Source organism: Rhinolophus ferrumequinum, chromosome 22 (genome assembly GCF_004115265.2).
Source record: "Rhinolophus ferrumequinum isolate MPI-CBG mRhiFer1 chromosome 22, mRhiFer1_v1.p, whole genome shotgun sequence".
Lineage (NCBI taxonomy): Eukaryota > Metazoa > Chordata > Mammalia > Chiroptera > Rhinolophidae > Rhinolophus > Rhinolophus ferrumequinum.
The window spans coordinates 32827704-32899792 of record NC_046305.1 but is presented as its reverse complement, the minus strand read 5'-3'; the positions used below and the strand labels follow the sequence as shown (position 1 = coordinate 32899792).

Sequence of the window (72089 nt, the reverse complement as noted above, 5' to 3'; positions counted from 1 at the left end):
CAAAATAAAATCAATTCTTCTGATTTATACTCTTAAAAATATACAGAAAGGAGATACCATTTTTTTGTGAATGTGCAGTGAATTTTAAGATAACTAAAGCAGAATGCTCTAATATATGTGGAATTCAACTAAGAAAACATCTTTATTCTAATCCCAGCACTATATTGTATAATTGTAATATGACACTAGAAAAATTGATTCCTATTAATTCTCATTAAAAGATACTTGTCGGGGAGAAATTTTATGTTATGGCTTAGGAGGTAATTTGAGATAAATCATGGATTTCAATCTTCCTGAACTGTCTTTGTTGTTATAGAAAATTATCTCTAACATTATCTACATGTACATTATATTTGCTTCTTTGACAGTTAATTTAACCAATAGTATAGGTGTATTTAACATATTATCCCTATTGTAATGAAGGGTGTGGGGAAAAGAAAGAAGAGAGGGGAAGGAAGAGGAAAGAAGAGAACCAATAATTATTTCATGTTTACAATAGGCTGGACACTTTTCACCTGGTAACTCATGTAACCCTCACAAGAGCCTTATGAGGGAATCATTTTCATTAACAATTTTCACATAAGGAATCTGAAACCCAGTGTGGGGACAGAGCCCCAGAAAGCAGTTTCCAGGCTCTCGGCCTCACATAGAAAGGTGCTGGCTCAGGTAGTAAATGGCCGTCAACTGTGATCAAATGGCCATCAGCTGTGGCTTGTTGGCCATCAGCTGTAACCAGTGAGCCATTGGGCACTAATATAACTGCCGTGGCCAGGCTAGCAGCAAATGGGGGCTAGCAAGAAGATGGTGGCTGAGCTGGCAAGCGCGGATTGCAGTTAGGATGGTGGGTTGCGGTCAGTGTGGATCCAGCCTCCAGTGAGAATATAGTGCCGCCAGCGAGAATATAGTAGTATGACTCCCCTACCTATGGCTCCGTGGGTGTTCCTTTTTGGCCTCATCATATCCTGCGTTCTTATGTGGGGAGCAGGAGCAGAGACCCCGCCGGACACCCTGCACGACACATGGCGTAGTCGGCAGGATCCCCCGCACGACAAATGGCGCAGCGAGAATGGTCTCCTGCATGACACCCAGACACAGGGTATGTAAACTCTGCAGTTGACAGAGTCCCACACTTTTAAGGCCCCTATGTTTGGTTTAATGCTTTACTCTCACTCTCTTGAAATTTTTAAAAATTTTTGAACAAGGGTCTACATTTTTATCTTGCACTGCAAATCACGTAGTTGGCCCTGCCTGGAGAAGTTAAGCCCCATTTTCTAAATTAAGATTTGAACTTAGGTCTGTGTCATTCCAAAGCACAAAGCCAGAATAAAACACCCACTCCATTCTCTCCACTTACACCACGAAATTTTGTTTACTTAACAATTATTTAGCAAAGATGATGAGACTGGGAGGTGGGGAGGGGAACAGGGAAGAAAGATACCTAATAGCGGTACCCAGCTTTTCCTTGTTTGGCTTCAAATTTACATGCCCCTGGTGGGAACCAGAACCCTGTAGTTTACGTGTTTCGTTTTCTGAGAAACCGGGTAATTGTTATCAGCTACTTTGCTACTCCCTCATCCAACCAACATATTAAAGAATTCTTCCCAACCTTTATAGTGTTTTTCCAGAAAGGAACCTGGGAAAAACAATTTTCTCCATCTCTTTACATTTTCATTAATGTCGTTGTGTTCTTTATTGTGAAGTCCCAGGGCACCTGTACAGCTCGGCCCAGCCTTTAATCAGCTTCTATTAAAGCACTTGCCCTTTCCATTATACAAGGCTCTATCTCCTAATCAAAGGTTATCTGGAACTCTCTGAGTAAAAAGTAAGAACCAGTGCTGACAAGCAATCTTGCCTCTGGGCTTTGAACCATGCCATAAGTCATTTAAGACACTGGGCAAAAACAAATGAAATAAGCTATAAATTGAAGCCTCCTCCTAATTGTGGGGACAGAGCCAATAGTGCAGTTTCCAGGCTCTTGCCCTCACATGGAAAGGTGCTCATTCGGGTAGTAAATGGCCATCAACTGGGATTGGATGGCCATCAGCTGTGGCTAGTTGGCCATCAGCTGTAACCAGTGAGCCATTGGCCATAAATATAACTGCCGTGGCTATGCTAGCAGCAAATAGGGGCTAGCAAGATGGTGGTTGGGCTAGCAAGAGCGGATTGCAGTTAGCATATGAGGTTGGTTGGCAGAGAAGCGGACAGCAGGTTGCGGATAGTGTGGCTCCTGCTTCCTGTGTCTCCAACCCAGCCGCCAGCAAGAATATAGTGGTACGATTCCCCTATCTATGTCTCCATGGGTGTTCCTTTTTGGCCTCACCATGTCCTGCATTCTTCTGTGGGGAGTGGGAGCTGAGACCCCACATGACACCCTGCATGACACTAACATTTTCCTTATCGTGAGAATAGACTAACCAGTGTATAAAATTGACATGCAGGGTGTCATGTGGCGTCTCCTGTCCCGCTCCCCACATAAAAACGCAGGATAAGGTGAGGCCAAAAAGGAACACTCATGGAGCCATAGATAGGGGAGTCATACCACTATATTCTTGTTGGTGGCTGGATTGGAGGAGCCACACTGTCCACAACCCGCCATCCTAAATGCAATCTGTGCTTACCAGCCACAATCTTCTTCCTAGCCCCCATTTTCTGCTAGTGTAGCCACAGCAGTTATATTAGTGGCCAATAGCTCACTGGTTACAGCTGACGGCCAACTAGCCACAGCTGATGGCCATTCAATCACAGTTGATGGCCATTTACTACCCGAATGAGCACCTTTCCACGTGAGGGCGAGAGCCTGGAAACTGCTCTCCTGGCTCTGTCCCCACAAAAATCTATATGCTTCTTTTTTTTGTTCTTCCCTTTTGGCCTTAAACATTTATTTATTTTTTATTTTTTGACCGTAAGTATTTATTAAGCACCCACCAAGTATGCAACAAGTACTAACGTAGGTAATGAGGATAAAAAATAAATGAGATGCTGTCATGCTGGGTGGCATGCGGGGTCTCAGCTCTCACTCCCCACATAAGAATGCAGGATATGATGAGGCCAAAAAGGAACACCCATGGAGCCACAGATAGGGGAGTCATACCACTATATTCTCGCCGGCGGCTGGGTTGGAGACACAGGAAACAGGAGCCACACTATACACACTCTGCCATCCACATCTGCTTCCCTGCCAACCAACCTCACTTGCTTTGCAATCCACCGTGCTAACTGCAATCTGCTCTTGTTAGCTCAGCCACCATATTCTTGCTCGTCCCCATTTTTCTGTTGGCATAGCCATGGTAGTGCAGGGGATCCTGCCGACTACGCCAAGTGTGATGCGGGGCGTCCTGCGGGGTGTCCGGCGGGGTCTCTGCTCCCACTCCCCACATAAGAACGCAGGACATGGTGAGGCCAAAAAGGAACACCCACGGAGTCATAGGTAGGGGAGTCACACCACTATACTCTCACTGGCAGCTGGGTTGGAGACACAGGAAACAGGAGCCACACAATTCTCAACCCTCACTGCTCCACTTGCAGGCTCAGCCACCATCTTCTTGCTAGCCCCCATTTTTCTGCTAGCCTAGCCACAGCAGTTATATTCATGGCCAATGGCTCACTGGTTACAGCTGACGGCCAACTAGCCACAGCTGATGGCCATTTGATCGCAGTCGATGGCCATTTACTACCTGAGCCAGCACCTTTCTATGTGAGGCCGAGAGCCTGGAAACTGCTTTTTGGGGCTCTGTCCCCACAGCCATGGCAGTTATATTAGTGGCCAATGGCTCACTGGTTACAGCTGATGGCCAACTAGCCACAGCTGATGGCCATCCAATCACAGTTGATGGCCATTTACTACCTGAGCCAGCACCTTTCCATGTGAGGTCGAGAGCCTGGAAACTGCACTCCTGGCTCTGTCCCCACAGATGTGTTCCTACCTTGAGATAGAGAGTTAAGCCACGATGTGGGTCAAATACCATGTGGAAGCGCATGGAGAAAACCAAGTACACCTAGAAAAGAATGAAAGACATAGATTTCAGCTAATTCTTAAACAGGAAAGCAGAATTTGCTAAAGCAGAGGATCCTCCAGGTTATAATCTCTATAAGGGTAAGAACTGTTTGTTTTGACCACATTTAGCACACCAACTGGCCCCTAGCAGTCTCTCAATATGTATTTCTGACCAACTGCATAGAGCAGGACATTTTAGGAGAAACAAAAGCATGTGCAGATGCTCCTAGTAGTTATTACTAGAAGGTTGGTGACACCCAAGAAATAGTGAAAAGTATAATTAAACAGGAGCAAGGACAGAAGAAGGAGGAGAAAATGAGGCCAAAAAGATTCAGCCCATGTTAGTTATGGCCCCATTTGCCTCACTAATAATTTTATCCTAGAAACATCAGGAAATAGAAAGAAAGATTTAAGTAAATGAGGGGCATGGACAGCTATTCCCAGAGCAATATTAAAATAGGTAAAATGTGAGAGTATAATTTGATAGGTCTGGTCATTTTGCCCATTTTTAGACAAAGCTGCATTTGGCTGGAGCGCCTGGTTCCCCTTATCAAATCCTTCTAAATGATAACATCAGCTCTGCTCTGGTATGATTCTATGACTAAATGAAGTCAATGCCTGAGAAAAACAGTTTATCCTTCATTGTATAAATAACAAGCTACAGATTGTCAAGAACTCCATTTGCAAACTGTCCAGTCAGCCTGCTACAGTTTCACAGATGGAAACACAAAACAGAGACAGACTTCTGGGTAGAGACAAAGGACTTTGTTTCTCACAACACAGAAATTAACATGAGATTTACGTTTGCTTTGGTTCCCCTGGTGATGTAAGAGACCCAGGTAGATGCTGTGCACACAATGGAATTGTGTCATAGAGGAAGGACCTGAGCTCAGGAGACCTGAATCTTTTATGTTAAAATGAAAGCAAGTAGGGCAGACCTTCACCCTGGAGAGAGTCATTATCTTTATTACACTGGACAGTAAACAAACCTGCCCTCTGCCCTTAAGAAGACTCTATCTCTCTTCTAAGGCTGTTCCACATGTAGACATGCTTAAAGAGATAGTCTAGAACAAAGACAGGCAGTGTCTATATTATTACACTCAAGGGTCACGTTGTTCTCCCTAAGAAATTGAAATAATTTTTTTAAAGATAGGGACTAGATTTAAATGACTACTCTCACTACTTCAAGTTGAAACTACTTATTTAAAAACTAGTATATAATATTCACTCCTTGTGAAGAAATTTTTACTGTTTATTTTCAAATATCCAAGTAGAAATGTTTAATGTAACTGCCAGCAACTTACTACACAGAAAGCTCAGGTAGGTGTGGCTACCTAGATTTAATTCCAGAAGTAAATAATCTTAAACATCTGGAAAAATGGATGAATCTAAAGAGTGCCTTAAAAATATGTGTCAAATTAGGTATCACATTATACAATGCCATTCAAGTGATTTATGTATTCTCTAAGGCATCACCATTAATAGCATGTTATATTAAGGGTACAGTGTTTTAATGCTATAAGTAATATTCCATAAGGGTACTCATTGGTTTATTTTATCTGACTGATTTAATGTGACTTTGGTATCACCAATAAATCTAAAAAATATTGATAAATGTTCACTTTTAGAAAACAGTATAATTTAATAAATAAAAAGACTAGTCATTTAACATTTGCATATTGTTTTTTCTAATAATGTGCTTTATAAATGTGTTAATATTTATATGACTCTATGCTCTTTGGAGAAATGAATTCGGTTTTTCTAAGTTTGGTAAATATAGAAAAAACTTTAAGCAGCTAGACACATGGGGTGATGGTAAAATAATAAGAAAAATCATAAAATCCTTTCAACATGAATGCAGATAATAGCAAATTAAATCATTATGGAAAGTAGGGGTATACTCTGTGACTTTTCTTTTTTTGTGGTTAAATTAGCTTTATTATAAATAATTGTGATTTAATTAGTTATATAGAGAAATTCCTTTGAACTACTTTTTAAAGATTTTTTATTAAAATATAGCTAACATACGATATTATATTAGTTTCAGGTGTACACCATAGTTATTCAACATTTATATACCTAAAGAAGTGATCACCATGATAAGTCCAGCAACCACCTGACACTGCACCCCACTATCACAATATTACTGGCAACATTCCTTAGGTTGTAAATTCTCCATTATATCTCCAAGACTTACTTGTTTTATACCTGGAAATTTGAACCTCTTGTTCCACTTCACCTTTTCCCCAACTTTTAAAATTTTTCAATTATAGTTGACATTCAATATTATTTTATATTAAATTTAGGTGTACAGAATAGTGATTAGAAATTTATATAATTTAAGAAGTGATCCCCCTGACTAGCCTTTTACCCACCTGGCACTATATATAGTTATTATCGTATTGTTGACTATATTCCCTATGCTTTATTTTATATCCCCATGACTATTTTGTAACTACCAATTTGTACTTCTTAATCTCTTCACCTTTTTCACCCTGCCGAACCGCACCCCACCCCTCAACTCAGACTCCCTACCATCTATCATCCTGATAAATCTAGTACCCATGTAACACCATACAAGTTATTACAATATTACTGACTATATTACTTATGCTATACCCTACATCTCCATCACTATTTTGTAACAACTAATTTGTACTTCTTAATCCCTTCTCCTTTTTCACTCATCCCCTTCCCACCATCTGGCAACTATCAAAATATTCTCTGGCCCTATGCTGTACTCCACATCCTGTGACCATATATATATATGTATGGTTTTCTAATTCAAACTGTTCTAAGCATGAAAGAAAAATGTTCTCTGTATCCATGAATTTGTTTCTGTTTTGTTTGTTTATTTTGTTCTTTAGATTCCACGCATAAATGAAATCACTTTGCATCTGACTTTTTCTATCTGACATACTCCACTCACCATACTACCCTCCAGGTCCATCCATGCCACCACAGACAGCAACAACCCATTCCCTTCCATGGCTGAGCAATATTCAATTGTATATATGTACCACCTCCTCCTTATCTATTCATCAATCCACAGACACCCTGGCTGTCCCCACATTTTGGCCATTGTAAACAATACTGCAATAAACATATGGATGCACATGTCCTCTCTAAGTAGTGTTTTGGGTTTTTTCGGATAAATACCTGAAAGGATTACTGGGTCCTTCTTTGTCTCTTCTTATAGCCTTTGTTCTAAAGTCTATTTTGTCTGGTATACATAAGTATTGCCACCCCAGCTTCTTGTTTTTTTTTGTTTTTGTTTTTGTTTTCATTTCTATTTTCATGAAATATCTTTTCCCATCCCTTTACTTTCAGTCTCTGTGTGTCTTTTGATCTGAAGTGAGACTCTTGTAGGCAGCATATGTAAGGGTCTTGTATTCTGGTCCATTCAGCTACTCTATCTTTTGTTTTCTTTTTTATTTAATTAAATTTATTGGGGTGACAATAGCAAAATTACATAGGTTTCAAGTGTACAATTCTATAATATATCTATATATCACATTCTGTGCTCACCACACAGAGTCAGTTCTTCCATCACCATATACTTGACCCACTTTATCCTTGTCTACCATTCCCCCTTCCCTCCTTATCTTCTGGTAACCACTAAACTGTTGTCCATGTCTATGAGTTTTTGTTTCTTTGTTTGTTTGTTTTGTTCCTTTGTTGCTTTCAGTATAGGCAGTTTAATGAACTCAGAAACAAAAAATCAATGAACAAAATGAATATTTTACCAAAGAGATTGAAATTAAAAAAAAAATTGCAATTCTGGAGATAGAGAACTCAAAAGAAATGAAGAATAAAAGCCAGCTTAGGTAATAGAGCTATCTTTTTTTTAAAGAAAGCTTTTTATTAAAATATAGCTAACACACAATGTTATATTAGTTTCAGGTGTACATCATAGTTATTCAATATTTATATGTCTAAAGAAGTGATCACCATAATAAATCCAACAGCCACACTCTTTTGATTGGAGCATTTAATCCATTCACATTTAATAGTTATGTAGTTAATGCCATTTTATTATTGATATTTTTATTTTTTTTTTCATCTTAAAGATTCCTTTTAATACTGTTTGGTGAACTCCTTTAGCTTTTTCTTGTCTGGGAAGCTCTTTATCTCTCCTTTGATTCCAAATGACAGCATTACTGGATAGAGTAATTTTGGTTGTAGGTCTTTACTTTTCATCACTTTGAATATTTTGTGCCAATCTCTTCTGGCCTGCAAAATTTCTGTTGAGAAATCAGCTGACAGTTTTATGGGAGGTCCCTTGTAATAACTACTTACTTTTCTCTTGCTGTTTTAAGAGTTTTTCTTTGTCTTTAATCTTTGGCATTTTAATTCTGATGTGTCTTGGTGGCCTGTTTGGGTTCATCTTGTTTGTGGCCCCACCCCAGGCCAAGTTCAGCTGCAGCCTGTGTCCTGTCCAGGGCCACCTGGCATGAGCCACAAAGCAATCCACAAATAGCTGCTACCCACACTGGACTTGGAGGTGCCTTGAAAAGCCAAGTTGCAAACTGAGGCCAGCTGTTGCTAGTGCCAAGCTTGCGGCTGCTCAGCAAGAGGTATGGAACATGTTGAAGCCAGATGCTGCTTGTTTGGATTTTGTGAACCTTTGAGAGATTTTAGGAAAACTGCAGCATGAGCCAAGACAGTCCTTTTGTTTGGAAAAGCTATTGCAAGCAGCTTGGGTGTGCCCAAAAGTTGAGTGGGGCAGGGTCTCAGGGAATCACTAGGGTGGATTGAAGGAATGGTGTTAGCCAAGTTGATGGAGACTCAGATATTGCAGCCTCCTGCATCTGTATGCTGGGATGGGGAGAGGGATCAACAAAGAAACAATGGCTTCTGCTTGCACTTCTGTGGGAGAAAGCTCCCCCATCAGCCCTTGTTCTGCAGCCAGATGACTCATTTCCTCCCCATATGTCCTTGGCGCCTTTCAATCTGCTTCCCCTGAGCTGGAGCTCAGAATGAGTCTGTCAGCTGCTAAGTCAGTGCAAGAGCCTTTTAAGAGGAGCGCCTAGGACTGCAGTCCTCTTCCATCTTACTCAGCAACAATCTCCACTGGGTTTCACGGCCAGAAGTTATGAGGACTTTTCTCCCCAGCAGTGGAAACCTGGGCTGGGAAGCCTGGTGGGGGGCTGGGACCCCTCACTCCTCCAGGGGGCCTCCTTAGCCCAGATATCCCTCCCAAATTTTAACGGTCCTATACAGGTGTGGGACCATCCCATTTGACATCTTTGCCCCTCCTACCAGTCTCAAGGTGGTTTCTTCTGTATGTCTTTAGTTGTAGGGGTTAGGTTCAGCTAGACTTCAGGCAATTGTCAGTGATGGATGTGCTGTAGTTTAGTTCTAATTTTGATGTGGTTATGAGAGGAGGCAAGCACAGTGTTTACCTACTCTGCCATGGAAATCTGGAAATCCGACTTTACGTTTTTTTAATCAAACAGCGAAAATGGTGTTTTTCTTCCCATGTTTAATTTTGTTTTTTGTTATTAAAGCCAATTTAAATAAGGTCATCTGACTTTGTTCTATGAAGCAAATATCTATATTCTCATAAATGTAATTATTTTGTAGCAGATTGAATTCGTGAGTTTTCACATCACTATTTCTGCTTCTCCTCTACCTCCTCCACTTCTCCCTCTCCTCCCCTCCCTTTTACTTCTCATCCTTCTCCTCCTATTTTTGAGTCTAATACACATGCAGTAGTATTAAAATATTATGTGTATAGGTCAATGAATTTTAAAAATATGTGTGCCTCAGGTAACTATCAGCTAGATCAAAATGTAGATTATTTTTAGTACCCCAGAACATTCCCTTGTATTCGTTCCCAGTCAATATTCTCCTGCCAAAAAGCAATCACTGTTCTGAGTCCAATCTCTGTAGGGTAGTTTTATCTGATTTCAAATTTCATAGAAAGTCTTTTATGTATGGATTTTTGGCCCAATATTCTGTCTACAAAATTAATCCGTGTTGTTGCATATGGCTATAGTGTATTCCTTTTTATTGCTGTGTAGCATTTTGTTATATGAATTAAACACTAATTATTTATCCAGTCTATCATTGAGGGGTATTTGGATTTTCCTCATTTTAACCATTATGAATAAAACAAATATGAATATTCTTGGCATGTCTCTTGGTGGACATATTCACTCACTTCTACTGGTTATACACCTGGGAATAGAATTGCTGGGTTATATATTTAGCTCTAGTGGATATTGTGAAAACGTTTTACAAAGCACTGGTACTAATTTATGTTCCCATCAGTGGAGTCTGAGAGTTCAGATAGCTCTAGATTCACAATACTTAGTATTACCAATCTTTTTAATTTTAGCTATTTTGGTGGGTGCAAAAAATATCTATTGTGTCTCCAATTACATATCTCTGTTGATTAATGACATATGTACCCTGTTTTCCCGAAAATAAGACCTAGCCAGACTTTCAGCTCTCATGCGTCTTTTGGAGCAAAAATTAATATAAGACCCAGTCTTATAGTAAAATAAGAACGGGTCTTATAGTAAAATAAGACTGGGTTTTATTTTATAGGAAAATAATTTTTGCTCCAAAAGACGCATGAGCAATCAGCATTAGAGCTGATTGTCTGACTAGGTCTTATTTTTGGGGAAACAGGGTATATACTTACTGGTAATTTGTATACACTCTTTGGTAAAGTGCTTGTTCAAGTTTGTTGCCCACGTTTGAAAATTGTTTTTTTCTATATTTTATTAATTGATTTATAGGAATTCTTATATATTCTGGATATGAGTTCTTTGTCTGATACATGTATTGCAAGTATCTTTTCTCTCTGACTTGCATATCTAATCTCTTGTGTCTGAATTAATAGAACGAATCTTAATGAAGTCCCATTAATGAGCCAATCTCTTTTGTGTGATTAATGCTTTTTGTATCTTGTGATGTCTCAAACTTTTTTGTGATTTCTCAAAAATGCCTCCTCTGAAGGCATGAAGATATTCTTTTATAATTTTTTAATAAGCTTTATTGTCTTACTCTTCACATCGAAGTCTATGACTCCTCTAAAATTGACTTTTATGTGTGGTATGAGATAGGGGTCAAGGTTCATTTTTACCTGTATGAATATACAGGTAAATATATATACTAACCCAGAACCATTTATTGAAATGTTTACTCTTTCCTCAGTGCATTGTAGTGGCACCTTTGCCATAGATAAATAAAGTGGTTATTAATAGATGGGTTTTTTTTCTGAATTCTTTATTCTGTTCCATCTGTCTATTGTTGCATCAATTTTACACTGTTTTAATTATTGTAATCTTATAATTAATCTTCATAACTAGTAGTATAAGTCAATTAACTTTGTTCTTTTTCATAATTATCATTGCTATTAACTATTTGCATTTCAAGTTAAGTTTCAGAATCAGTTGATCAATACACAGACACACACGTGCACACACAACTACTAGAATTTTATTGGGAAAGCACAATTGTTTCTTAATGGTCATAATGAAAAAACTAAGTAAAAATTTTTATTTCTTGTTATACTCCCAAGAAATTTAAATTGTAATTAAGATTTGACATAGGGGAGAAAGAGATGTCACAGATATAAAACTATTTTTCTAGATATGATAAAAATCACTGACTCAAATGTTAATGGTTAATCTTTCTTTTCTAGAAAGGATACAAAATTATTTAAGTAATTTTTGAGAGGTTTGAAATTTTTAAAAATTCATGATTATTCAAAACTCCCCCTACACCCCATGCCTTATATGTCTAGTCATTCTGCCTCACTAAGGGTGGCTTGATCATTTAATGTACACTGGTTATTTCCACTTCAATACAATGAAAATTGAATATAAATAGAATTTTATTTATTTTTATGCATAATTACATTGTAGTAGCCATTAAAATTCTTTAGAAGTTTTGTAATTCTTATTCATATTGTCATTGTATTTCTTTTTATTATAGGCTTCAAGTATACATACAAGAAGTAAACAAGAAGTTGTATTCTTTTTTAAAGTTTCTATGTAAAGTATCTATTGTGTAATATAATGATAAAGTAGAATCAGAACATTGCAGGAAGTGGGCATCTCTTGAGAGAGAATGGACCATTTTGGGAGACGTCTGCATTTTAGTGTTCATGTGATCAAGGAAATCAAATAACAAATGAAGCTTGCTGAGGTTTGCATCTCTACTTTTTAGAAGCCAACTGTAATTTGGAGACACTTAAGCTGTAAAACTTCCCAAAGATTGGGGCTGGAATTAATTTTATTTAACACATTTGTAAATGACCCCAAAAAAGAGGGTAATATTTTATAGTGAGCATTCAGTTTACCTGAATATGGAAAGATAAAATTTCACATAAACTTTGGAAAGCTTTACTGAGGCTGTTTGGGTTGTAAAGTATCTCACGTTTCACTAGAGACACAAGAAGAGATATTATCAAATAATATACATGCATTGTTTTTAATGTGAAATACTTCATTTTTGTTTCAGGATTTTTCTGAATTCTAGTAAAAACAAAGTCATTCCAGATTGACTCCTGAAGTCAATTAAAAAAAACAAAAACAAAACAAAACACCACATATTAGAGGAGATAGGGTGGCTGAGAAAACTGGTGGCCAAATTGTAAATTTAGATTTTACCGAGGAAGAACTGGAGCCAAGAAAAGAAAAAGAGAATATTCACAGGGTGAACATGATTAGCAGTGAAAACATTAAGGTAATGCAGTGTGTCTGAGTAGCCAAGGTAGGAAAGAATATAAAGAAACAGTATGATCAACACTGTCATATGTGGCAGAGAAATAAAAAGAATAACTGAAAGGGGCTAATGTCTTGATATTTATCAGGTCACCAATGATAGCAACTATGAAATATATTAAATAAGTAGAACATTTCAGTTCAAAGGTGAGAGGGATGTTAATCACAATTTATAATATGAAAGATCTGAAAAGGGTAACTCACATCGACTTATTCCCTGACTCCTGCAGAACTAGAATGGGACAATCCTTTGGGATTTAAAAGAAGAAAAATGTAAAACCAGTAAATGGTACTAGAACTTTACATAATGGATATTGAAATTATGGAAATGTATTACTTTAAGATTCAGTATAGGTTGAAATAAGAATGTTTTTTATAAAGGTTTAGATACATGCATGGATAATAGATTTCTGGTGAATTCTCAAAGCAAATGCCTTGGCATTCTGCTGTTAACATAATGGAGGGCAAACATGCCCTCCCACAAAACCATTTGTTTATACTGTTTTTAGGGACAAAATTCTCCAGCTAGGAAAGCTGAGATGTGTACTCAATATGACATGCCTTACTAGTTTATGTGTGAATATTTGCATATTTTTAAAAATATAGAGGAAAAATTACAAATCTCTCACTCTAAAAATAGCAGTTGCTTAGATCCCTTGGGAAAATGCCACATGATAAATTAAAGATGAATCAATGATTAAGGCAAAAGAAAGAACTGCAATAACGACAGAAAACTGTCTTTTCAAATCCAGAGAGAAAAAAAAATCAGAGGTCCATTTTCTAATTTATTTTCTTTTTAAATTAAAAAGGTTTTAAAAAGGTACACATTTAGCAGAATTACCAGGAATTATTCATGTGTTTCATTATTGACATTTTCAATTATTTAAGCTTTCTTCAAATTAGAGAAAAATGCCATATAGTTTTAATTCTAAGGAATTCAGTGTATTTTATAGACATCAAAACCTAATTACTGGTAAGATTCTTAGCAAAACGTTATGTGAAAAGAAATCACATTTTTGTTTTACAAACTGAGAAATTAAAAATCAATAGCTTATTCTGAGTTACCTACCAACTGCCACCATTCAAACTTTATTTTTTTTGGAGGAAGCAGAGAGAGTGCTTCTTTTAAAGGAGGATTTAGAAGATTTAAGTGGCATTCAGTCTAACATGGGCTCCATGGTAACCATATGGGCTATGCAAGCTGTTCAGTGTATAACCAAAACATTTAGGTAGACAGCATGTGAAGCCAACCAAGGTTGAAATCTGAATGCTTTAATTCTCTTCACTTGAAATCCAAGTTTTCAGCACAAGTAGAGTGATGGTGTGCTCCATCTTGGCGGGCTGTTCTAGCCAATGTGAATCAGAAAATTGTCCCCTCTAGTATAAACTCCTTCTAGTTCTAGTAAGTTGCTTTTGCTTTAACTCTGTTCTTGGCTAAAATTTTGGAGGGCAGCTGGCATGTCTTTCTTCACTTGGCCAACTAAGGCAAACCAGTCAGGGGCAATTTGTTATGCTCAAAAATTAGGAAAATTAAGGTGCAAGCAAAATGCCACTGAAATATTAACAGAATCCAACTAAGAGTGAGATCCATCCCACTGAGTAAAATCATCTCACCTGGTGTAGTTCTGCATGCTTTCCATTCATTCAATCATCTCTGCATTCATCAGATATTTTAAGCCTTATACCAGGATGTGTGCTGTAAGATATCTATGGCACTGCTGGGGGTAGGAGGGGAGGGAGCATTATTCAAAGGATGAACATTAACTTGAGAGTTCATGCTCTAATTGAGGAAGAGTAGAAGGGGAGACAAACACAATATAACACATGAGTGCTCTGGGAGAAGTGAGTACAAATTTCTAGAGCAACACCAAGATGGGAGATCAGGGGAAAATTTCAAAGAGGAAGGGAATTTTGGAAAATAAGCTGAAGTTTCTGTGCCAGAGAAGTGGGAATAAAGGGTACTGGAATTGGGGAGTTAAAAATCTTTTCAGACTGAGAAAAATATGACCCAACCTTGTATACTTGGTCTTTTTCTTTTTAGAATGCAAGTATTTTGAGGGCAAAAACTATGATTTAAGCCTCTTTCTATTCCTTACAACAATTCCAGAGTATCAGATTTAGTAGTTATTCAATAAATGGGTATATTTTCAATAATTGAGATTCAGATGATTTTTGAATCTACCATTTTTTACAAATGTGAATATTTTCTCCATTACTAATAGGATATCACATTTTAGGTGAATAACACTTTTTGTTCAGTTGGATCTTAGAGATTAATGGCTCTTATCCTGTGTGAGAGACTCTTTATCATCACAAGGCTTTTGTTACATTTCTAACTTGAAATAAATTACCTGAAATTTCAATTTGTCTTGAATTCTCCTGCGTTCTGAGGAGGTCATGTTCTGTCACCCTGGAACAGCGGTAGATTTGATGGAACCTGTCTCAATAAGGAAAAGATGCAATAGTCAGTGAGATATGAGCATCAGCTCAATCCTGAGGCTTGGGGTCCTGGTCACCCCCACCGCACAGGGAGAAATGATGCTCTATTTCCCTGAGCCTTTACAAAACAAGAGGCCTGCTCACTCCATCCCAATAATCATATAGGAGCAATGCCAAGAATAAAAGACATATGGACATTTATAAAACAAGGCTTATGTAAAAGGATGCCTAATGAGAAGAGTTTTCATAACTTTTTGTCAGAGAAATATACTCAAATCATCTTTTTTTTTTTTTTTTTTTTTTTGCTGATTTAGTACATAATTTCAGACTGTGGCTGTATAGTTAGTTAAATCTGTCTCATTATAGATTACTATGTTTCAAGATCTTTCTCAAATTATATATAAAAATATTTTGATGTATGTATATGGAACTAAAAAGATACCTATTGTATTGTATATAGATGTATATATATTTTAATTTTCTATATATTATGATGTTTTGATATCTTTAAAAATAAAACTTTCTTGCTGGGGTAAGATTGCTTCTCCTTGGGCTGGCTAATTCTTAGAGCAAAGGGCTCAGCCAGGAAGGTGGCTTTGATATGTAAACTAACCTACTCAGAACCATGCCTATTCACCCCAGGAGGCATATTCCTCTACTTTAATCATCCCCAGGCTAGGTACCAGTTAATTGGAGGCCACCCCTGTAGTTTGGAGTCCACCAAACCTATTCAAACTAGCTATTCTTAAACAGTTACCCTGCCTTCCTTGCCTTTCCCAAGGAAACCACAATAAAGGCTCTAGTCTAAACTTTGTCCTCACTCTTGATTCTGCCTCCTGACCTCTCTGGTGTCTTGTGGCCCTAAGTGGTGTGCCATCCTTCATGTCTTTAGGATCTCATTTTCCTGAGTCTCTCTGCTGTCTCCTCTTGTGGCTGCACCTGACTGACCGTCTCATAAAAGAATACAAAACAATTGACAAATAGGAAGGTTTAAGATTTAAGATACAGGACAACAGCTCTTTTGTGATGGTTTTTTAATTAATTATTTTGGAAAAATAATTGCTGTTGCTATTTCAGATTGAAACAATATATTCCTGCGAAGATTAAGTCAATAGACTTGAGGTGAACAAACATCAAGGGACGTTTTTAGAGGCCTTGGTTTCCAAATTATTCTTTGCCAAATTCTACTCAGAAACTACGTGCAGACAGGCAAATGTTTATATTGTACTCAGTCATATGCCTCCCATCTCCCAATCACTTTCACAGGTACCACAAGCTTCACTTGGAGCTCCTTATTTCTTCTTTTATTCTACTTGTATCTACCTTGATTTTTTTTTTTTTTTTTTTCTACCTGCATTTGAAAGCAGCATGAGGAAGTAGAGAGCATATGAATTTTGAAGTCAGAGACCCTTGAGTCTGAATCCTAATTTACTGTATATTAATTAATTAATTAATTAATTCATTCATTCATTCATGATTTTTGCACTTGGACGGCGATTTGTGCACTGGCTTCATTACATGTTAGCTGTGGATTACGGGAAAGTTTCATAACTTCCTTGATCATTTATTTTCTCATCTATAACATGGGGTTACTAACTACAGTTAATATTTATTGACTGTTTAGCAAGTGAAGTGTCAGACATTGAATTTGCATTATTTTACTCTATACTCATAGCAACCTTGTAGTTACTATTTTTACGCCTACCTATAGATAAAAAAGTGAGGCTTATAGAAGTTAAGTAATTTCACCAAGATCACTCAGCTAACAAATGGGATGAGATGAGAATTAGAATCTAGGTCCAAATTTTCCAAATCATATATTTTTATGCATTCTCCTATTATTCAATAACAGTGGCCTCTTAACCTTATTGCAGATAAGAATTACCTAAGGAGTTTTTCTTTTTAAGTTATAGGTAGTCTTTGGTGATTCTAATTATGCAGACTTGGATGGACACCAGAAATTATTTTCTTGAAAGTTTCACTGGTAGTTCTGACATTCATCTAAGATTGAAATACACTCATTGCCTTAAAGGGTCTTAAATAACATATTGTATGTGTGATGGTAATGATAATTTGATATATAGTAATGATAGTTATACTTTGGCAGTATTTTTATTGACTAGTTTAGTCAGCCCAAGGTTATCTCCCTGACTTAGAAATGGTGGTGTCAGAACAGGAATGCAAAGAGAAATGGTTGGTATTCAGCTCTAATTCCCAAAGAGGACTTTTTTCAGAAGCTATAGTTTCAAATCAGGCTATGGCAAGAGAGACATCAAGAGACCAAACACAGAGTTCTCAAATGGAGGATATTGCTTTGTGATGTACAGATGAATCCTCTTTCACATAGGAGAGCTATAAAGGTTCTGTCTTACGGAGAAGAGAGAGATGATGTCCTTTTTGGTCCCCGTGGGAAATGGAAATTAGATTGAGGAGAGTGAAAAGAAAATTAAAAATAACAACCTCTTGTATTGCTTAACACTGCTTTGAGCACCATACCTTTTTAAAAAACTTATTTAATCCTTATAGTAAATATGAAGAAGGAGGGCCTGTTACAGAAACCCTTTTACAGATGAGGAAATTGGGGCACAGAGTTGTTAAGTGTCTTGTCCAAGGTTGTAGAGCTGGTAAATGGCAGAGCCTAGCCTGGGACCTGGGCATTGGAGCAGTCTGTCTAATAAGTTGGATAAGAATTAGAATCCAGGTCCAACTTTTCCCAAATCATATTTTTATGCATTCTCCTACTATTCAATAATGGTGGCTTTTTAACCTTATTGCAAATCAGAATTGAGCATCCCAAATGGTCTCAAATATTTTTAAAATAACCATTGAAAGATCTTATCTCATAGTTTAACACGCTCCCACTGATGATTTGCTGAAGTTTTTCTCTGAATTTTTCTGTTCACCCTGATTTTCAGAACACAAAGTACCCTGTGTAATTCCTTCTTTACACAAATAGACAATTTCATATTCCTATACATTTCTCTTCTTAACTTCAGCAAAGCTTTTCAATCTAAATTCCATCATCAGTGAAACCTCTAGTATATAGTAATGCTAGGTCAAGAACTTTCAAGTTAAGAAAAAGGTTTAGTGATTTTTTTTCTGCTGAGTGAACACGCAGCTCTTTTGTCTCACAATATATTTTTCAACATAGCATTGTCATTCCATGAACCCAAATGATATTCCTTCTGGATTCATGTTGACTATTGAATATCCAAATGAACTTAATTTGACAATTAAGGGGGATGACTTCCTTTGTCCTTTGATTTGACTACTTTCCCATGTTATGTTACACTCTCTTATATGGTGCTCAACTTAACTTTTAAAATGTTTGTGCAGCTCACATTTTATACATTTTAAAATGTATAAAAATGTATGTACAATGCCTAGGAAGACTCACTAAATGTTAGTTTCCTTTTCCTCTGCCTCCATTCTTTTTAGAAACTGTCGCATCTCAGTATAGGACTATGTCACCAACTTTCTGTTTCACATGAATGGCCACAGTCATAATGCCAGATAGCTTTGCAAAAATATGCTTCTGGGCACAATGTGGGATAAAGATATAAGGTGTGAATAGAACATGGGAAAACATATTGGAGTTCTGTCATGCTTATGGGTAAGCATAAACATCTCTATAAAAAAATCACATATATTACAATTTGGGGATTCATTTTCACAAATACTCTGTTAGCCACAAAATAATTTTAGAATAATATCAGTTAAAGCAAAGCAAAGGGAAATGTTGGGTAATCATCATATTTTAACCTTTTTATAATAAATATTAATGAAGTTATTTATTTAACTATTATCTAATGCACTTTGAAATAAGTGGTAATTATTTTATATTAGCCAACGTTAGCTCTTTAGTTGATCAATACAAATAGCATGCTAGAGAAGAGGTATTTAAAAATACAGCAGTGAAGATTTAGGTAACTTACTTGGTAACATTATTGTCAAAGTTGAAAGTTCTTTTAAAATAATGGGCGAATGGTCATCTAAAATCTAGTTTGCATTTTACCTGCTAATAACAAAGTGTTTAAAATTTCTTTTGAGTAAATTCAGAGTTTGTCCCACTCAATTCTTGAGTGTTTCTTTTCCCGAAGATTTTTCAAAAGAGTCTATATAATTAAAACCAATGGAATTGAATATCTGTGGGTGGAATAATATGATCTTGCAAAAATTTGATACAAAAAGGATTTCTTAAACTGTTTACTTACAGATATAAAACTGTGAAAAAGCCTTTGAAATTTATACACAAAATGGTCTGACACAATTGTTTAAGACTTTATTACAATGGTTAGATGAAGTCTCTTGAAGTGACAATAGATCAAGTGTCAAAATATGCCCAAAACATTCTACTAGTAGCTTTCATCCCAGTTAATATTTCATAGAATGAAAAACATTTCTGATGCTTCTGTCAGAAGCCTTCTTGAATTTTGACCTAATTTGTGGAATGATTTAAGAATTTAAAACATTTTGTTTCTATCTCTGGGTACTTTAATTATCATTTAGCTCTCTACATATAGCAAAAATAGCTCTTACATATCAACATTTAAATGAAAATAGCCTATCTATCATACAGAGAGGAGTACGTATTTGCTAATCAAATGTTCACTGTGGCAATACTTACAGAACTGGTAGAGAGAGCATCGGACCACATGTTAATGATTTTCAGGAAAAGAAATGATGTTATTTGCTTTAGATATAAAGTCATTTCTTTTTAAAAATTAGCCTATTTAATGCATGGGAGATTGCCATATTCCTTCATTTAATGTTGCATTCTCTATAATGATTTCTGATTACCAAAATGCATAGTACAAATGCTAATCAGGACCCTTTTCACAACAAGTTGGGATGCTGAGTGCCTCCTACAAGTTTAATCATAGTGTGTGATTTCACACAGTAATGGGTCATAATTGCCCCCCACCAAGTTGTCTTGAGGGTCCCACTTCATTTTATTACCACTGGACCTTATCAACCACTAAAAGCTACCACAGTTGCCTGGAAGGTTGCAACCAATCTTTCCATGCATAATTATTCCCAAATAAGGATGCCCAAAAAGTTGAAGGATTGTATTTGTTCTTTCCCCAGTTTTACAGTAGAATGAAAAATGAATAGTAGTACTTATATAATGTCTTTAATTTTTTTTCTTATCTGGAGAAACAGTCTGATAGCCACCCAGGTAAGTTAAATGAAATCTAGTTGGTAGATTATGTACAGATGTATCAGAAAGCTTTTTATTTCTATTAGCTTCAGATATAAAGGTAGGGTTCCTTTTCTCTTTAATATCTAGGGAGCTACATATGTAAATCACTGTCACTTTACAGAGTAGCTTCCCTCGTAATTTCTTTTTTTTTTTTAAACCAAACGGAAGATTCGAAATGTTGTAACTCACTGTTGTGGATTGACTGCTTTGTGCCTAGATAGTAGTATTTCAGTTTCCTTTCTCTCTCTCTCTCTCTCTCTCTCTCTCTCTCTCACACACACACACACACAATAGTTTTTTGATGTCTAAAGTTCTCTTAACAAGCACAAATTGTTTTTGTTCCATAATTAGAGGAATTGGGACATAAATATTTATTGAGCACTGACTATGTGCCAGTCATTGTCTAAGGTGCTGGGAAAACAGCAGGAAAAGTCCTTGCTCTCCAAGATCTTATAAACTGGTAAGGGCAGAGATAACACAAAGAAGTAACACAGTAGCTCAGATTCATAGTAACATATAAATGGGAGCAAGTTTGGTAGGGGGAAGGTGAGGGGAGCACACAGACTACTAAAGTTGAAATGAATGAATTATGGAAACATAGAATACATGTCCATGAGAAGGTGAATTCAAAGACAACCACTTACCTAAAAATTTCCACTTATGAAATATCTATCATAGATAAATCTATAGAGATAGAAAACAAATTGGTTATTGCTAGGGCTGGGGGTGGAGAGAGTAGGAGGAATTGGGAGTTACTGCTGAATGGGTATGGGTTTCCTTTAGGGGTGTAAAATTATTTTGGAAGTAGATAGAGACGGTGGTTGCACAACATTGTAAATGTACTATATGTTACGAATTGTTCACTTCTCAAAGTTAATGATTAATTTTATGTTGTGTGATTTTCACCTCAATCATAACAAAGAGTACTGCATTATGTCAACCATAGGGTAAGATTAGTATGGGAATGTGAAATGCTGTGAGGCACCCTTATCCATTTATTGATTCATTCATTTATTTAATACATATTCATTGTCTGTGTACCATTTGCCAAGCACTGTATTACATATCATCGTTGGTGTCTTTTTAGCACACTGTCTAGGTGGGATATAGACAAAAAAGTATTTTATATGGACGATAGAAGCTTTCCTTCTATGGATGCCCATCTTACACATTACAAGTTAATTATGTTTTGTAATTAAAAATAATATTTTTTTTCATTTTAGTGGGTATGTGCAACAGAGTTTCCTCAGGTTCCAATTTTCAAAGTTCGATGCCTCAATCACTTTTTAAAATATAACATCAAACTAACCATGTTAGTAAAGAAATGAATATTTGGGTCACTAAGGGTGTATCTACACAGCACAAGTATCTGCAGATATAAATTACAACTCCCATTCTATCAAACTCGACAGCATTGCATTTTTTTTCCTAAATGCTTTCCACAGAGAACTCTGTTCAGCAAGTTCTAAGGTCAAGATAGGGAAATACTTAGTGTAATATTCTAATATTCTTGTATTGTAGAACCTGAGTGCATATTAGCATTCCATAATCTCTGAAGACCTGTACAGAAATACATTGATTTTGATGTATTTAATTCAAGATTTCCTAGTTATTTACCCATAAGGTTTCTTTTGTTTTTGCACAAAACACCCATTATCAGCTGATAGAACTAGTATTTATATCGGTTACATATTGTGAAATGCACCTTTTTTATTCCTCTAAAGCTCTTCAATGAGGTAGCCCTGCCATTATGGCCAAATAATGTACTGATCAGTGACCGCGGAGTAGATTACTGCTCCGTACACTGAGCTGGCTTCATTTTCTACACTGCACTACACTGAGCTTATGTTACACCTTATTTTGGTAATCACTGTCTCTTCCTTTAGAGCATAAGCACTATGAATGTAGGGACTTCTTACATTTTGTTTACTGCTATATCTCAAGTTTGTAGAACAAAGCCTGGCACTTTATAAGTGGTAAATATATTTTTGTTGAATGAATGAATGGAGTAGGTGCTAACAAATACATGTTAATTTATTGGGTGAATTTTTATTTAACACATAAATATTATGCCCTTGTTCTGCTAAGAGGAGATTTGAGCAGATATATACCATAATCAGAATGTTTTAATAGAATTCAAAAAAGAGCAATTTCACTCATTGTTTGGTTTATGTCATTATAATAGATAATTATATTAATATTAGTAAAAATAACAAAAGAATGTGAATTGCCAAGAACACCATGGACAGTAAATGAAACAGGATTAGATTTATTATCTGCCATTAACTTTATTTACGTTGTGACTACGGAGTTGGAGAGGACCTGGGTAAACTGATATTTTCTCCAACATGACATGGTAAAAGCCACCACAACTAAGTGCTAGATGATCCAACTATGCTATTAAGCATCAGGGTAAATCATTATGTCACTTCTCTGGGCTTCTCTTTTGTGATCTGTAAAATAAGAGGACTGGACTAGCATGTCTTTCAGGTAGCTTCTATATTCAACATTTCTTGATTCCCACAGTTGTGGGCCCATTATGTTTCTCCTTTATAAATTGGTCTCTAACAGCTTACTTTTCATCACACTGTTTTGAATTCTATCTCTGTGGCTACATTTTGAGGTCTCTTAGGAACTGACTTGAATAGGCCATTATCTGGGTTCACTGGGTCCTTGTTATTATTCTGAGGTCAGCTTCTGCCCACTCATTTGCCATCCATCACCAGTCTCCAGACCTCCCAAACAAAACCTATTGAACACATCATTGCTTTCTAGGGTCAGGATGAAGGTCAAACATCCCTAAAAGCACATTTCCCACCAACTAGCGCTTGGTGTGCAGACTCTCATCACTCAAAGTCCCAAATCAACTAAATCCTGGGGGATCCACTTGGGAAATCAGTCATATTGTCAGTTCTCTCATTCCATTCCTGCCCATTCAGTTTATGGAGAGGGTCTGTCTGATGCATATAGATTCAACCAGACCTCATTCTCTTCCCTTTCCTTAGAGGCCAGATCAGTCTTATCTCCCCTTGGGAAACTCAGTCCTGCCCTGTTTTGCTTCAAGATCCCCAGGATCCCTAAACCAGGGGACTGAAGCCTCCATTATCTTTCTATGTTTCTCTCTTGTGGGGACCTTCCAGGGCTGGGTCCACTGAGGGTCACCCACAACTTTAAACAGCATGGAGTGAGAGAAGCTGCATGAATGGACATTTTGTAGCTACATTCTCTTTGCTGTCTCTCAATTAAAAAGGCCCTTGAGACAAAAGAACTTCTTTTCAATGGTTTATGTGGAGGTTGTTTCATCAATTCAGTTGTTGGTGATAATGTTAAGTCAAATATTAATGTGGAATCAGTATGTTAAAATGAGCACAATGCTAAATATGTGAGGGGGAAAAGCATGAGGCAGTAAAAACTCCTTTAAACTAATGTGCTTCTTGTTAAATACCAAAAATTAGCACCATTTTGCTGATCCTAAACATTAAGTCTAAGACCAAAAATTTTTTAGATTCCCACAATGGATTGTTCAGAGTTCTTAGAAACATTAACATAAAACTTCCATGTATTCTAAATTGATTAAACAGAAGTTCTTAGAGGTATCTTGCCAAGGTCATTTGAAAATTTTTTAAAAGTTGTAATGTGAATTGTAATTACTTAGAACATTGTAGAATAAAGCTACAGTAAATTCCTTCACAGTTGAACTAAACTGTTTAACACATGGAAAGTCTAATTGACAATTCTCTACTAAAGTGTAAATTTGTCAAGGAAGGATACACAACAAGTTTTTTCTTTTTTTTTTTTTACCATCTCAGTGAGTGCTGTTGTGATTTGGATCTATTACTTCTGAATATTGCATGAAGCTGACAAGCAGTTGTCATTTAAAGACCACATGCAGGCATTTAGTTTTCCATTTAGACATAATAACACATTATGCAAATAAGCTTGCAAAGGAAAGCTGGAGGCTGACATGAAATAAACTGTCAAACACAAGTTGCTAATAAATGAACACTTCTTTATAGATTGTCTTAATTTCGGGAGTTAAAAAATACATTTGTCTGTGGTGAATCATGGACCTTACTACAGTGGTACTTAGACGAGGATGCAGTTTTTTGCTTTACAACAGCATTCCTTCCCTCCAGTTAGGACAAGAGGTTTTAGTTTAAGGAAAAGTCTCAAAACCAAAATTTTACAAAAGAGATAAATGAAGTGTGTTCCCACATTTTCACGGTAGGGAGATAAATGCCTTAGCTTGATTTATTCTCATAGGCTTATTTGGTCCTCAAGTTCAAACTGTCCGTAATAGGTCTAATACTTTCAATTTGACCTAGAAGACAGGTTATGGAATTCAGAGTTTTTACACTTGTTATTTTGACTAGACAAACCCTAAATGAGGATTTCTCAAAAAATACATCAAAATCTGTTAGAAGCCTTCTTAAAAATAGATATTTCTGGAAGCCTTCTTAAAAATGCACATTTAGGAGTCCCAACCAAGACTGACCTAATCAGAATTTCTGAGAGTGGAGCCTATGAATCTGCATTTTAAAAAAGCAGCACTGTCATTCTATGTTCAACAGTCTGAGAAACTCTGGACTAGAGAGCCCCTGAAGGTCCGCAGCAAGTACAAGTTCAAGATTGCTAAAGCTGGACTTTATGTTTTAAATCAAATGTGACATGAAGTTGGGGACTGAGCCATTCAGCATGAGTTGGGCTAAAGATGCAGCACTACAACTCAGTGAGGCTTTGTTTTCTATGTATCCTCATGTAACAGTAACTTCAATGAAGTAATACAAGAAATACAAGACTGAATTATTACTCAGTGACAATGGTTTATAGAGGTAGACCTGACGGGGACAGGACATTAGAACTGGAGAACACAATAGGAAAAAGGGAAAGTCTTAATCTCAAGGCCAGACGTAAAGTTGTTTAGCCTCCCTTCTCCATCTGGAGTCTCTCCCCAGAAATAACACTGAGGACTTTTGGTCTTTTGTTTTCACATAACAGAAAAGATAGCAAGAGTTTTTTCAGTCTCCCTCAGACCTAGCACACATACACCATCAGAACTAGGAATACTTTCCTGTTCCCTGGCTCTGCTGTGCTGTTGGCTATCTGACCTCTAAGGTTAGACTTTAATGGATTCATTTTTACATCCTTTTTTTTTTCAGATCATTTATTCACTTGTAAAAGTAATTTTATAAGTACATAAATTATAAATTCCTCTATGATGTTACAGTAAATGTTTCAATAGCAATGTGAGAGGGTTCTTAAAAAACAACAGCAAGTCCTATTGGCTTAAGTCTTTTTGGTTTACTCTTCTTAAACCAGTAAAGCTTTGACATTGGGCAAGATTATTTTGTTGCTGTCTACATTTTGGAGAAAAAAAGTGAACACATCTACTACTCTCAATTCTTCAGGATAAAAGTGGTTTCTCTAAGCACAATAGATCAACTGACTTGATAGTTAATCTTGTTAATCATTTTTAGGTAATTATTGAGCTTCTTCTTTTTCTTTTCTTTTTTTTTTTTTTTTGATCAGTTATGTTAGAGAAAAGACTGAGTTATTGTTCTACAGAAAATAATATTACAAAAATCACCATAGGAAGAGGTGATCAGAGTATGTAGCTTAAAAAAAATGCAGGCAGTTAATACAACTATGTCCTTTTTGGCAGCCTCTCGCATCCGTGTGTGCCCGTGTGACTAAAAGGGATGTGGAGTTAGTTTCCTGGGAGTGCTGTAGCAAAGTACCACAAAGTAGGTAGCTTAAAACACCCAAAATGTGTTCTTTCACCGTTGTGGAGCCTAGCAGCCTGAAATCAAGGTGTGGGCAGGGCTCTGCTCTCTCGGAAGGTTCTAGGGGGACCCTTCCTGGCCTCTTGCTAGCTTGTGATGGGAACTAGCAATTGCTGGCATTCCTTGGCTTGTGGATGTGTCACTCCACTCTGCTTCCGTCATCACAGTGTGTTCTCTCTCTGGGTCGGTCTGTGTGTCTGTTTTCTCTTCGTCTTGAGGTCACGCTAATCCAGTACGATCTCAGTTTAACAAATGGCATCTAGAGAGGCCCTGTTTCCAAATCAGGTCACATTCTGGGTGGACATGAATTTTGGGGGACGATGCTATTCAACCCAGTACAGGGTGTGAGCAAACTGTCATGTATGACTTCCAGGAAGTGTTCTTAAAGGGAGGCAGGTGAGAACATCTTAGCCTTCCTTTTACTTGTTGGCTGGAATGCAGATGTGATACATGGAGCATAAGCAGCTGTCTAGAGCCATGAGGTGGAAGCCATGAGATGGAAGAACAAGACAGGAGTCTGAATTCACCATCCTCTTTGAAGCACCACATCAGCCCTAAACCTCTTTCTTTTGGGCTTTGTTTACAAAGAAAAAAAAATCATCTTCTGTCTCGTTTAAGTCCGTTATTTTGGGTTTTGTCTTATTCGTAGCAGCTACATTTATTCCTAATTTTTACCATGGCTTTTTATTAAAAAATTAAATCATTTAAAATATGCTTATTTTACATTGCCTTTCCTGATTATTATTAGCTCAAGTTCTTGGGTCTAATTCTCCAGTTTACCGAGTCGGCGGACTAGCACCCATGAGAGAGTTCATCCTTGTGTATTGGTACATTTGGTTGGTGTGAGTCATGGGAGTGTCGTTCAAGAAGGTTCACATTTGTACCTTTGGCTTCTCACCAGCTGCTCTGGTTACTACTGCTGCATAATTAAGAATCTCAAGCATAGTGCACAAAACCACCACCCTGTGAAATGCTCGTGGAGTCTATTGGACAGGAATTCACAAAGGGCATTGTTGGGATGGGCTTGGCCTCCAGGACACCTGGGGCCTCAGCTGAGAAGGACCAAAGTGGGTGCGGAATCCCCTGAAGTCTTCGTAGTCACGTGTGTGGTGGTGGACTCTGGCTGTGGGCTGGGACCTCAGCTGGACTAGTTGGCTGGAATGCCTGTATGTGGCGTCTTTTGCGGCTGCTTGGTTCATGGCATGGCTGGCTGGGTTCTCAGAATGAACATCCTGAAGAGAACCAGGAAAAAGCTGTGTGGCACTTAAAAGGGCAGTGGTTGGCCAGGGATTGTGGTGGGGAGAGAAGGATAAAGAGGTGGGGCCCAAAGAATTTTTTTAGGGCAGCAAAACTACGGTATGATACTCTAATGATAGATATATGTCATTATACTTTTGTACAAACCGATAGAATGTATGACAGTAAGCGAGCCCTAAGGTCAAACTGTGGACTCTGGGTGATAAAGATGGACGTGTAGGTTCGGCTGTAACAAATGCACCCGTCCGGTGGGGGACCCTGATAATGGGGGAGGCTGTGCATGTGTGAGGGCAGGGAGCATAAGAGAAATCTCTGCACTGTCTTCTCAGTTTTGCCATGAGCCTAAAACTGCTCTAAAAAAAGTATTAAAAAAAGCCATCTTGCCTTTTATGACGCAGGCTTGGAAGTCATACAGACTCCTGTCATTGTCACAGATCAGCCAGATTCAAGGGGGAGGGGATGCCGACTTTACCTTTTGAGAGTAAGTGTGCCAACGTCACATTGTGCGAAGAGCATGTGGTATGGGCAAGGTTTTTGTGGCCGTTTTTGAAAAAAAAAAAAAAAAAAGCCTGCCATAGCAGTCCAGGGACCAACTTTAATATTAATGTCTCAACTTAGGATTTTCTTGTCCCCAGATTTTGAACCAACGCTAAATCCAAAGTCCTAGTTCAAAGTTTTGAACTATCAAGGGAGAATTTTTCTCCCACCCGGAGCCCAGGAGAAGATGGATAACCTTCTATGTAATTCTTCCTGTGTCAGTTGGTAGACTTTCCAAGGTCCTCCGACGTTGACACTGCAGCGCTTCGTAGGTTGCGGTTTCTATCATTGCCTCAGTTTTATTTATTTATTTATTTTTTTAATTTATTGGGGTGACAATTGTTAGTAGAATTACAAAGATTTCAGTTGTGCAATTCTGAATCACATCATCCATAAATCACACTGTGTGTTCACCACCCAGAGTCAGCTCCCCTTCCATCACCGTACATTTGATCCCCCTCACCCTCGTCCCCCACCCCCCAACCCCCTTACGCTCTGGTAACCACCAAATTACGTTCCCCAGATTAATTTTCAAACCCCGTGGCCATCCTGTGGTCACCGACTGCCCTCCAATCCCCTCACCCTCCCCCCCACCCCCCACTCCCCCCGCCCATCTAGCAACCCTCAGTTTTTCCTCATTGTCTCCCAAACAGTTTCTGATTAGTTCATTCACTTATTCTTTTCTTTAGAATCCGCAAATAAGTGAGATCATATGGAACTTATCTTTCTCTGTCTGACTTATTTCACTTAACATAATGTTCTCTAGATCCATCCATGTTGTTGCAAATGGTAAGATTTCTTTCTTCCTTATGGCTGCATAATACTCCATTGTATAAATGTACCACAGTTTCTTAATCCAGTCATCTACCGATGGGCATTTTGGTTGTTTCCATGTCTTAGCTATTGTGTATAGTGCTGCAATAAACATAGGAGTGCATAGAGATTTTTGAATTGAAGTTCTGGATTTCTCCGGATAGATACCTAGGAGTGGAATTACTGGATCATAAGGTAGTTCCATTTTCAGAATTTTGAGATACCTCCATACTGTTTTCCATAGCGGCTGCACCAGTCTGCAATCCCACCAACAGTGCACAAGCGTTCCCTTTTCTCCACATCCGCGCCAGCACTTGTTGTTTGTTGATTTATTGATGATAGCCATTCTGACTGGGGTGAGGTGGTATCTCATTGTGGTTTTTATTTGCATTTCTCTGATGGTTAGTGAGGTTGAGCATTTCTTCATATGTCTGTTTGCCATCTGTATGTCCTTTTCAGAAAAATGTCTCTTCAAGTCCTCTGCCCATTTTTTAATTGGATCGTTTGTTTTTTTGGAGTTGGGTTGAGTAAGTTTTCCATAGATTTGTGATATTAATCCCTTATCAGATATATCACTGGCAAATATCTTTTCCCATTCAGTAGGATCCCTTCTTGTTTTATTGATGGTTTCCTTTGCTGTGAAAAAACTTTTTAGTTTGATATAATCCCACATGTTTATTCTTTCTCTTAGTTCCCTCGCGCGAGGGTGTATATCAGTAAAAATCTTACTCCGGGTAATGTCTGAGAAGTTTCTTCCTATATTTTCTTCTAGGTATTTTATGGTTTCAGACCTTACATTTAAGTCTTTAAGCCATTTTGAATTTATTTTTGTATATGGTGTAAGGAGGTGGTCCAACTTCATTTTTTTGCATGTGTCTGTCCAGGTTTCCCAGCACCATTTATTGAATAGACTGTCATTACTCCATCGTACATTCTTGCTTCCATTGTCGTAGATTAAATGGCCATATAGGCGTGGATTTATTTCTGGACTCTCTATTCTGTTCCATTGATCTATGTGTCTGTTTTTATGCCAGTACCATGCTGTTTTGATTACTGTAGCCTTGTAGTATAATTTGAAGTCAGGTATTGTTATACCTCCCACTTTGTTCTTATTTCTCAAGATTGCCTTTGCTATTCGGGGTCTTTTATGGTCCCATATAAATTTTAGGATTATATGTTCTATTTCTGTGAAAAACGACGTTGGCAGTTTGATAGGAATTGCATTGAATATGTATATTGCCTTAGGCAGTATGGACATTTTAACTATATTAATTCTTCCTATCCATGAACATGATATGTGTTTCCATCTATTTATATCTTCCTTCATTCCTTTCATCAGTGTCTTATAATTTTCTGAGTATAGATCTTTTACTTCTTTGGTTAAATTTATTCCCAGGTATTTTATAGTCTTTGGAGCGATTGTAAATGGGATTGTTTTTTTAATTTCTCCTTCTGATGTTTTATTATTGGTATATACAAATGCAACTGATTTCTGAATATTAATTTTGTATCCTGCCACTTTACTAAATTCATCTATCAGCTCTAATAGCTTCTTGGTGGAGTCTTTAGGGTTCTCTATATATAGTATCATATCATCTGCATACAATGATAACTTTACTTCCTCCTTACCAATCTGGATGCCTTTTATTTCTTTATCTTGTCTGATTGCTGTGGCAAGAACTTCCAGAACTATGTTGAATAGAAGCGGAGATAGTGGGCATCCTTGCCTTGTTCCTGATCTTAGGGGGAATGGTTTTAGCTTTTCCCCATTGAGTATGATGTTAGCTGTGGGTTTGTCATATATGGCCTTTATTATGTTGAGATAAGATCCCTCTATTCCCACTTTCTTAAGGGTTTTTATCATAAATGGCTGTTGGATTTTATCAAATGCTTTTTCTGCATCTATTGATATGATCATGTGATTTTTATTTTTCATTTTGTTAATGTGGTGTATCACATTAATAGATTTGCGGATGTTGAACCACCCCTGCATACCAGGAATGAATCCCACTTGATCGTGGTGAATGATCTTTTTAATGTATTGCTGAATTCTGTTTGCTAATATTTTGTTGAGGATTTTTGCATCTATGTTCATTAAAGATATCGGCCTGTAGTTTTCTTTTTTTGTGGTGTCTTTGTCTAATTTTGGGATCAGGGTGATAGTGGCTTCGTAAAAAGTGTTTGGGAGTCTTCCCTCCTTCTGGATTTTTTGGAAGAGCTTGAGGAGAATTGGTGATAATTCTTTTTTGAACGCTTTGTAAAATTCACCTGTAAAGCCATCTGGTCCAGGGCTTTTGTTTGTTGGGAGACTGTTGATTACTGATTCAATTTCCGTGGTGGTAATCAGTCTATTCAGGTTTTCTGTTTCTTCTTGAGTTAGCCTTGGAAGGTTGTACGCCTCTAGAAAATTGTCCATTTCTTCCAAATTGTCAAATTTGTTGGCATATAGTTGCTCATAGTAACTTCTTAAAACTCTTTGTATTTCTGCAGTGTCCGTTGTCACTTCTCCTCTTTCGTTTCTGATTTTATTAATTTGGGTCCTCTCTCTCTTTTTTTAATGAGTCTGGCTAATGGTTTGTCGATTTTGTTTATCTTCTCTAAGAACCAACTCTTGGATTCATTGATCTTTTGTATTGTTTTTCTGGTTTCTATTTCATTTAATTCTGCTCTGATCTTTATTATCTCCTTCCTTGTGTTCCCTTTGGGCTTATTTTGCTGTTCTTTTTCCAGATCCCTTAAATGTGAAGATAAACTGTTGATTAGTGATGTTTCTTGTTTCTTTAGGTAGGCCTGCAAAGCTATGAATTTCCCTCTTAGGACTGCTTTCGCGGCATCCCAAAGATTTTGGGTCGTCGTGTTTTCATTTTCATTTATCTCGAAATATCTTTTGATTTCTTCCTTGATCTCCTGCTTGACCCAATCATTATTTAGTAATAAGTTATTCAGCCTCCATGAATTGGTGTGTCTTCCCGTTTTTTTCCTGTAGTTCATTTCTAATTTCATAGCATTGTGATCAGAGAAGACAATTGGTATGATTTCAATTTTCTTAAATTTATCAAGACTTGTTTTGTGGCCTAACATATGATCTATCTTGGAAAATGTTCCATGTGCGCTTGAGAAGAAGGTGTATTTTGCAGCATTGGGGTGAAATGTTCTGAAAATATCGATTAAATCCAAGTGGTCCAATGTATCATTTAAGGCTGTTGTTTCCATATTGATTTTCTGTCTGGAAGACCTGTCCCTTGTGGTCAGAGGTGTGTTGAAGTCCCCGACTATAATAGTGTTACTGTTGATCTCTGCCTTTATGTCAGTCAGTACCTGTTTTATATATTTAGGTGCTCCTATGTTGGGTGCATAGATGTTTACTAGGGTTATGTCCTCTTGTCGGATCGATCCCTTTATTATTATATAGTGCCCATCTTTATCTTTTAGTATGTTCTTCATTTTAAAGTCTATTTTGTCAGAAATAAGTATTGCAACTCCAGCTTTTTTCTCGTTTCCATTTGCATGAAATATCTTACTCCAACCCTTCACTTTCAGCCTGTGTGTGTCTTTTGTTCTGAGGTGAGTCTCTTGTATACAGCATATACAAGGGTCTTGCTGTCTTATCCAGTCAGCCACCCTATGTCTTTTGATTGGAGCATTTAATCCATTTACATTTAAAGTGATTATTGATAGGTACATAGATATTGCCATTTTTAAATTTGTAGTTAGGTTGTTTTGATCTTTCTTCTATTTACAGAAGACCTTTTAGTATTTCTTGCAATGCTGGCTTGGTGGTAATAAATTCCTTTAGCTTATTTTTTTCTGGAAAGCTCTTTATCTCTCCATCAACTTTAAATGATAGCCTTGCTGGATAAAGCAATCTAGGTTGTAGGCCTTTGTTTTCCATCACTTTAAGTATCTCCTGCCACTCCCTCCTGGCCTTCAATGTTTCTGTAGAAAAATCATTTGATAGTCTTATGGGAGTTCCCTTGTATGTAACCCTCCGTCTTTCTCTTGCAGCTTTTAGGATTCTCTCTTTGTCTTTAAGCTTTGCCATTTTAACTATAATGTGTCTTGGTGTGGACCTGTTTGGGTTAATCCTGGTTGGAACTCTCTGCACTTCCTGGACTTGTATGTTGGTTTCCTTCATCAGGTTGGGGAAGTTTTCAGACATTATTACTTCAAATATGTTCTCAATCCCTTGCTTGCTCTCTTCACCTTCTGGTATTCCTATGATGCGCATGTTGTTGCGCTTGATGTTATCCCAGAGGTCTCTTAGGCCATCTTCATTGTTTTTTATTCTTTTTTCTTTTTGTTGTTCCGTTTGGGTGATCTCTGCTACCTTGTCTTCTAAGTCGCTGATTCGATCCTCTGCTTCATCTAGCCTGCTGGTAATTCCTTCAAGTGAGTTCTTAATTTCGGTAATTGTGTTCTTTAGTTCCAACTGGTTTTTCGTTATGATTTCTACATCCTTCTTTATGTTTTCTCTAAGCTCGTTTGTTATGATTTCTACATCCTTCTTTATGTCTTCTCTAAGCTCCTTAAACATTCTTATCACCAGTGTTCTGAACTCTGTCTCTGAGAGGTTGGATACGTCTGCTTCATTTGGTTCCAGTTGTGGAAGCTTCTTCTGTTCTTTTATTTGGGACGTGTATCTTTGTTTCCCCATTCTGGCTGACTGTGTTTATTTTGATATATTAGGTAGATCCCCTAGAGTTCTTAGTTCTTGCTAGGTTATCTTGTGTAGTATGTGTCCTTTATATTTGACTCGCACCACGTCGTCCTCCTCTGCGTGTGCTCCAAAGGTGAGTCTTGTGTTGTGTACACTGTCCCGTTCAAGAAGATCTTTAATTGCTTCCCGCTAATGAGCAGGTGGGGTCAACTCCTGGGCTGACCTGCCGTGAGACTTGGCTCTGCCCCTCGCAGGGCACTCTGCTGCGTGAGGGTTGACCACCCCAATGTGATTTGGCCTCTATGGGCTCCAGAGCCTGCCGAGAACCCCCTCTAGGTATGTGACCTGCAGGTCAACCCCGGCTGCACTCCGATTTGGTCTGGAGTTGGCCCCCAGATATGCCGAGTCCCGTGCCACCCAAGCTGGGCCCCGGCAGGGAAGTCCCAGAACAAGGCAAATCACCAAGCACAGCAGCAACGACAACAGCAAAGAGGAAAAAAGAAAAAAAAAAAAAAAATAACAGCCGATAACCCCCGCTCGACACAGGCAAAGATATCAAAGATACAAGATAAAGCAAAACAAAACCAAGCAAAGCAAAACAAAGCAAAACAAAAAGCAGCGACCGTCTCGGCCTGAGCCCATCAAGCAATGACCAGGTTGTCCTCTGCTGTACCAAAGAGCCCCCTGCTTATTGCGCAGGCAGAGCCGGTCACCTGGTGCTCAGAGAGACTTTGGGACTGCAGACTTAAAAGCGTGGGCCTGAGGGGTCTGGATGATAGTCTCCACAAAGTCAATGCAGCTTCTGCCCTTGTCCGCACGTATGCACACCGAGAGGAGCACCACCAGTCCTTTGTCCAGAGCTCGTGAGTCCTAGGGCACTCCTTCAGTGTGTGTGTATGGGTGCGGGCGGGAGATTTCTGATCTGCTGACCGTGCCTCACAAGCTGGGCCCCGGCAGGGCAGTTTCAGAACAAAGCAAATCACCAAGCACAACAACAACAACAACAACAAAGAAAAATATCAAATACGTTCACATGCAAAAACCACCTGATAACCCCACGCGACAGAGGCAAAGATATCAAAGATATAAAGACAAAGCAAAACAAGACAAAACAAAGCAATACAAAAAGCAGCGACAGTCTCGGCCTAAGCCCACCAAGCAATGTCCAGGTTGTTCTCTGCTGTACCAAGGAGCCCCCTGCTTATTGCGCAGGCAGAGCCGGTCACCTGGTGCCCAGAGAGACTTTGGGACTGCAGACTTAAAAGCGTGGGCCTGAGGGGTCTGGATGATAGTTTTTACAATATCAGTGCAGTTTCTGCCCTTGCCTGCACAAATGCACACTGAGAGTGGCACCACCAGATATGTGACCAAAACTCTTGAGTCTTAAGGCACCTCTTCAGTGTGTGTGTGTGAGTGCGGGCGGGAGATTTCTGATCTGCTGAAAGCCCAGAGCTGCGCCTGCCTCACTGCTGATCTCCGGGTGTGTCTCGGCCGCTGCACCCACCCCACCCTAGGCAAGCCAGGAAGGGTGGGGGCTGGAGATGGAGGGGTCTTCACTCTCCCAGCCCAGCCGTGAGTCGCCCTCTTCCCGCAGGCCAGAAAAGGTGGTGGCTGGGGGTGGAGGCGTCTCTTCTCTCCTAGCGCAGCCAAAATCACGCACACTGCCCAGTCTGCCTGGGTCAGGGCTGCCCGTCAGGCTTCCCAAAGCGTGAGCGTTAGATACCACTTCTCGGTTCAGGGGCTGGTTTAAGTCTCTGGAAGGGTGGGGTAAGATTGGAAGAGCGGGGCGGGGGAGGGGCCTAGGTATGGAGACTGCGCCCCCGTCCGCCGCAGGGCGCGCCGCCTTCCCGGCTGGAGAAATCAGCCGGGGGACGCAGGGAAAGAGCCCGCCTCCCGGTCTCTGCGCTCTCCGCTCCGCCTGGGCCCCTGTGCGCGCCCGGCACAGCGGGGCTGCACCGCGGTTTCCAGTCCCAGTCTCTGGAAGGGCGGGGTAGGATTGGGAGAGCGGGGCGGGGGAGGGGCCTAGGTATGGAGACTGCGCCCCCCGACCGCCGCAGGGCGCGCCGCCTTCCCGGCGGGAGAAATCAGCCGTGGGAGCAGGGAAAGGGCCTACCCCCGGTCTCTGCGCTCTCCGCTCCGCCTGGGATCCCGCGCCTGCCCGGCTCTGTGGTTTTCGGTCCTCGCCCCCGCCAGCTGAGGCTCCGCTGGGGGCTGGGCTCTCCCGCCGCTGCCGGCTGGGCGCTCCCACGCCGCTTCTCCTCCTCCTCTCCTTGCTCCGTCCAGTTAGCTTACCCCCAAGAATTTCTTAGCTTCAAGCAATCCACGAATCTCTCCACTATATTGTGTGGTGAGCGAAAATTTCCTCGATGGGTTATAGTTCCCGTTTGCAACAAGATCTGGAGGAGAACTCAGAAAGTGCGCCCTGCTGCCGCCATTCCTATGACGTCACTCTCTTTTTCTTTTTTAACAAGACATAATCCATTACTTTTGGTTGTTTTCTTATAATTTCGTTCCTTGGATTACGAAGCTAAAGATGCTGACTCTCAAAAAGTTTGTACAAGTTTGTTACTATTTCATTTTCTTATTCTAAGAAACATCAAACTATATTTGAGATTCTTATTAGAATTTTCAAATTTAATTCATTTTTTCATGATTCCAATTCATTTGGGTAGTAGGATAAGACCTGTGAATGCTCACTATATATTTCTTTTACTAAAATATTCAGATTGGGGAAAATTCTAATAAATTTACTAAATTGCACTTACTATTTGGACCCAAATGCTAATATACCCACCATACATTTTTCTAGCATTTTATAGATGTAGGAAGTTTATTAATTTATATTATTCTGAATATATATATTATGTATTTGATTTAACCACATTCCATAGACTGGATTTAGGGAGTGTTTTTAAAATGCTGAAAGTTTAGTGTTTATTTTTGTGATCCAACAACTTTATCCAAAAATGCAGAAAATGTTCTGGCTGGCCAGGAGGAAAACATTTCAGTGTTGTTAAGTCCTCTGACTGTAACAGCCCAGGAAACGTGCTGCAGGTACAGTAGAAGAGAGGCCCTTCTGTTTAGCTGCTTTGCCAATTTCAGCTGATGATTGTTCATTAACTTTTCGTTTATAACCACTGCAAGTGGCTTTCTTGTTTCCAGTCTCCAAACAGCTTCCTGCACCTGAGTGCCTAATAACCTGCTTTATCAAGATCTTCTTTCAAAGAATCCTTGTACCTCTAAACATACAGAGTACATGACTCAGTACTGAATGTTCAGGTGCCACCTTTCCTCTATCGATTATATTTGTAGGACAAGTCGGTTGTAAATAGGCTCTTGATGATGGAGTAGTGAAAGAACTGACCCCACAAGAAACCTGAGACCCGTCAAAGATTCTGAAAAAAGGGCCGAAAACTTAGGGCGAAACCAACTAGCATCTTCATTCTGCCTCCTGATTGAGTTGCAGGAACCATGAGCCCGGAGGGGACACTGTGCCCCAGAAGATACTGAGAGTGGGGAGGAGTTGGAGGAGATGCGGGATGGGCCCAGCGCGGCCTGGGGTGTGGATCGGGTGGCGCGTGGAACTAGACCAGCGGCAGGAACCTGGTCCAGCAGGGCTGAGGAGCCCACTTTTGCATCCTTTGATTCGGCTTTTGAATTAGTCAAAATATTTGTCCCCCGTTCAGGTACTGTGAAAAACTTCTCCCTTTGAGGGCAGCCTCTCAGTTGGTGCCATCCTAATCTGTTTTGTTTTCTTTCTTTTTTTTTTTTAGGGGGGTGGGGAGGGAGCTTTATTTAATAAAAAGCATTCTATAAATTATTTGTAAGTACATTATAAATATTTAAGTGTATTAATATAAACAAATATAATCTATCAAGTAAATTGGAAGGCAGAAAATTTGTCACATTTTAGTATAAACTAAAATTCCTAAATCAAAGCCATGTTAAACATTTTCAGACTTCCATCATTGTGTAATAAAGGGTCTTGTTTCTTATTTATTTATTTATTTATTTATTTATTTTTTAATTAAAGTTTTTGGGGTGACAATTGTTAGTAAAGTTACATAGATTTCAGGTGTACAATTCTGTATTACATCAACTATAAATCACATTGTGTGTTCACCACCCAGAGTCAGTTCTCCTTCCATCACCATATATTTGATCCCCTTTACTCTCACCTACCACCCTCCTCCCCCCTTACCCTCTGGTAACCAATAAACTATTGTCTGTGTCTATGAGTTTTTGTTTCTCATTTGTTTGTCTTGTTCTTTTGTTGTTTTTGGTTCATATACCACATATCAGTGAAATCATAAGGTTCTCTGCTTTTTCTGTCTGATTTATTTTGCTTAGCATTATAATCTCAAGATCCATCCACGTTGTCACAAATGGTCCTATTTCATCTTTTCTTACCGCCAAATAGTATTCCATTGTGTATACAACTTCTTTATCCATTCATCATTCGAAGGACATTTTGGTTGTTTCCAAGTCTTGGTCACAGTAAACAAAACTGCAATGAACATTGGAGCACATGTGTCTTTATGTATAAATGTTTCAGGTTTTTTGGGTAGATACCCAGGAGAGGGATTGCTGGGTCATATGGTAATTCTATTCGTAATTTTTTCAGGAAACACCACACTGCCTTCCATAGTGGCTGCATTCCCACCAACAGTGTCTGAGGGTTCCCTTTTCTCCACAGCCTCTCCAACACTTGTCACTATTTGTCTTGATGATAGCCATTCTAACTGGGGTGAGGTGGTATCTCATTGTGGTTTTTATTTGCATTTCTCTGATGATTAGTGATGTTGAGCACATTTTCAAATGTCTATTTGCCATTTGTATGTCCTCTTTGGAGAAATGTCTCTTCAGGTCCTCGGCCCATTTTTCAATTGGTTTGTTTGTTTTTTTTGTTGTTGAGTTGCATGAATTCCTTGTATATTTTGGATATTAGCCCTTTATCGGAGGCACTGTTTGCAAAAATCTTTTCCCATTCAGTTGGTTGCTTCTTTATTTTGTCGATGGTTTCTTTTGCTGTGCAGAAGCTTTTAAGTTTCATCTAGTCCCATTCATTTATTTTAGCTTTTGCTTCCCTTGCCTTTGGAGTCAAATTGATAAAATGCTCTTTGAACCCAAGGTCCATAAGTTTAGTACCTATGTTTTCTTCTATGCAGTTTATTGTTTCATGTCTTATACTTAAGTCTTTGATCCATTTTGAATTAATTTTGGTACATGGTGACAGATAGTAGTCCAGTTTCAGTCTTTTGCACGTGGCTTTCCAATTCTCCTAGCACCATTTATTGAAAAGGCTGTGTTTTCTTCATTGTATGTTTTTTGCTTCTTTGTCAAAAATTGTCTGTCCATATTTATGTGGTTTAATTTCTGGATTCTCAATTCTACTCCGTTGGTCTATGTGTCTGTTTTTCTTCCAATACCATGCTGTTTCGATTATTGTTGCCCTGTAGTACAAGCTAAAGTCAGGGAGTGTAATGCCTCCAGCATTGTTCCTTTTTCTTAACATTGCTTTGGCTATTTGGGGTCTTTTGTGGTTCCAAACAAATCTGATGATGTTTTGTTCTATTTCTTTAAAAAATGCTATTGGGATTTTGATGGGGATTGCATTAAATCTGTATATTGCTTTGGGTAATATGGCCATTTTAACTATGGTAATTATTCCAATCCATGAGCACGGAATTTCTTTCCATTTCTTTGTGTCTTCTTCAATTTCTTTTAAAAATGTCCTATAGTTTTCAGCCTATAGGTCTTTCACATCCTTAGTTAAATTTATTCCTATGTATTTTACTCTTTTTGCTGCAATTGCAAAAGGAATTGTTTTTTTTTTTCTTTTTTTGAGATTTCGTTGTTAGTGTATAGGAATGCAATGGATTTTTGTACATTGATTCTGTAGCCAGCAACTTTACTGTATTCATTGATTGTTTCTAATAGCGTTTTGGTGCAGTCTTTAGGGTTTTCTATATATAACATCATGTCATCTGCAAAGAGTGACAATTTAACTTCTTCATTCCCAATTTGGATGCCTTTTATTTCTTTCTCTTGCCTGATTGCTCTGGTGAGGACTTTCAACACTATGTTGAAAAGCAGAGGTGATATGGGACAGCCCTTTCGTGTTCCTGAACGTAGAGCAAAGGGCTTCAGTTTTTCACCATTAATTATGAGATTAGCTGAGGGTTTGTCATATATGGCCTTTATTATGTTAAGGTATTTTCCTTTTATACCTATTTTATTAAGTGTTTTAATCATATATGGATGTTGTATCTTGTCAAATGCTTTTTCTGCATCAATTGATATAATCATATGATTTTTGTCCTATTTTTTGTTTATGTGATGTATCACATTGATGGATTTGTGGATGTTGAACCATCCTGGTGCCCCTGGGATGAGCTCCATTTGGTCGTGATGAATAATCTTTTTAATGCATTGTTGTATTTGATTTGCTAGAATTTTGTTTAGGATTTTTGCATCTGTATTCATCAGAGATATTGGTCTGTAGTTTTCTTTTCTTGTGTTTTCCTTACCAGGTTTTGGTATCAGGGTAATGTTGGCCTCATAAAATGGGTTAGGGAGAACTGTCTCTTCTTCAGTTTTTTGGAAGAGTTTGAGCAGGATTGGTATTAGATCCTCTTTGAAGGCTTGGTAGAATTCACTAGTGAAGCCATCTGGTCTCGGACTTTTGCTTTTGGGAAGGTTTTGGATGACTGATTCAATTTCGTTACTGGTGATCATTCTGTTTAGACTTTCCAATTCTTTATGGTTCAGCCTAGGAAGGCTATATGTTTCTAAGAACTTGTCCATTTCTTCTAGGTTATTGAATTTGGTGGCATATAGTCCTTCATAATATTCTTGGGTGATCCTTTATATTTCTGTGACATCCGTTATAACTTCCCCTTTTTCATTTCTGATTTTGTTTATAATGTCTTTTCTCTTTTTATCTTAGTGAGTCTAGCCAAGGGTTTGTTAATTTTGTTAATCTTTTCAAAGAACCAGCTCTTTGTCACATTAGTTTTTTTTCTATTGTTTTTTTGTTCTGTATTTCATTTAGTTCTGCTCTGATTCTTATTATTTCCTTTCTTCTGCTGACCTTGGGTTTCATTTGTTCTTCTCTTTCTAGTTCTTTAAGGTGTAACGGGAGATTACTTATTTGGGATTTTTCTTGTTTCTTGAGATAGGCCTGTAAAGATATAAATTTCCCTCTTAAAACTGCTTTCGCCGCATCCCAAAAATTTTGGTAGGATGTATTTTCATTCTCACTTGTTTCTATGTATCTTTTGATCTCCCCTCTAATTTCTTCTTTGACCCGGTCGTTCTTTAAAAGTATGTTGTTTAATCTCCAAGTATTTGTGGTTTTTCCCGCTTTCTTTTTGCAGTTGATACCCAATTTCAAAGCCTTGTGATCAGAGAATATGCTTGGTATGATTTCACTCTTGTTAAATTTGCTGAGGCTAATTTTATGTCCCAATATATGGTCTATCCTTCAGAATGTTCCTTGTACACTAGAAAAAAATGTATAGTCTGATGTTTTAGGATGAAGTGCTCTATAAATGTCAATTATGTCCATTTCATCTAATGTGTCATTTAGGGCTGCTGTTTCATTATTTATTTTCTGTTTGGATTATCTATCTATAGCTGTCAATGATGTATTTAGGTCCCCTAGTATACTTGTGTTTTGGTCAATTTCTCCCTTTAGTTCTGTTAGGAATTGCTTCGTATATTTCAGTGCTCCCTGATTGGGGGCATAACTATTCATGACTGTTATGTCTTCTTGTTATATAGTCCCCTTTACCATTATGAAATGTCCATCTTTGTCTCTTGTTACCTTTTTCACCCTGAAGTCTGTTTCTTCTGATATCATTATGGCTACACCTGATTTTCTCTGGATACCATTTGCTTGGAGTGTCAATTTCCACTTTGAGTCTATGCTTGTCTTTGTAGCTAAGATGTGTCTCTGGGAGACAGCATATGGTTGGATTTAGTTTTTTGATCCAATCTGCTACTCTGTGCTTTTTTATTGGTGAATTCAGTCCATTTACATTTAGGGTGATTATTGATATGTGAGGATTTCCTGTCATTCTATCTTTAGTTTTCTGGTAAGGCTGTGTCTCCATTGTTTCTTTGCCTTTTTGTTGTTGTCTATTATTTCTGTGTGGTGGTATTCTATGATTTTTTCCCTCTGTTTTTTCTTTTATTACAGTATATATTTTAGTTCTGGATTTTTTTTTGAGTGGTTACCATTCGGTTTATGTAAAAGAAAGTTTGATATTTAGAGTATTCCATTTTCTTCAGCATGCTTACTTTCTCCCTTTCTCTGTTCCGGTTCAGGCTTTTACTCTCCCCCTTTTTATGTTTTGGTTACCACAAATTGTCCCTGTTGATGGTGGTCAAATAGCCTCCTTTAGTATTTCTTGTAGTGCAGGTCGTGTATTAGAAAATTCCCTCAGCTTCTGTAGGTCTGGAAAGATCTTTATTTCTCCGTCATATCTAAAGGATATCTTTGCTGGGTATATTATTCTTGGCTCATAATTTCTCTCTTTCAATAGTTTGAGTATTTGGTTCCACTCCCTCCTGTTTTGTATAGTTTCTGCTGAAAAATCTGATGATAATCTAATGGGCTTTCCTTTGTAGGTTACCGTCTTCTTTTCCCTGGGTGCCTTGAGGTTTCTTTCTTTGTTGTTGATTTTTGACAGCTTCAATACAATGTGCTTTGGAGAAGGCCTGTTGCGGTTGAGGTAATTAGGTGTTCTATTGGCTTCTTAGATGCAAGGATCCAGTTCTTTCCACAAGTTTGGGAAGTTCTCATTGACTATTTATTTGAATATACTCTCTGTTCCCTTCTCCCTTTCTTCCCCTTCTGGTATGCCCATTATTCTTATATTGCTCTTTCTGACGGAGTCAGAAATTTCTTGCAGAGTAATTTCATTTCTTTTAAGTCTCAAGTCTCTTTCTTCTTCCGTCCGTGTCATTTCCAGGTTTCTATATTCAATGTCACAGATTCTTTCCTCCATCTGATCAACTCTACTGCCTGTGCTAGCTATTTCATTCTTAATTTCTTCTATTGAGTTCTTAATCTCCAGAAATTCTATTTGGTTCTTTTTAAAAATTTCAATCTCTTTCGTAAAATGCTCATGTTGTTCTTTGATTGTGTTTCTGAATTCATTAAACTGCCTTTATGTGTTTTCTTCCATCTCTTTGAGTTTCCTCAGAATTGCAATTTTGAATTCTCTGTCATTTAAGTCACATATTTCCATATCTTTAAGTTCATTTTCTGGAGAATTTTCATTTTGTTTCTGAGCTGTCTTGTTGCCTTGATTATTCACGGTAATTAATGATTTATCATTTCTCTTCCTAGACATCTACCGGTGTGGGTTCTGCAACAGGTTGATAGAAAGAGGTGTTTCTTTTGTTTTCCAGTAATGTTGGTAGAATGTTTTATTTTCTCTCCGACTGCAGCCTTTTATTTCCCTCTCTCACACTGTAGTGTTGTGTTTTCTTTGCACCTTTCCAGCTTCTCACACAATGGAAGGATTCCCTGGAAGGCGGGCTTCTCCTCTGTTAACAGTTCGCCTGGGTCACAGAGCTCCGCGTCCGTGTGGGGATGTCGAGAGCTTTTGAAGTTCCAGAGCTCTTCCTGCACCAGATTCAGAGCCTGTGTGTTTCAGCAGTTCTGTTTACTCCGGCAGGGATCCACCCAGATAGGTGGGGATGGGCAGGGTGGGTTGTGAGAGGTGGCCCAGAGCATTGGCAGTGACTACCACCACAGCCCGTTCTGCTTCCACAGCTCCTTCTCCTTTGCCAGAATTAGTTGGGCTGCGAAATTGTGTCTGTGGACCACAGCTCTCAGAACTGCAAATATTCTGTTCTTTTGATCTGACATTGCTACTGTTCTGCTTCTAGCACTGGGCAAATGGGGGCGGGGCGAGCTCTGGGAGGGTAGGGACGGGGCGGCTAGTCTCAGTGCCTAAGGCTTCCATTCTCTGCTCTGCAGTGAGGGCTTAAAAACCTTTTTCAGCCTTTTTCCCTCAGTCTTTGCTCTGAGGTCTCTGCCGTGAGCATTGTGTTCAGCTGTATTATGTGCTGTCCCCTCAGACCTGTGGGCCATACGCGGATCCCTAGCAGTCTGAGTTCTTCCCTCTCCCACAGCTGTGGTATTTTCAGGATGCCTGGAGCTCAGAGCACTGAGCTAGATTGTGTCCTGTGCCGACGTGGCTCCATCTCTGCACTTCTCCCTTCCTTCCTCCCTTGCTCGCACAATTTGCCCACCTTTATATGAATTCAGTAGTGCGCCTCTGTCTTGCCTGTCTGCTGTGCAGGGAGTCCTTTGTGGAGTTATAGTTGTTCGATTCGTTGTAAATTGCAGGAGAGATTTCCAGAGGCTCACCTCATGCCTTGATGACATCACTCTCATCTGTTTCTAACTCTAAAATACACTTGCTGCTTCTGATTCCAAACTCCTGTCTGCTTCAGTGCGCATGTGCCAACCTACATATCGACAGTGTCCTTGACTAAACTTCAGTCAAGCTCCTTTGAGCCCACTTCTTGACTGGGTCTCAACCGTATTCCTGTCCTTACTGGGCCTCCATAGCCAGTACTAGTAGCAAGAATCCTGCTGAGTAAGTTTTGTGAGAATCCCCCAAATTCCTTACCTCCCAGGACCTGACCTCCCTTCAGCAAGTATCCTGTTAAATCTGTTTAGCGAGAATTCCCTTTATCGTTGATGTCTCCTCTTAGCAATTTTCCATCCATCGATCCCCCTCATTCTGTTTGTTGACTACAAATCCCCAGCTGCCTTTGCTGTATGTATTTGGAGTGGAGCTGAGCCCCATATCTGTCCCCTGTTGTGATAGTCTTGACACCTACTGCGGTAGTCCTGAATAAAATCTTCCTTACTGTCCTCACAACTATCAGAACAATGTTTTCTTTAACAATATATACATATAGGAACCAACTTCCTATAAACAGAGAGGGTAAGAAAACATCGAATCTAGCCCTTTAGTTTTAAAAACAATAAAAACAAGACCCAGAAAAGCTAAGTAAGTTGTTTAAAGATATTTTCCTCTTGTTGCAAGGTAAGCCACATCCTTTTTATGTCACAAAAATCAGAAAACTTGCTAACTTTCACAGATCCACGTACTCTACTTTGAAACCATGAGTTTTGTAATCCTGTTCTCTCTGTTTAATAGGTTGGAGGAAAAAACAGCCATTTATCAAACTTACCAAGCTCAAACTATATAGTTGGGAGAACTTCCAAAGAAAGTTTTGTGTATCTTCAATATATAAAATAGTATCCTGAAGCCAGAACTCTTCTGTTAAAAAAAATTCTCTCAACTCCTTTCTCTTTGATTGTGTTGTTCTTTAGTGGAACTTATCCAATAAAAGGCCTGAAGAGTAAACACATGGCAAGCAATTGTGATCACTCTTCCTTGTCCTGGCCAAAAGCTTATTAGATTATATTGATTTATCAGCTCTTTCCTTGCAGAAATAGTCTAATTAAATGCTTAGTACTGCCTCTGAAGATGAATTTAACTCAGTAGTTATTTGGGATTCTAATTTTAGAAGCCCTTCTTTCTATGATTATATTTTTGGTAATGAGAATTAAATGTTGATATCTTCAACTGGCATCCTTTCCACTTTTTAACATATTATTTCCTGGAGAAAAAAATGTTGTTGGAAGTCCAAGTTTAAATTGGGCCCAATCACGGAATATTTTTACCATGAGTGAAATGATTATTCTCTTGTTTATTGGGGGTGTCTATGACAGTTCTAGCATTTTCTTTCTTCAAAGAGTTATTTGGAAAAAATTTCAAAGTCATTCTCTTTTAAGCTTTGGAGTGGGTATTTCCTGAATTCATGATACTGTCTCTTTTGGGGGAAGAAATAGAGTCACAGTATTCTTTTTTTAATGGGCATGTTGCCTTTACAAAAGATAAAGACAATTTTGACGACTTTTTTGTTTTGTTATAAAGCGCCATGATTTAACTCCTGGTGATAACTTTGGCAGCATGAAAGGTACGCTCTTAGAGTGGCTATTAAAAGAAGTAGGACATATGGGTTTGGAGTAGCCTTGACTCTTTCTTCCTTTTCAGGAATAACTGGACTCATTCCTGTGGTAGTATAAGGTTGGCAAGTCTAAATGGCACCATCTATCTTCAATGTAAAACAGTCTAAAATTTCATTTTCTTGCAGGTAGATTATCCCAGAGTAACTACGTGACACTTTTAAAAGTAGACTAAACATCTAAAAGTAGACTAAAAACTACCTTCTTGTCGTTAAAAAAATAAATAAATAAAACCTTTATGAACCTTTGGTTCATGATTGTTTTTCGTTTAAGATTGTCCTTTTGAAAGGTCTTTGTTAGCAATATTATTTTTACACATTCTTTCTTTCCTAATGAACAGTTGAGTTTTAATCTACTAGAAGGTGATTATGAGAAATGTAATTGCATTAGTATAGTTTAAAAACAAAAATAAAAGTTTTATTTTATCCCTTTTTTGGTCAATGTGAAATTAAGGGCATCATCAGCACTTCAGGGCATTTGAAAACAAATTTCCTTTTTGGCAGCTTTGGTAGCTATCAAATGGGTGTAGATTAATAATGCTTCATAGAGCTGAAGGAGACAGGTCTAATGGTATTGCTAGACGTTTACACACGGTGTGATGGTGTGATGCTGCCTCCACTTTCAGTTTGAAGCAAGCATTGTCTCTTGGGTTTTCACTTAGCTTTTATTGCCGCTTCTCATTTATTTTGAGATAACAGTTCACTTCAAACTAGATAATCTTCTGGTCAGGAAAAAACAAAAGCTAGTTCCTTTTCTTCATAAAACAACTTTTGCTTTGAAGACACAGTTCAGTAAATCCAATACATTCTGAGGCAGCGTGACTTTTCATTAGTTGGGTACTACAATAAAATATGAAAAACAAAGTCTTTTAAAGATGCTTTTGGTACAAGACTTTCTTTTGCTAAGTTTTGAAAACCTATTTTATGCATATAATTTGATCAGTTTAGCCCCTGAGCATTATAGCTGTATCTCTGTAACTCCAGCTTTTGAATTTTCAATGTGGACTAGCATAAGAGAAAGAAAAACAAGCTAATGATTTGTTATAGAAAGGCTAAAGGAAAATCAAACATGAGTTCAAAATGCTGTTTATTAAATAGCAGATACAGAGAACTTTACCTTAGAAGTTTAAAAAATGGCAAGGTCAACTTTAAAAGTGCAACTTGAAGCCATGTTTGAGAAGACAACTCAGCTGTCTGTGGCTAGAAATGATCTATGCTGGTGGTGGTTTTGGGGTCTCTTTCAAAGTATTACTGTCTGTGAACCAATGATTTATTTCTTCAAAGGTTAGCAAATAAAATCAATTAAAAACAACCCTGGGTCTGAGTGGGAAAAACAAAATCAAAACCAAAAACAACAATTTGCTTTCTCCATTATAAGCCTGAAAATGAAGTTCATTAAAAAGTTGTTTTGAAATTCACAATTTTTGGATTCTTTCCAAAGTCTCCTGCAAATGTGAATGTCTAGGTGTATATTTGTAATATGTAAGTAAAATTCTGGGCAACATTTTTTGAGATTCATTTCAAGTACCCAAACATGCCTGACAAATGATCTAACTACACACAACTGGAAATACAATTAAAATTTAAGTTTAAATTTATACGAATGCTTTGTGGATTTCTGGCTGATAAAAATAAAAATACCGGTGAATATTTAATTGAAGTTTCAACTTGTAGAATGATTCCTCATTCATCACGTGATATGATTCGTATAAGAGTCCAGTGAAATAGATACGGCAGGTTATATTGTCTCCATCGTGATGAAAGGGTAAATCATAGCTAAGGTTTATTGAAGGTCAACTGAAAGCCACAGATTGTTTTAACATTTTGTATATATTAACTCATTTATTCCTCTTCACAGCCCTATGAAATAGATACTATTCTTATGCTGTTTTGCAGATGAAAAAGTTAATATACAAAGAGGTTGAGCATCTTACCCAAGGTTGCATAGCTAGAAGTAGTGGAGCTGGGATTCAAGTTGAGTAACCATTACAATCCCATTTTGCAGAAGAGAAATCTGAGGCTTAAAGAGGCTAAAAAGTTTCCCCAAAGTCAAACGCCTGGCAAATGACAGTGTAGAAATTCAAACAAGATTGGTCTGACTCTAAAACCTTAGATTTTAACCACTTTATTGCAAAGTTTACTTTAAACACTGGTTTCTCACTTTTTCATTTGATGCTGGGACATTTAAGCTAATGTGTTGCTGAATTCTGGCTGCTATATACAAAAGATATATTGACTTCTTTCTTCTACTATATGATTTTTAAGGTGTACTTCTATTCTGCAGCTTTAATATATGTAACAAATGGCTTTCACTTGGGATATTGGAAAAGGCTGAGGGTGGTACAGGCATGGTTGTAGGATAAGATGCAAGGTGAATAGAAAAGGACCAGAATCACTGGGGAAGCATTTTTAAAATACATCAGAAGAAGACTCTGAAAGATCTACCATATCCCGGGGGTGGTGGTGGTGGGGGCTTTCAGAAGGAAGTGGCATAGGCCCATGTAATTTCATAGGGGTTCCATAACAAACCTGATATTGTCTCTAATCTGGTTGAAAACTGCAAGGGGTCCCCACTCCACACCTTCACAAGCTGTCTCATGTCCTTCTTGGAAAAATTTTTATATTGTAGATATTCCCTGACATAGTACCATGATAGAACTATTTTCTTCTGTCTGGATAATGCACTCTATCTTTAATTTCTCAGTTGCATTATCATGCTATCTGTGGCCATTTAAAATCTGTAGGATTTTTTTTTTATTATTATTACAACTGAAATTAAGATAGGTCTTCCCCTTTATGCTCCTCTCTATTAAACATATCTAGTTTGGGTTCATTATTTCTTCATGTTGAGCTCTTTTTCAATATGAATGTCATAATCCAATATATTAGCTATCTATTCCTCCCAGGTTTGTGTCATATGTAAATTTGAAAAGCAGACCTTAATGAAGCTAGATTAAAAAAAAGTTGAACCAGGTGGAGCCAAATGTGAAAATTTGTGTATAAGAGACCTCCCTCTGGGGGATTACTAATAACATATGTCCATATTCTTTAGATGTGGTTGTTTAATCAACTATTAAGATTTCTGACAATTCTATCACCTAGTAATATTTAAGGACACAGGTTTTGAGTCAGACAGACAAAGGTTCAAACTCTGGCCATGATGTTTTGGCTATGTTCAAGTTATATAACACATTTGAAACTTGGTTTCCTCCACTGAAAAATGAGGATAATAATACTAGTCTCAGAAGACTGTTGTAAAGGTTGAGATTTTGTGTGTGTGTAAAATCTCCTCTAGAATAATACCCAACATACAGTCATTATTCAACAAATGATAGATATTATTATTGATATTATCTGAGGACATTGAGAGAATTTGATCAATATGTTCTTTCTATATCAGACTAATTCCTGATTGACAAAATAACGAAGTATATTTGGCTTAGTTTGTGGACTACTAATGATCTATTAACACTTATGTTTCTTATTCTTGAAATAATCTGATATACAGTTTTAATCTGTTCAGGTTTCTCAGTTTGTAAGACCTTTGACTGAGATTTTCATGTTTCTGTAAACAATGAAACACAGTAAAACTTGCTTTTCTAAGTTTAGTGTTAGGCACACCCCAAGTATTGTCTACCAATGTTGCAAGAACCCAGAAAGTGAATTATGAGACATGATTGGTATTTTTTATTCAATAACTAATTTTGCACAATGTTAAATTTTGCTGTGGATTTGAGATTAAAGAGATATGAAATATTTATTTCAGATGAAATAAGATTTCATTGCTTTTGACTAAAAAGCAGACCTACTAAAGGATGTTCATGTGATGCCTAGAGGAAGTTTGAGAGGGTTTCTGAGTGTGCCAAGAGATAACGTTTCTGATATGAATTTATAAGCAGGACTCAACCAATATTATTTCCTTTGTAGTTTCTAAAATAACATTAACTCTAAGATGTCTACTAACATCAAGAAAACATACCACAGTTTGTTGTATGCACTCTATGTCACATTGAACCGTCACTTTAGACTTCAGGAATAAGGTTCAGTGATTTTAAAACTCAGTGCTATGATACAGAAAACAACTGGCATTATTAAATTTCAAATCAATGAGGAGAGTAGAAGAATGTTTTAACAAAAGGGCTAATGGCTGTTTTCTTTAAAATGTGGTTGGAATAATTGAAAAGCAAGGCCTTTTCATGTGACACTAAAAGCAAAATGGAGAGTCTGACTTTTTATATCTGAGTTCTGTATGGATGTCTTTGGCAAATGTGTAATAGGTTTCAGTTTTGTTCTTCTTTTAAATAGACGTTCATTGCAGAAATGATCTGACTCTTATTATTTAACATTTATTTAGCACTGGCAATAGACTTCCCTTCCCGATGGGCATAGTATAAAAATAAGGTAAACAAAACTCCAATATTAAGAGATAATTATCCATGACGGGAGGCAAAGGTAGAACACAGCTCTTTCAGTAGGCATCTTAATAAACAAAAATGGATGCAAGAGAGTGCCCACACCCGGCGCTGTCATTTGAAATGTTGGTAAAACACCCCCTAAAGCTCAGTTTAAAAGCACAGCTGAATTGAACACAAAGAGAGACCCATAGAATTGTGGATGTTATTGTTTCTTCAATGGAGCTTTATCTCAGTAATATGATGAGCTAAGAGCAGATGCGATTTTCCTAACATTGCTATATAGTTTCGACCACCGAGCTATTTTGTTCCTTTGTGATTGTGAATGAATTATTGATAAGGAATTCTTCAAAGATGCACAAAAATTTCTTTACACTTAACATTTAGAAAACAACGATGTTGTCAGAGGGAAAAAGAAAACGCCGCCAATATTTTTCCGAGGCTGAACAATAACAAAGTGCCTTCAGGATTCATTTTAATGAGAAATACTAGGTAGCTCCGTGGAAGCCTGGAGACAGGCAGTGCACACTAGGAAATTAATTATCACTTGGCAGCCAGGCAAATGTATGTGGCGTATGGTGGCATAGTAGAAAATAAATATTCTTTTAATCAGCAATGCTGGCTTATTTACTCAAAAGTAACATCAAACTTTGAATGCATAAGTCACATATATTTAGGAAAGGATTTCAAAACAAAGAGTTTGCTTGGCTTTTCTGACTATTGTTTTCAGGTTAGTGTTTGCACAGGTTTCCTCCAGGTACAGTACAACTGATGCCTTAGTCTTGTCCATGCTCAGAGAACAGGGTTATCATTACCTACAGCAGTTTATCTAAGCCTGACTCTGATCTGTGCTGGAGGAGACATTGACTTTCATGATGGTTTTATGGATCGATGATTCAGGTGGTTCTCCAGATAGCTATGCTGGGTTCCTGGGCCATGTTTGCAAGTCAAAGCTGCGTCTCCTTCCCTAGGTGGAATTTCTCAGCTCAAGGATTCACTTCTTAGCTGCCTTCAGCTCAAGCAGTTGGCAGCTGACAGGGGCAGCGTGAGTAATGCAAACTTGAGTCTTCAAAGCGGCAGGTGATAAGAGACGCTGGGATTTTAACAGCATAACAAATTAATTCACAAACTCACTGAGCACAGATGATAACTTTGGTACAATTTCCAGTTACAATTAGGAGGGAATTGCATTGTTTTACAGGATAAAGGTATTAGTTCTGATTCTTGTAATGTAATGTGTAGCATACTGGTATCTTTGAGGAAAAGCCAGGTTCTGGATGGATGAATTTGCCCATAACCAACTCCTGAAATGGATGCAAATAAAAAGGAGTGATTTCTGTGATAGTGAGGGTGTTGCAGTGTAGCCTCAGTATCCAGATCCCTATGAGGGGCCTGGCAGGGTCTCAGAATTTCATTATGCCTGAACTTTTATCCAAAAGCAGCATAAACAACCCTTCTCCAAATGTATTCGAAACTTGTATTATATTGAGTTCATTCAGGCTGGACATGCAATCTTCATTTTGTATTTGAACTTTGTAACTATTTCAGGGACTGCCTCCAATATCAGCAATTCAAGACAACTTCTAATTTCTGAGTTCATTATGGAAAGGGAATCATTCACATCTTCCCGATTATTTCTGGTGTTTCCCCTCAAAAATGTTTCTAACAGAAGAAATACAATTTTAAATATCAGAGGCAATGCTCAAAAAAACCAATTTCTCCCTTTTTTCAGGGTTTGATTGGCATTATCAACAGTATTTTCAAAAAGGAAATTGTGAGTTTTTATGTTAATAAATGAGCATGCATGCTAATGTCTTTTTTAGAATGATTTTCTATCATTTTTCTCTTTCAGATTGTTAAAGTACTGAAGGTAATCAATAAAATCTATTGTTACCTGTAGAACGCCCAGATAAATACTAGGTATACATGCTAATTAAAAAAATATCATTTGATGATAATAGAGGTGATAGATATAATAATAAAATATACTCTCTCAGATGACTGACTTAAACTGAAAAGATATATTCATTCAATACAATGAATATTCAATGTGATTTAATAAATATTCATTGGACACCTGTGCCAGACCGTAGGGAATATTAACATGAGACAGATTCAGTATAGGTTACTTACGGAGGTAGACTGTATTGTTGTTCTCAAATATACCTCCTTCTTCCTGTAAAAAATTACCCCTCTCCACCTATAAGGAGGTATAATTATACCTTATTGTGTGTCCTGTGTGAGGGGAATATACTTTTCTATTCCTTTGCCAGGTGGCCGGCTTTAGCCAATGGCAATTGAGTGTACACGATACAGGCTACTTCTGGGCAAATTTAAGAAGCATTGTGTGTTTCCATAAGCACTCTTGCTCTTTTCTTCTTGCTGTGGAAATGGCATATCCCAACAAAGAGCTGTTCCTAAATCAAAACATAACCCTAACCACAAATTGAGTCCTGGAGTGAGAAGATTGAACAGCACCACAACAGCTGACCTGCAGCTGCCAAAGTGTAACATTGCTATGAGTCACTCAGATTTTGGAAGTTGTTTATTCACCACCATAAAGCTAGCTAAAACACTGCATGGAGTTAAACTACAGTACGTTAATTCTAAGGCATTAAAAGTTCTGATAGTCTACTCAGAAATTTATGACCAAAAGAAGAGACTAGTTCTAGTCCAAGAATCCTGCAAACTAAATCAATGGAACTGACTTGAGGTGGACTGTGAGAAGATTACATCTGGGTTATGCTTCCAAATTTGGATACTGATACTTTTTAGTGAGTTAATTGTGCAGCTATATTCATTGAATTTAGGTCACCCAAAGAAATAACTGCCATAATTTAATTGTCCTAGATGTAGCAACCTGGTCCAAGTCAGTTGTTAGCTCAAGTCAAAGCTTCCATATTTTATTTATTCAGTGAAATGAGAATGAAGGCTTTATTTCAGGGTGGGTATCCAACCCTAATAGGCTGTTACCTCTTGGTTAATGTTACATATCAACATTTGTAACTCTTCTCCTAGGGTCTAGGTTAAGGTGGATTCTTATCTAACCCAGAGTAGGAGAAGATGTGGATACTGTAGTATGTGTCAATGTGAGAGGAAAGATCAAGAGTGTGAGTGAGAGAGAAGGAGAGAGGGAGGAAGGGGGAGAGAGAGAGAGAGAGACTAAGCGTTCGAATCAATTCACACTATACTGTACTTTTTGAAATCTTTCCTATGTACCTGCACATACCAGATGCCAAGGGAAAATCCTATGAAATTATTTTTAAAAAGCAAAATAACCCCACAGGATTATTTAACACATTTTTGTTAATTCTTTTCAGGACATATTTTCTTCTATATATACTTTGCCAACTGCCTATCCTTAGACTTTGGTACCAGGACACGTGATGTGGTAGACACCACCAGTTCTCTCCTGTGTTTGGGTCTCCTCTCCTCCCTTGGCACATAGCACATCCCTTTCCCCACTCTCCCTGCATCTGGGTAGCCCATGTGAACCTGAATGGAAGTGATAAATGTTACTCACAGGCTGAAACATGGCTCTCCAGCTCTCTTCTCCTGCCCCAGTTTTACTAGAAGACACCTACTGCAAGGCCAGCACCACCAGATGACATCTGAACAGGTCCTTGACTCCCTGGACCTGCAAAGGAATTTTTGGGAGCAAAAAATAAGATACATACACATATGTCTTTAGTTGCCCTGTCATGGCTGCCTCGCTGTCCTGAATCGATTCAAAACGTTTACCTTTCATGTCATTTTGACTTTGGGGAAGAGTCAGAAGTTGCACAGTGCCAGATTCGGTGAATAAGGTGGATAAGAATGCACCATAATGTTTTTATTTGACAGAAATTGCTGTATACCAGAAACAATATGTGACAGGGAGCCTTTCTGTTGTGATCACAAAATATGGTGACTGCCGCTGCCGAGTGCCATCCAAAGGAAAGGCAGGGATCTTCAATACAGGAAGTGGCGCGTCGAACCCTTCTAACAGTGAGTGACAAGTTTCACCTTGTTCAGTGCAGTCAGTCAGGTGTGAGCTACGGTTGAGAGAAGGTGTGTTTTAAAGTGTGCCGTAAATCATCCATTATGACAACACTCGGGGTCACACATCGCTTCTGGTACGGCAATTTCTGTCAAATAAAAACATTACCGTGTGTCCTCATCCACCATATTCACTGGATCTGGCACCGTGTGCCTTCTGGCTCTTCCCCAAAGTCAAAATGACCATGAAAGGTACACGTTTTGAATCGATTCAGGACAGAGACAGTCACGACAGCACAAGTAATGACACTCATGAAAGAGAACTTCCAGAACTGCTTCATAAAGTGGCAAGAACAATGGGATAAGTTTGTTCGAAGTGAGGGGGAGTGTTTTGAGGGGGATTAATGACAATGTGTCTTTTACTGTAATAAATTATTTTTATTTAAACATTCACCATATTGTTTGATCACACGTCATTATATATAATTTGTTGAAGCGTTGTCTAGGCTAACACATAGTTTCTGAACACTTCTCATTCTCATTCTTTGCCCTGGAATAGAGTTCTTTTATCTTCCAAAGTCTGTCCTTCCTTCTTTCTTTCCTCTCTAGCTTCCTTCCTTCTTCCCTTCATCCCAAAAGTTCTTATGGAACATGAATCATATGCCACAATTTACACTGAGATTACAGTGATCAACTCCAGAGGCATAGTCTCTACCTCATGGATTTATAGGAGAGAATAACTAGCATTTTTTGTTCCTGTACCTTGTACAGGCAATCTACTGAAGATTCTCATTTAATCCTTATAACAGCACTCTAAGCTAAGTCCTGTTATTATTTCCTAATTTATTGATAAACTGACCTTCAGAGAAGTAAATGACAGGCCCCAAATCAGACAGATAGCATAGGGCAAAGTTGGGCTTCAACCTTGAGCTGCTTGTTGCCAATGCCATAGTGTTTCAACCCTGGACTCTAGCAAAGAGGAACTTCTGCTCCTCTGGAGAGTTTGATGCATACTCATCTTTATTATTAACATACATATCTGTCCGAAGTGGGGATTTCTCCCCTCTTTGAGCAAGTATATGTGCTTTGATGTTTTGATCATAATGAAAAGGGTATTGAGAAACTGAGACCAAAGAGTTTCACTCTCCTTTCCTCTCTGTCTGAAACAATGCTTGCCGGATTCCAACACAGCCCTCAGGGCTTGCATCCCTCTTCCAAAAGTGGGATTCCTCATCCATGTGGACAGCATCAGGACCCATTGCTGGTGGGGCTTATGCAGTGATGGATGTGGACACAGAGGGGTTTCTCTCACAGTCTAGCCACTGTGAAGACAACTGAGCAATACCTCCAACAAAAGAAGGTGCAGTACAAATCTCATTTCTTGTGGAAGGTCTATGGACCTATGATGGCATCTCATCACAACTTCTAAAAAATATGTTATTTGGATTACAAAGGGATAGGTTTTCCCCAGTTATTTATGGAATTTTCTCCCCAAAGGAGTGAATGACATTTTGAAACAAATCAAGCAAGGATTTTTGATTCACTGCTGACAGAGCTTATTTTGTTGGACAGGCACAGAAAACTTTCGCCTTCTGACTTAAGAACACTTGGTCATAATAACTGTTCGCTGATGTCATTTGCTTCCCTTGAATGGCAGCATAGGAGGTTGTCTGGCCATCTCGGGGATCCCACCCCTGCAGAGTCACTGACAGCAGCAGTTTCTCAAAGTGTGGGGGAGGGATCACAGGCACCAGAAACACATGAGTCATTAGGAAAGGTGCAGATTCCAAGTCCCATTGCCGATCTATGAATCAGAAGCCCCGGGGGTGGAACCCAGCACTGATCACATTCACAAGCTGTGCAGGGACTTCCACGCACACACTGAAGTTTGAGAATGGTGGACTGGATGGAGCTGAGAGCTTCTGCTCAGCCCTTGGTGCAGGCCCTGCTGCCATTTCATCTTTATCCCTCCCCCCTCTAGCCCCCCCCCTTAATAGCTATATAGAACTCCCAACTTTAACTCTTCTATTAAAAATGACTCACTCAGGATGGACTGAGTAGTTTCTTTTAGGGAAGATGTCAAAAATACAACCTTTGAGAAACCACAGCTTCCTCTGTTGCTCTCCATTCTGCATTGTCAAATAAAACGTCTATTCTTGAAAGAGAGTTCACTTACAGCCTAAAAACCTCTGTTTAAACAATTTTAAAAATGAGATTTGCTGCCTTGTGTCTCCATACACCTCATGCAGGCATCTGTAAGGATACCTAATGGAAAGCCCACTACAGAAAAGTGAAGTTTAGGCCCATTTACCCATCCTTTATTGCTGTTTCCTTCTATGATTCCTTTTTTCAGGCTTCCTTTCCTTGGCATAATTTTTTTCTTTTACTCAACCACCTCCATACACCTTCTTCCCAAATGTATTTTTAGCAAATATTTAGGTTTGGAGGCTGAAAGTCTCCTTTGACCATTTACAATAAGCCATGACTCAGAAGGATTAGTAAGAGGAGGAGTGGGGAAAGCAAAGCTCTCTCTTCCTGATGCACTGGAGGGAGACTGAGTTTGCTAGAAAAAATATAATGATGGGCACTCACATTCCTGTGGGAGGTCCAGCATTAAAACATCATTTCAAAGGTGCAGCAGAAAACTTACCCAAAGTTACAGGATAAAAGACATAAAAACAACTCCTTCTAGCTGCAGCAAGTTCTATAGACTAGGAATTATTTTATTGAACAGTGCTTTATTGAACAGTGTTAAGTGCTTTCCAGTTGGAAAATGAGGAACTTATTAATTATTTTAAATTTGAAGTAATTAAGCCAGACGCTGTCAGGCTGACACGGGTTTCTCAGCAGGCCGCTGGATTCTTTCAGCAGAGTTAAGGAGTTTTCTAGTCCCATATGCTGAGCTTGTTGGTAAATATCTGACACCTCTTAATTATACCTTGTTGCAAGCTGTAGCTTGTCTTGTGAATTATTTGATCATATGTTGCTCTCTCATGAAACAGAAGATATTGGTGAGTTTCCTACGAAGGGGGTGGGGATAAGAATGGAGGAGTGTTTGAGTGCGTGGGAAGGAGCAAAATCAACACTGTGCTAGGTGCTTTGATTATTTCAAGGCCTGTGTGTGACTTTCTAGCCCAAGTTCTGGAAAGGGTCCTTGTCTCAACTGGCCTAGCAGTTGGAAGAATTCTGATGGTGCTGGGCAAAAAAGCTGTTGTAGCCGGCCCCATCAGGACTAAAAGACTGAAAAGCCTTTTGTGGGGACAGAGCCCCAAAAAGCAGTTTCCAGGCTCTCAGCCTCACATAGAAAGGTGCTGGCTCAGGTAGTAAATGGCTGTCGACTGTGATCAAATGGCCATCAGCTGTGGCTAGTTGGCCATCAGCTGTAACCAGTGAGCCATTGGGCACTAATATAACTGCCGTGGCTAGGCTAGCAGAAAAAGGGGGAGCTAGCAAGAAGATGGTGGCTGAGTCTGCAAGCGGTACAGTGAGGGTTGAGAATTGTGTTGCTCCTGGTTCCTGTGTCTCCAACCCAGCCGCCAGTGAGAGTATGGTGGTATGACTCCCCTACCTATGGCTCCGTGGGTGTTCCTTTTTGGCCTCACCATGTCCTGTGTTCTTATGTGGGGAGTGGGACCAGAGACCCCGCCTGACACCCCGCACGACACCTTTCCTATGCACCTTTTTTTCTGGGCTTTTCCTTTTCCTTGTACCAGCCACCAGCTGCCCAATTCAATTCCAAGTGCATGATTGAGAGCTTTTGAGCTCACATTTGCTCAAAAGAGGAACAGGAGAAAAAAAAAAATGGAAAGAAGGGGCTAAGAAGGAAACATTTGTAGCCGTAGTAGCCATAGAGATAGGCCTTTGCATACTTGCAAAAAAATTTCCAAGTTATTTTAAAAGGCTAAAGTTGGAAGGTCTCCTTTCAGAGCAATGTTTCCAACCCTTCCTTGCATCATTTTGATACGAGTCAGAACAACAAACTGTGTTTGGCAGCCCTACCCAATGCCTCCCATCACAGCCACCTCCATCCAGCTTCAGGGTGAAACAAGTTCCTGCCCCTTCATCAGCATGTTTACAGCATAGGGGTGCAGTGTGCTACCCATTTGTCTCCTGTCCTCTACTGTTCAGGAAATTTTCTTTTCTGGCCTCAAAGCTTATTGTTCTTACTGCATGCCTCCTGCTGGATAATAACTAATTCAATAGTGACATTTGTGCTAATGTGTTGATCTAGTCACTCATTTATTTAACCACTAGTAATTGCCTACTTTATACCACTGTGGAAACTGCACAAGACAACACGGTCCCTCCCTCTTAGAACTTACCTTCTGACAGGAGAGAAATACTTCCTGGCTACCACATGGATTGAGCCTGAATCTCCCTCTTCAATTCAGGTGGGCAAGAAATATTATATTAACTTAAAAAAAAACACATTTAATTTCAAATTAAAACCTCTATGTTGCTGGCCTAGTGGAAAATTTAATCTCCATGATTTTGTTCCCCATGGTCTAACAGTTTATACACAGAGATAGGAACCTAGACTGTGCCGCTGCATTCCCTACAATACTGAGCTCTCTCTACAAAATTGAGCTCCCTGCCCACAGAGTAGCCAGTGTGTGGGGGAGGGGCAGGAGAGCACAACGTGGAATGGAGCGATCCAAAGTCCTGCCACTCCTTTGGTTGGGAACATAGGGCAGAAGTAGGGAAGAGGGCATGAAGGCAACATCGGCAGTGAGAGGTTGAGGGGTACAGTGAGGGGCTGGGGGCCCAAGGTCCAGGGAACCAGAGTAGGGCCTCTGAGGTCGGTGGTAATGAAGAACAAGGTGGTAGTCCTATAGTCGTATAGACAAACAGTACATGGGCCAGGGAGCTGGGGAAGACTGAGTTTCTCAGAACACTCCCTGAGGAACCCTACCACAGGCCCTGAGGGGCAGAGCAGAAATGGGGCGAGGAAGGAGAGGGTCCCAGAAAGGAGGAGAGGAGAGGCCCTCGGAGCCCTGTGCTGTCATGGGCTGGGGTCCTCCGAGGCTCGGACATGAGCAGGGCGGGCTGAGAGGGGAAAGGGGCCAGCTGGCTGTGGGAGGTTACTGTTGGAGGAACAGTACTTTACCCAAATGCCCCAAAGCCCTAGACATGGAAGGATGCACACAGAGAGTCTCTTGGACCACAGTCTCTTGGACATCTCCCCACCCCGCCATCTTTTTTGTTAATGGGGACCTGAAGCACAATAGCCTTACCCAACTCTCAGGAAAAGAACCTCAGCTGCAGCTCTCATCTGGGTCATTTAAGCAATACCGAGTCTTTGTCTTCTACGCAGGTGCAGGCCCGGGAATCCACTGCTTGTCTCTTCTCCCCCAGGTGCGTGCAGGCTTGTCCTTGGTCCATCTGGGCTGCCCTCCCCACCCCCTGGAGGAAGCAGCAGGAATAATAAATCCTCAGAGAAAGAGATGGCCTTGGCCTTCAGTAGGGCCCCTGGTGAGGGGGAGGCAGGACTGGAGTAGGTAGAGAGTTGGGTAGGCTCTGAGGAGCCCCCACCTCCTTGGCTGCTCAGTCCTCTGCCTCTGGTCCAGCCTCGACTCTCAATGTCCACACAGCAGGGTCCCCCTCCTTTTATGTTATCAGTGAGACAAAGATGGGGCCATACTGGAGAAGAGGAGGGGAAGCACCTGGTGAAGGCCCAGGAGCAGAGGCACAGGTCTGCGGTGCAGAGCAGCTTTGATTGCCTGAAAGAGCAGCAAGGGCTGACAAGAAGGAGATGAACATCAGTGAGCTGAGCCACAAAAATATAATAATTAAATGACAATCCAAGAACTCTTAACCCAAGGTACAAATCGCCAAACGGCTCTAGAGTGTACAACGCGTTCTTATCAGTGACTACCGTATCATTTTCATTTCTGCATTACATACATAAAAAAGAACATTACCATTATAGTAGGACGTTTTTGTATATGAAATACATATAGCCGTCATGGTATAGTCAAAATTTGTGAGCTCCAGAACTCTGGTGTCATAGCTGTATTTTCACTGAAGAAAATAGCACTTGTATCTTGAAAGGCAGTATTAACAAACAGCATTTTTCAAATAGCAAAATTTTATTACCTGTTTTTGGTTGCTTTCTGCATAGTGTTTAAATTAAAAAATTTTTATTAAGCATATTTTCACAGAATAATTTGTTTAAATTATATGCATATAAAAAAGTCAACCTTTTTTTTTATGCCTAAAACAAATACAACTACCAGTATATATATTTTAGTGGAACCCTATTTTATGTTACCTTGCTGAATGTGTTTTATATGAGTGACCATTAATATATTATTTAGGTCAAGATTTCAACTCAAAACTACCAAACTCTGGTCAAAAATCTAATATTCATAAGCAAACCAGCAGTGTTCAGAGTTGGGCTATACATATATGAGTTGTCATTGTGGGGACAGAGTCCCAGAGAGCAGTTTCCAGGCTCTTGGTCTCATGTGGAAAGGTGCTGGCTCAGGTAGTAGATGGCCGTCAGCTGTGGCTAATTGGCCGTCATCTGTAACCAGTTAGCCACTGATATAACTGCCCCGACTGCACTGGTGAGTCCAGTCGAGAGTGAGAGAGTCAGTCGGTTGGTTTGCAGGCAGAGAAGCAGACAGCAAGTTGCAGGTCGTGTGAATCCAGCCTCCAGAGAGAATATAGTGGCATGACTCCCCTATTTATGGCTCCGTGGGTGTTCCTTTTTGGCCTAGCCATATCCTGAGTTCTTATGTGGGGAGCAGGAGCTGAGATCCCGCAGGCTGCCTTGCAAGACAGTCATGGTAAAGCTTCCTAAGAAGAGTATAAATGTTTTAATGGAAAGCAAAATATTATGCAGCTTTACAGAAGTTTAAAGCATGTTGGAAGAATTTGTATGTACAGGAAAGGTGTGGGTAGAGACAGTGTGTATTTCATTGTAGTAAACCTTTGCTTTGTAGATTTGAAAGTACAGACTTTTATAAGCAAGTTCACAAAAATCAGGGTTAGTTATAAACGTCAAATAAAATGAAGTTAAAATAAATTATTTCCCATTTGATATATTTTAAAGTGATTCCCCATCTTGCAGTGGTGCCTATAAAATAAACACATATTGCAATGTTAAAATTTTAAAAAGTTTAATGTGTCCATTTGGGTTTGCTTATTTGACCCCATGGAGATGCTCACAGCTATTGGGCATCCTAGGTGAATTTGGCCTTGTTTGGGCTCTGCCAATGGCTGATGAACTGAAACGTGAGACAGTTTCTTGCCCTTTACTCTTGCTCTTTCCTTAGGACACCCTATTTTATTATTTAAAAAAAATTTTTGAAGTCTACTTTTACAGTTGCTTATTACCGTAAAATAATGATGCAGTGTATATATAATACCAACAGGAAACCACACTAAAAAGACATGTAGACTAATGACATTTTGATATACACATATATTAATATTTTGGAAAATGTGAAGATGCCAAACACAGAACTTTATAAAGAAACACAGTCACCAAATAACAAGTTTATTTTTAATGTAGTACTTTTTGAATCAGTTTGGTACTTAATAAGCAGTGTGTATGGGTAATAATATATAAGTTGAACAATTAACAATTAGCACAGGGAATCCGAATACTAACTAAGGAAACTTTAATAGACCATAAATATTAACTAATATCCTTGTCAAAGAAAATTAGTCTCTCTCAGAACTATTTTTTTTAGGATTGTGTGTGTGTTTGTGTGTGTGTGTGCGTGCAAACCCATGAATGTCTTCAATAAAGAGAAGAAATAAAACTAGACAAAAATATATTCTTATGTGTTGGATTTTACACAGTCAACCAAACATTGATATTTGCCTTTTCCCTAGGCAAAAAGACATTCTTTCCAGAAACCTCTTACACAAACATACTCAATATCCCAAATCAAGGACATTTGAAAATCTATGTGGTAAAGATGGAAGTTTAAACAATGATATATCAAAATACATTAGATGTTCCTTCATATGACAGAAAGCATCCCCTTTCTCTGAAAAGGGGAAAGAATCTACACTTTTTAAAAAAAATTATAAATTTCATAGTTGTAAAATGGATATATTTTGTCAACTTTCTTAGGAAATGTTCTTAAGAACCAGACAGAAAGGGATTTATAAGATTCCAAGTTGCAGGGGGAAGCCCTTTGGGCATCACTTTGAAGTGGCTAAGGTGTCATCTCAATCTGTGTGATCCCTTCATTCATCAGTCATATTTTATTGTTCATCTACTCTGTGCCAGCCCTATGAGGTGCCTGATTTATAGGGTAGGTGCCTGATTTATAGGAATTTGATAAGTGATAGAGAGTGGCGAATGACTCAGATTGATACAAATGTAACATGTTTGTTTACAGTGGTGCTGTTGAGATGTAGGAGAAACAAAATTAGGAAGATATGATGAAGCGACTCCGCCTGCCCCCGACTCTGCCATGGAGGATCCACTGGTGAGTCTGAGTAGAAGACAAACAGAATGAGAGCTGTTTTGAGAAAGACAACTCTACTGGAATGAGGCAAGAATTCCTGTGAAAGAATACAACAAGCCCAGAAGGGGAACTCAAGTCAGTTCTGAAAGCCTTGGCAGAGAAGTCCTTAAATTCTTACTAAATCGGAGTCCGTAAGTTGATGTCTATTTTGTTTATGCCAGGAATTATCCTGTGCCTGTGGAATTTGCACACTTGAGAAAATATACCTGAATTTGTGGCAGGCAGCTTTCTTCTCTAAAGAAGAAATCATTGTATGAGTCCAAGATGCTGAAAGATAGGGCATACATAAAACTCTGAAAAATTCTGTATGTTTCAAAAAAACAAATATTTATTTACTTGTTATCCATGGAAAATGCTGTACTTGGTATTCTTTTTTGTTTCATCTCTATTTTAAGTCAGTATTTCCTTTTAACAAACTAAAGTACTGGAACATATTCAGTGTAGAAGGGGTAGAAAAAGTCCATTTGTAGGAAAAGCCATTTTCTCTTAAATCTGAATTTTGTGGACAATGGAACATTGGTGACTAGTAACCAATGGTAACTAGTAATTGGTAACTACCTCATTCAATAACATTTTCATGTCGAATTGGTAGACTGTGCTTAAACAAGGGGCAGCACCAAATAACTCTGGGAGATGAAATTACCTCTTAGCTTTGGGAACGGAGTTTACCTCAAGTCAGAATTGAGATGAATTTATGGTGAGTTGACAGAGAGCCTGGAAACATTTGCACATTTGTTACCAAGAGTGCAGATGTGCCAAATTCTCCCATTCCTAGTAAATTCAGAAAAATATTCATTATCAAATTAGCACAAGTGTAGTACAAAGATTTGTGATTCTTTTGTTGCCTAAAATTAAGGAATAATTCAATTTTCTTTTACAAAAAAAAGGCCATGTTAAAAAACAAACAAAAATCAGGTGTGTCCCATCGAGAAACATTCAAGGCAGGCTGAGGAGAACGGGCGTTATTTGGCCACATGTGTGCGACAGCTCTGTACAAGCTCTGTGACGCCTGTCATCTTTTATCCCAATGAAAATGATGCCATTTGCTAGCGATTATAGACTCCTATTGATTTCCAATTTTCACCAGGCATGTTCAAGTCCCTTAGGTTCTAGGAGCTTGTAGATTCTTATCAGTCTTGCAGTGAGGAAACAATGTAGTAATATAATTGGCACAGTGTAGCAATAAGGGACTCCTATTTTCAATTTAGTCCTTTATTGCAATATATTGTCATATGTATTTAGAGTAATATATATCACGTTCTCTTGGTTCTGATTCTCTGGAAAACTCCATATACACACACGTATACACTCACTCACTCACACCCACAGTCACACATTTAGCACTAATGGGCTCAGAATTCTCAAAGAGGAGCACACATTTTCGTAGAAACCTGTGCTTATCTATGTTACCAAAAAACAAAAAACAAAACAAAACAAAAAGGCAACATGGTACTCTCAATAGACTGGGCTGTGTCATCTTATTCTGTTAGCTTGCTTTGACTTCCGTCTCTAGAGTAATAATGGGTGCACGATTACACTGCAGCTGCTGTCTCAAGAGCTACTTACATGGGGGAATCTGCGTTCATCAAGTGTTTATTTTATGTACTAGAGTGTCACCCAAACAGCTCTGAGCTCTTACCAAAAAATCACCCAGAAAGCATACTCCACAAACTCTAGTGTGTAACATGCAATTACTTTTTTTTTTTTTTTTACCATGAAATATCTGAGCAATGCTTCTATCTGATCTAGGAGAAGAGCTTTCTACCGATTCTAATTTTTCCTTCAGGATGTATGTTTGTGTTTCTCATCTTAACAGTACAGATCGTGACGTAGGATGTGTGCTAAACTGTAAAGCCATAATAAAAGTCAAAGTGATTTGTCAAAATTCCGAGGAAATGTAAATGGCTACATTTCAATTTGTGTCTGAAAAGAGTAGGTACTAGTAATTGCTTTAGGGAAACTGACCAGGATGAAAGACAGTAAAAGATGTTAATTTCTTCTTTATGGAATTGTTACAAAGTCACTGCTTTTGAGTGGTGCCTCCCCACATGCTGGTGCATTGTGCTGAAGCTCCATCAGAGAGAGTGCATGTTTTCATCCAGCTGCTGTATTGCATGCGCTCCGTTATGTGAAGAGTGTGACAAATCTGCATAGTTTCCAATCTCTTCTATTTCCTTTTACACAACCGTGGAGGAAAAAGGTATCTGATAAAACAAATGTAGCAGTATTGTAATATTCAATAGTCTTGTGATTAAAGAAAGAAGAAAATAAAAAACCTCTGAGTTTTAGTTGGGAACGCAAGTGAAATGATTTATTTGCTTCTGCATATACCCCTTATTTTTACTTTCTGATCGTTCTACTGAGACTGGATTTCACTAGAGTCCCCAAGGTAATGGAGCCTGGTGACTAATCCACTGAGCCATACAAACTCCATCTGCTTACTCACTTTGACATTTTAATAATATCCCATTTGGACCTTTGTTCAATTTTGCTTTGTGTGCTACATCTTTGTTTTAATATTACAGCTGAAATAATTTATTATAATGAATACTATCAAATCTCACTAATTAAAGTACACTGAGAGATTTTTGTGTATTTCAACTATGTATACTTTCCATGGGAAATTGACCCACTAAAATTTGTCAATGGGCCATCAAATTGCCCTCTTAATTACAGTTCATTGTGTATTTTACTTGGAATAAAAGAAAAAAAGACTTTATTTTCAATAAAGCAATGCCCTGTTTTATTTTCATCTTACTTTAAAATTGCTGTATAAAGTGTTTTTCTTGGTAAACACCGTAATAGACTATTCTAATGACACAGTAGAGTAGGATGGCTTCAAACAACATTGCTGATGACAGAAATAATGTGAAATGCTGATGTATTTTGTTTTATAAATATGTGATTTCTTCAAACGAAGATTGATTGCGACCTAGTATTTACATGCATAAATCATGCATATTGTGACAGCCTTGCAACATGCTGTATGTGTTGCCCTCTGGGACTTGATTGTATTTAGCATATGTCCCAGTCAAAAGCTTATTAATTATTATTGAGTAATTCATACACTCCTTTTCATGCATACCAAGATATTGAGGAATATTATAGAAAGAAGAATGAAGACTTGAACTTGCATTACAAGATCCCAAAAATATTTAGTCAAATCTTCATAGGACACTAAATACACAAAAATCCTATAATGTAACCTAGATTTTGCAGAAGGCACAGATGGTAAAGCAAGTGATAAATCATTTGCAGGATGTTAAGCTGCAAACAGAAAGTTAAGCATGATCCAGACTGTAAAGCAACGTAGGAGTCGAAGTACAAAAAGATTTAAATAATAGAAACAATAACATGTAACATATTTTCTCTCTTTCCCAGGGAGTCTCAGCATCATAAGAATTTATTGGTGAATACTGCTCTAATAAAATAATAATTATAGCTTAAAGTTATAGAGTACTCTTTAGAATATAATGAATGGCCTTTTACACACATTATCTCATTTAATCTTCTTGACAACACTATGAGGGCACTATCCCTATACTTCTATTTAACAGATGTGAATAAAAAGGCTCAGAGAGGTTAAGTGGGTTGTGCAATGTCACACATCTAGTAAGTAATACAGTAGAATCTCGATTCAAGCTTGTGAGGCCATGCTGAGTGCTCTGAGTTTCATTACCATGGAAGGCTGGGAAGGATGGTTGCCCTGTGCCCCCATCAAGGAGCTGATTCATTCATTTCAGCCATCTTTACAGCATAATTTAATGGCCATGGTGTTAATGACCATCCAGTGATCTATATCAGTCACTTAGAGATTAAATAAATGAATTTACAGTGCCAAGTTCATTAGTCCTGCCATATATTAATAATCTCTACAGGAAAAATGAGGTAGAGAGTTGGGTATTAATCAAATGCTGAGACTGCTGAAGAGATGATGGCTTACCTGTATCATGGAGAGGTAATACAGTATAGAGGAGAGAACACAAGCTTTGCAGTTGCAAAAATCCAAGTTCAGATCATGAATCTTCCATACACTAGCTGAATTTGAGTAAATAATTTCTGTGAGCTTAGCCTCTTTATCTGTAAAACAGTTTTCTTAAAGAAAGAATTAAATATATATAGGGTTGCTGTCACATAATAAGAGTTATCAATATTATGAATATAACTCAGACAACAACATATCTAAGTACCTCATTTACTTCAACTAGAAACTTCCAGGGGACATAATTTTAAGAATTAAATTACAAATAAAGAATAAAACCTTTGATATCAATTTGCTAAATATTTAAAATACTTGAAGGACTGGATATTAATCATGCTGTTTTCTAGATAGTCTGGGTAAATATTCATGATTCGTATCTAAAATTATACTTAAAGGAGAAGAAAAATTACTAAGAATTTAAAGGTCTGGAATAAAATATGGTCAGTGACAGAGAATTATAACATTGCATACCATTTGAGAACAGAAGGATGTGATGGCATACATCTCTGTAAAACTGAAGAAGCCAATTTATATTTGACATCATCAGTATATTAATGACAATTAAAATTTTTAAAATCACCAAACATCAGTAGGTACCCAGTTATCTAACATGTGCCAACTCATAACATTGAGAAACCCTAACATATGATCATAAAAGAGGAGAACTCTTCTAAATAAGAACAGGAAAACAGCTATTAGAACCACAACAGATGCTTTATTTGTATACATTTAATTCTAAAAGTTAAGAATAGCCAATCAAAAGAGAAGCGTTCTACTATGGCAAAAGCTTCGTTTCTTTCATGAGGAGAATCCAGATGGCAACTGATGACAAATCATTCCATTTTACAACAATATTTTCACTAAGTTTTTAAATGGTGTAACTTCTGAATGAGTATCACTATATCTAGGTTGAATTGGGTTCACCAAACTGTGGGTCTGTAAGGAAAGGAAAATCAATCTCCACTCTTTGATTCTAATAGGTAATGAATGACTAATTAGGCCAATAGGAAACCTTCCCTAGATTCTTACATTAACTTTTTTCTTTTTATATGATAGAAATGACCAATGGATAATTAAAATTACATGGAAAAATCCAAGAAATCAGGGAATATGACATATTGTTTGATGTAAGATTAGAAAGGAAAAAGTCTATGAAGAAAACGCAAAAGGGACAAGGTCAGAGAGAGACAAGAAGCCTGTGTGACCTGGATGATAAGAGCAAAGACAGCATCCTCAACCACCATGTGAGAAAAACAAATGAAAAAGATGAGAAACAGGAGCCAGAAATATAACTCTGATATCATAAAAGAAGAAATTGTCTCAAGAGCCATCAGTTTGTCTTTTCAATGTAGAAAATTCACCAGGCAAGTATACTAGTAGAGATAAAAGAAATACTCCTAAATTCCAAAGACAATTTAACAAAATTTTGAAACAACTGTTGTGAATCCAGCTAAAAGCTTCAATAAATGAACCAACAGAATGTTTCTCCTTGCAAAGATATTTATAAACCAAAAAAAGATTTGAAGAGTATTCAAATCAACACAAGTCTAGACTCTGTCAACAATCTCCAGATCTCAAAAGATTTTTGGTTTGGCTTGTAGGAAACTTGGAAGTCGTCATTCTGTCCCAACTACAAGTAAAAGCTAAGCAAACTGAAAAATAGATAACCCTTCTTAAATCAATAAGAGAAGTGTGGTCACAGGGCAATTGCTCCCTCCAAATTGGAGTGACCAACAGGCAAATACAGAGAATCACAACTAACCGACACAGAAACCCACGAGCAGCAACTTCTGTGGAAACCAAGGCAGGGAAAATTAAAACGTAACTGATAAATTGCTGGAGACTAAGTGTGCATAACTCAGAGTTAAAATACCCAGTAGGACCCTGTCATAAGGGGATCCCCACACTTTTGTGAGTTTTAACTCCAGGAGCTTGACCTGGTTCTTACAATGAATATTGGAGAAAAACTCTCTTGTGCTTCTGGCAGGGGGGTGGAAAAAGGAACCATCCTGAGATAGGTAAGAGCATTCTGTTCTTAACAAGGTCTGCTTTAGGAGAAATTATTTAACCAGAGCCTAACCTCCTGTGGTTTTACTTTAGTCTAACTGATAGGAGAAAGGAAATACCCAGCTCCAGTTCACTCTGTCCATCTGTCCCACCTAAGAGATGCAAGGAGTAGGGGAACTGAAAACAGCACATATAAAAGTTTGTTACTGAGCATGTTTTAAAAAGAATCAAATAAAATTTATAAAATTGAAAAATATAACACTGTAAAATAGTGCTTCTTGTAGTTTGGACATGCATAAAAATTAGCTGGATAGCCTGTGAAAACTGATTCCTGGACCCTACTCTCATAGATTCTGACTTAGTTGGTCTGAGGGCAGGCCTAAGAATTTTCATTTCTAACAAACTCCCAGGTGATGTCAACATTGCGGCTCTGAAGACTATACTTTGAATAACAATGCTATAAATACAAATACTCAGTCGGGGGGTTTGGAAGTAGTTTAAAGCAGCTAAGGAGAGAATTAATAAGCTAGATGGTAGGTCAAAAGAAATTATCCAGACTGCATCCAGGAACTATAAACAGATGGAAAATACAAAAGAGAGGTAAAGACTCATGGAGAATAGAATATGAGGGGAAAAAAATGTAACAGAGGTCATATATGAAAAAAGTAATGATTGAAGATTTTTTAAAAGTGATGAAAGATACAATTCATAGATTCAATAAGTCAAATAAATCCCAAGATAATTTAAAAACAAAAAGGAAAGAGAACAAGCTTTATTCCCCAGTCAACAAACTGATTGGTTGGTTACTGTGTTTTTGAGAGATGGAAGTAAGAAAAAACAAAGTGAGGCGCATGGGGATGCTCTTCCAGAGGAGTTGGTCCTGGATTCTTTCAGTTGCAACTTTGCATCATTAGAGAGTTCAGGAATCCGGTAGAGCTGGGATATTGCTTTTCCTCTGATCTTGGCAGGAAACAGGGAATAGGAGTGTATGTTGCTTCTATTTGTTCTACAAAATCTGAGTTTGGAGACTGTGTCTTGTTTATCGGAGGTGTCATGAGAAGATATTCATTTATCTCTGGAATCACTCTTCAACGTGGGGGTAGTATAGTCATATATTTATTTCCCTAAGGCTCCCATATTGTGTAGGATCAGAATTTAGCATTTGGTGTAGTCATAATTTAGGAGAGTTACCTGGGTATTTTCTTTCTCTGTGAATGTATTTCAAGTGTTAGGGACCACCTAGACTGGACAAGGTGGATTGGTATTCAGAGTCATTGAAGGAAGATTCATCTATTTCAAATTTGTTTTACGTTAAAACGTTCCTTTACGTTCTAAAGGAAAGTGAATTCCTTTATTCCATAGACATTTCAATAAATAACAAAACAGAAGGATTTTCTGTTAACCTTCACTAGATGGGAAAATTACATTAACAGAAAATTCCATTCTCTGAGGTACTCCTGTTAACCTAGTTAACAAAGTGCTAGAAAATTGCGTTATAAAAAAATGGAAGCCACTGAAAACTAGCAGAGAAAATTCTCTCCTCACCCCTCATTAATTTTAGTAAATTAATTTTATGTTAGAATAAAATCTATTTCAGTGATCCCATAGGATAAGAGTATTACTTAGCTACAATAGTATATCTAATTGAAAAATCATCATTCTTTCAATCCTTTGTTAAATACATATTTATTGATTACTGAAGACTTACTCTTTGCTAGATACTTATATGTACTAGGGAAATAAAGATAATAAGAGTGTAGATTTCTGCATCTGGCTATACTACCACACCTGACACCAGACTACTTCTCATGCCAAAATCAACTATAAAACTGGACAGAATATATGAGGCAACTATTTCCAAGTATTGGACAACAGCTGGCACAACACTGCAATCCAGGGAACAAAGGAAACCAGAGGTGAGTCTCATGATTGTTTAGCTCTCTGCTTGGGGACAATTTCCTGATAATGGCATCTGAGAAGAGCATGGTGGCCTCATTGAGCTAAGGAGACCAAGATTAAAGTTTGAATCAGCTGAAATGGCTGGAATCTGCAGGATGAAGCACCAGACATAGGGACCCATGCAGAGTGGGGGCCCCAGAAGTTTCTGTGTTGCATCCCTGTGAATTTGTGGCTGAGGACTGGGTTCTATGTATGCAGAGTAGAACCACCCAAGGCTCACTACAAAGTAGAACAGGGACACTAGAGGACGAGCAACTGAGGGAAGAGCAGCACCAGTGAACATTGGGATTTGGGCCCTGCCAGAGTGGAGAGGTCATTTTAACACCTCGATAACACTCTCGCACCTAGTTGAGACAGTAGAAAGGTCACACCTTAGGAGTACGGGCCACAGCATAAAATAAGGCTTACACTAGACCCTCCTTAACAAAGCTTAAATCTAAAATCCAACAAGATCTTCAGAGGAGACAGAATTTGGATGTTAAAGTGCTCAGGAAACACATTAGGTTTTTCATGGATCCCAATAACAAAGCACAAAACCAAGTTACCCCAGTACAGTGTCCAGCCAGCAATTGAAATGCATGCCAATGCAAGAATCAATATTCTCAGAAGATGACAGAATCGAGTCTTTACAATGTATTAGCAATGATATTCAACATTCAATCAAAAAATTACTAGACATACGAGCTCTGACAATTAAGTTCGAGAACTTGTTGCAACAATGTTGCTCCCATTTCTGATATCAGAGGAATTATTCATTATGAATTTGCCCCAACTGGATAAACAGTTAACCAAGTTTACTATTTGGAAATGCTGAAAAGGCTGTGTGAAAAAGTTAGACAACCTGAACTTTTCACCTACAATTCATGGCTCTTGCATCACTGCAATGCGCCAGCTCCCACGGCCCTGTCTGTGAGGGAGTTTTTAGCCAGTAAACAAAAAACTGTATTGGAACACCCTCTCTACTCACCTGATCTGGCCCCCAATGACTTCTTTCTTTACCCCAAAGATAAAGAAAATATTGAAAGGAAGACATTTTGATGACATTCAGGACAATGATAGCTCTGATGGCCATTCTGGAAAAAGAGTTACAAAATTGCTTTAAAGGGCGGACTAGGTGCTGGTGTCAGTGCATAGCTTCCCAAGAGGAGTGCTTTGAAGGTTAATGTAGTGATATTCAGCAATAAGGTATGTAGCACTTTTTCTAGGGTGAGTTTGCAAACCTAATTGTCCAACCTCCTAATACAAAGAAACAGGAAATTATGATTCATAGTCAAGAAGTGGATAGAAAGTAACCCTGAGATAGGCCAGTGATTCGATGTCCAAGACAAAGTCTTAAAAGGTAAATAATTCAAGTCCCTGCTCTCAAAGTCGTTATAATTTGGTAAAGGAAGCAGATACATTAAAAAATATTATGAAGTGTGAGATAAACAATGGTAAAGTTTTGTAGTTTGTAGTATAATTTTAGACAAAAAAAGTGGTGATCGACTCTTTGGGGTGGATTCAAAAAGAGCTCTGAGCTAAAGTATCTGAGACGTGTTTTAAAGGTTAAGTAGAAGCTTGCAATGCTGTGGAGGTGAATAAGAGCAGTAACAGCTGAAAAACAGCAGGAATATGTGTAAAGGCTTGAAATAGCAGCCCTGTGAGTATCATAGTGGTTAAGAACATGGTTCTACATCTGTAAAATAAGGATATTAATAATACCTACTTCTTTGGGTCATTGTAAGGATTAAATGATGTAATCCAGGAATAGCGCTTATCTCAATAATGTTAGTTAT

The 72089-nt window shown here is 38.3% G+C and overlaps 1 pseudogene; it reads right to left on the bottom strand.

The window, feature by feature from the left end:
- Nucleotides 1-36358: 36358 nt before the first annotated feature.
- LOC117015055 (UDP-N-acetylglucosamine transferase subunit ALG13 homolog) lies at nt 36359-59259 on the bottom strand (annotated as a pseudogene).
- Between the last annotated feature and the right edge of the window lie 12830 nt (nt 59260-72089).